At 43.6% G+C, this 72,089-nt stretch overlaps 1 long non-coding RNA gene across 1 annotated transcript; it reads left to right on the top strand.

Annotated features, from left to right (window-relative positions):
- Positions 1-24,388: 24,388 nt before the first annotated feature.
- LOC144774873 (uncharacterized) lies at positions 24,389-60,107 on the top strand. Its single transcript, XR_013600536.1, has 4 exons — positions 24,389-24,447; positions 24,608-24,664; positions 56,394-56,550; positions 59,882-60,107. It is a non-coding gene; the product is annotated as an uncharacterized LOC144774873 (long non-coding RNA).
- Positions 60,108-72,089: the final 11,982 nt, after the last annotated feature.

The raw sequence follows: 72,089 nt of genomic DNA, 5'->3' as shown, positions 1-72,089 counted from the left end.
CATGCTTATCCTGCTCACCTAACGCTTATTAGAGAAGACGTGTCTGTCTGTCTCGCTTGCCTAACTTGCCTGTTGATTGTCCATTGCTATGCCATGCCTTTTTCTTTTTCTGTTTTGAAACTCAATAAACATACTTTGACATTAAAAATGTTGAACTCTTATTTCGTTGTGCCTCCAATTTATTTCGATAATATTTAATGGATATTTACTTCCACACATTTTTAGTTTCCTTTAATTTTGATATGGTCGATGACATGGGAATACGAGTGATCAGCACAACATTTCCTATCAATATTAATCTGATGATTTTTTCATGAATTTTACCAGGTACACTCACGAATGCTGCTATGGGACAACCACTCCCAAGTCACTGCTGGACACACTCATATGCTTACCAGAAAGATCCTTTCATTTTGCAGAGAGGCAACACGTGAGTATTTATACACAGCTTATAGGGTCTTAGTGCCTAGGCACATTGGAGCTACTGTAGTCATGACAGGCTTATTGTCTGCATATGCATGGTAGCTCCTAAATATCTCTCTCTATGATTTTTTCAATCCAATTTATACACAATTTAGCAGTTTCGCTTTGTGATTGGACTCAGTGATGCTTAGCGTCCTGATGACGATCATGCCTTCCTCTAAGGGATCCAAAGACCGAAACTTCGACTATGATCGTGGACCCTATAGGGATTGTTTACAAATTATGGGGCAGATTTGCAAGCCCCAGGTGCCACATTTACGTCGCCGTTGCGTTACTTCTGTGACACAGCGGTGGCGTAAACCATGCGCCACATTGCGCCTTATTTACAACGTGATGCATCTAGGGGATGCGTCACGTTGTAACGTCCTGCGCCACATATGGTCGTTCCGGTGCAGGGTGGGCGCTCCGTCGCAGGAAAACCATGTAAAAGTGACATTGATTCACTTTTTCGTCCACGCTATCTCAAAACCCTCCGCCTGCTTGAAGCATGCGTAAGGAGTGACGTAGCATGTTAGGCATAGGGTGCCCCTGAGCATTGCTGGAGTCACGTCGCACTGGAGACACAACTCCAGCAATGTGCCGCCCTTACTCCACAGGATGCGACACGCATCGCCATATCCTTGCGCCATGGTGCGCCGCATTGTAAATGCGACGCATTCATGGTGGCGCAGTGCATGAATTGTGTGTTGCATCTTTTCTGGCGCATCCCTGCTGATTTGCAGAGATGCGCCAGAACCCGTAAATCTGACCCTATTAACGGGCTGTGCTCTTCGTGTTTTTAGATGCACACTTTTATTACTATTTTTCACACGTGAGAGCAGAGAGCACATTTATTGCGAACACCCCTCTGTACCATTATTGATGTGTTTTTTAGGAAGGCGTTTTTAAATGTTTTAAATAAATAACCATCTGGTTGAGAAATTCTATTGTTGTTATGATGTGCCTAGCGGCCACTGTGTTGAAAGATAAAATATATACAAGTTCCCTGCTGTCTCCTCTTCATGGAAAGCAGCTCAGCAACTTGATGGACTATGCTGCATGCTTTTGGAACTAAAGTTAGGCCCCAACGACTAGGGTAATGTATACAACATGCTTCCTTATAACTTTAGTTCTAAAAATGATCCAATCTTATTTTTTAATTTATTGTATTAGCCACACATCTTAATAACTTCTGCTTGCCATCATATTAGTTTTCACCAATCTTAAAGTTAGAAAAGTAGATATGAATTTAGCAGAAAAATAGTGGTGACCTTTCAAAATACTGCCCGTTTATTTGTCAAACCAAGACATGACTGGCAAAACATCAGTGTACTGGTACTGATATAGGTATTTAGTGCTAAGTAAGGCAACGTTGGGTGCAAACACATTTAACCACCATGAAAACAGATATCATGGATGGGTAATGTGACGAAAAAGTTTGTGCATATTTGTTGTATGACACGTTGCTGAGGTGGTGATATGCTGTGTTGATTTTCAGTGCTGTTGATCGTTTGTGAAAATGAGGTGCTGTTCTGTTGTGCTGTGGTTGTCATGAACATGTTGTCTGATGGGCTCTATTATGTTTCAATTGTATTGTTCGGATGCTTTTGAAATATTATTTTGCTATGTTGTTTTGTTTACTGAACAGATATGTTTTTAAACCTAAATAAAACGGCATTATTTTGCTGTTCCCCACCTAAATTTGCCTTTATTTCATGTAACTCAATAGGAAAAATACATTCTATCTTTCCTGTTCCCAGATGTGGCGTGCATGCACTTCTCTTTAAATGTCCTTTAACAAGCAACCCTTTACCACTGTCTAAGGTGGTAAATTAGCGCTGATCAAGCTCTTAAATCATTTAAGACACCAGTCAGCCCAAACCTGTTGCAGAGATATCCCTCAAATAAGCACTTCCAGAGCTCACTTTAGTCAAGATTTACAAAAGCTTTGCAGTGGCGGAGAGTAATGCAAACTAACACAAAATGACACTAAATTTTACAAAGATATTTACTTTCCTGTTACATGGTCACTACACTCGATGCTATTGCTTCCTTTGGTCACTACCATAATGGGAAAAGTAAGGGGCATTTCCAAGGTGCAATCCCGGAAAACAGTCTGATGACTATGGTGGGAGTTTCAAAGCCCTTTTTGCCAAAGGACGAATGGGCCAGGAGTTGATGCACCACAAGTTTGAGGAGAAGGCAGCATTCCCATGGAAAATGGGGCAGAGGAGGCCATGTTCCCCTGAGCCGTTGATGGACAGAAAACAACAGGAGCTGGACAAGCAAATGCAGGCTGACTACTGCTTCCAATGGTGGGCATTCAGAAAGAAAACTCTGTTTGAGGTGTGTACAGGTGATTTGCTAGGAGTGTACCAGAGTGGTTTCTAGATTAATTAGATGGAAGAAAATATAATTGCTTAACTCATTGTTGAAATTGGGTGGGCTATAAATCCAGGATTCCTAGCCAGAGAGCAAAACTTTAGTAAATAACATTATTGCCCATTAAAAATATGGTTATGCTAGAAATTAATAAAGTGCTTCCAACAGAGTTCCTATGAATGTGCCATGGATATGGGAACAGGGTGAAAGGTACCATGAAATTACCGCTTTTGAATATTCTAACCAGAAATGTGCTCCTTTATTTATTTACTTATACATTAATTGGTTAACCACTTGGCTACTAGTATTCACTACCCCACCCCCTTACTCCCCATGACCACCACTGGTCCTGAGCCCTTTTTCAGATAATTGGAGCAGGTAGCGCTTAAGAATTCCTAATGTCTTTTTTATAAAAAGAGTCCAGACACAATTTGTGGCGTTTCTTTCTTACATCTTTTAGCGTCTAAAATGACCCTGGTTTTGTGGAGTTCCCTGGGGGGGAGACTTGGAAATTAGCCAAATGTAGTCACATTTTTTGTGTTGGGAAAAATAAGAAAAAAGGGTGCTACAAGGAAGTATATTTCGTTTTCTGAATTTGGCATAAACAAAAGGTTTGTTGTCATAAGAATATCACCTGTTCTGCCTTCAGGGACAAGCAGAATAAAAGAATCAATTGTGTACCATCCAATGCTGTACCAGTGTCTGAATCCTGCATTGGCTCTGGTTTTGAATGAATTCAGAACCAGCTATGGTCCAACAGCAAATATCCTACATGAAGACATATCTGGAAATTGAGAAGAAGAAATATAAAATGAAAAAAACTGAAAAAATTACAGTGAAAATATATCTACTGAAGTGAATTAATGGTATTTATTGAACAAAAATACACGTCAAGACTTCTCTAAAGTAGCAGCGAAAGAAAGCAAATCATGTTGCACTACCAAAAGCACAAATTAAAAACAATAATGAAAAATCGATCAAAAAAATCTACATGGATCAAACAAGGAAACAACTTAAAATTAAGAAAATCTAACATTTATCAAAATATACCAAGCTAACTTCAAAAAATCTGGAACTAACAACATTACAGTGCCAGAGAGAATCATCTAAATTCAACACACAAAAGTTGTAGAAAGAAAAAACTTAACTCCAAAACGAACTTACCACGAGAATCTAACTTACCAACAAAATTAACTTTCTGTTACAAGAAGAAATGTATTTATAATAAGCACATACACACAATAATCACAGTGGTAATGTCAGTAACATGAGCAACATTCTGGATATTCAAGGCAAGCTGCTGCCACTGTTTCAAAAGCTGTGCATATTTGCATATTTTCTTCATACACTTTCACATAAAATGGCAATGCAATTGGCTCATATGTGGCCTTTGCTTATTTTGCGCTCCAGAAAGGCAAAGAATTGGTTAAACATGGAGCCTAAACACATTTATTAGACACTGATGGCAATGCGAGAAACTTATGCTGTCTTAAGTAGGGGTAAGTGAAGAATTCCGCTCCACTGGCGGAGTTCGCTGAATTTTGCCCACTCTGCACAGAGCGTGGAGTGGGCAATACTCTGAAAAACTCTGCGAAGTGACACAGAGCAGAGTTTTTTTTCTCGAGTGATTCGCCAAAGGTACGTTGACAAGTGCTTGCAAGAATAAATAATGCACTAGACCTCCTTCTGGTGAGAGGATCTCATCGCAGGTGGTCGCGGCAGGTCACAACCGCTCACATTGAGAAATCGGCCAATTCACATTGAGGAAGATGCCGTTTTAGTAGAATGTCTACTAGGGCGGCAGAAAGCAGCAGCGCATTTTGGTGCTACATGTAGTGCTGTTCGCACTGATTTTACAGTACAGGACAAACTCCTGGTGCTAAAAATCCGTGGAAGCAGCATGACTTAACAGGCTTCGCTGCTGGTGGAACTCTACGGTGCGCGGCAGAGTTTTTCCGGCACTTCAAGGAGTTTGGGGGAATAAAACTCCGCTAACTCCTCCCAGGCTTAGTCTTAAGCTTCATCTCCAGGGTCTCAATGTGTGGCCTTTGCCTATTGTTCACTCCAGAAAGGCAAAGAATTGGTTAAACATGGAGCCTAAACACATTTATTAGACACTGATGGCAATGTGAGAAACTTATGCTGTCTTAAGTAGGGGTAAGTGAAGAATTCCGCTCCACTGGCGGAGTTCGCTGAAATTTGCCCACTCTGCACAGAGCGTGGAGTGGGCAATACTCTGAAAAACTCTGCGAAGTGACACAGAGCAGAGTTTTTTTTCTAGAGTGATTCACCAAAGGTACGTTGACGAGTGCTTGCAAGAATAAATAATGTACTAGACCTCCTTCTGGTGAGAGGGTCTCATTGTAGGTGGTCGCGGCAGGTCACAACCGCTCACATTGAGAAATCGGCCAATTCACATTGAAGAAGATGCCGTTTTAGTAGAATGTCTACTAGGGCGGCGGAAAGCAGCAGCGCATTTTGGTGCTACGTGTAGTGCTGTTCGAGCTGATTTTACAGTACAGGACAAACTCCTGGCACCAAAAATCCGTGGAAGCAGCATGACTTAACAGGCTTCGCTGCTGGTGGAACTCTACAGTGCTCGGCAGAGTTTTTCTGGCACTTCAAGGAGTTTGGGGGAATAAAACTCTGCTAACTCCACCCAGGCTTAGTCTTAAGCTTCATCTCCAGGGTTTCAATGTGTGCCCTTTCATAATCATGTGGAGGCAAATCCATTGTTATTTTTCTCACCATGTCACCCCCGTTTGGACCAAGCCACATGCAAATCAGTCTTGACCCTGCTTCTCATGGGAACAGTTCAGCCCTGACTGCCACGCCATGTTCACCCTGGACTGGAAAAAGCATCCTGGGACCGATTTCAGGGTATTACCCCATATCAGCCAGGAAAGCTTGGATCCAGTGGCGCAGCAGGCAAGGGACCCATGTCTGGGGACACCCATAGCCACTTAGGGTGCACATAGCAACATCGCAAAATAAAATGATGGACAGAGTGTTGAAACTTATCAAACACCCACCACCAGTCACAGATCTGGTTTTGATCCTTTATTATTTTTTTCAGCACGTCACCCCAGTTTAGACCAAGCCATTTGCAAATTGGTATTGACCAGTGGCGGCTCGCCGAGGGAATGCTGCGGGCAGTGAGGTGGGGCCGGGGAGGGGCAGGACGGGGCTAGTGGAGTCCGACATACGACAGACAGGAGTAAGGTAAGTAATTAAATAAATAAAACAATTTATCTTGCGCGCGCTGCATCGCCAACTCGATCCATGTGATTCACATGGCAAACGGACTGCACATGCTTAACGCCAGTGTCTGCCTATTAAGACAAGGCAGCTGTGACGCAGCAAGGGCAAGGGGCACTTGGTTGGATACATGTGAACTGAGCACAGGTAGCCTGGTGCAATGGGGACTCTGCATGATTAGATATTGACCTGGCCTAGGCCTTACAATGTTAGTGTACACTAATAGGCACGGTCAGTGTGATTTACTGTTTTGTATATTGTGACACTTTATTATACACATTTGGAGGGAATTGCCTTACAGTGTCGATTAGCTTCCCTTTGACCTATAGAGACCATTGACATCTTGAATTGGGGTGTAAAGTGCAGGAAAATCAATTTTGTACTTTCCAAAATGATAATTGTATGCTTTATGGGTCATCCAGAGTTGTCATATTTCTCTGGCTCAGCTCAGGATCAGAGCCCAGGCCTTTTGTCACCCTGTTTTGCCCAATTAATTGCATTTCTCTACAGCAGCAGGAACAAAGACCTCCCCACACAAAGGGAGCAATTAACAGGACTTTCCCCAGCCCCTGACACGGAAAGGGGTGGGATATTGTCATGCTATTTCAGGTGTAGGCAGCCTCCCTGCTCCCCATGCCATGTCTGTGGGGGAGTCAGAGACCGCCATAGATCACTGTGTTTGTCCGCAGGAGTGGACAGGTAAAGAGAGACCTTGCTGGCTCCTGCATCAGCACAGGAGAGTGCTCTCTGGGCAGGGAGCTGGTGAGGGTCACCAGGAGTGGGCCCACTTGGCCTACCAGAACTGTTTTGTTTAGCAACTCATGCATACTCAAAAAGATACGCAAGAAATACACAACATGGCATTTTAATATTTATTGAAGAATAATGATTCTTGTGTAAAATATGTGCGCTGAAATTATTACTAGAAGGAAACAGAACAGTGTAATCAGCATTATGAGATGATAAAGAAAATAAACAATTCAACCAGAGTGGTGTTACATAGGATATATAGTTGCATATGAGTGCTGTTATATGTTTTACTTCTACCTAGTGCTGCCTATCCTAGTGTGTCTAGGGTGGGGGAATCTGCCAGAATCCCTGTAGGTTGATCTAACTCCCCCATTACCCGTGGGTAAGTGTCATCAGGTAGCGCATCTTGGTGGAGAGCTGGACATCATCCCTTGCAGGAGTTTAACAGGAATCTGCTGGGCCAGAAGTTCAGCATGGGGCGACCTCAGCAGTGTTAGTGGATTGCTCCTCTGTCTTCACAAAGGAACAATGTTGTTTGTATAATAAACTTTACTCATGTAACCATGTCGAAGCCCCAGTCATGCTGGTATTGTTGATTCTTAAGTGCTAGTTCTGTCGCCAAGCCGACAATAACCAACAGCAGCATTTTGCGTAGTGAGCTTAGCCCTTCTACAGAATGATGAAGGCACTTGATAATATGCCTACGAAGAAGTGAAAAGTAAAGCAAAGTAAGCAAAGCCATTTCAGAGAATATTATCCTGCACAGGCATGCAAGCAAATGTTTGTCAAATGCCAGTATTTCAGAAAAGAAGGCATTTTAAAACATGAGCATGTAAAATGGATCACATGACAAAGGTGGCTAAAAGAAACACATGTTTTGAAATGCCCTCTAGGGGCTAGGTGTATGGTTGCAAAATTGTAGTTAGATGGTTGAAAATGTGTAAGAAGACACAAACAAAGGTTTCTCTCATTAGAAATGCATTATTGGTCCACCATAATGATGACCATGATTACTGTTGACTGAATGTATGTTTTATTAACTTTAATAAGTGCATTCATGCAGGATTAATATTTTTGAATATTGCATTTAAGTACAAGATGATAATCTTAACATGGTTTGTTTCTTTTGAACCTTGACAAAGCCAATAGGCTCAACTGATATGTTTGTGTGATCCCTCTAGGGGGTCAAAGGTGATTATGCATTAGTTATGATAGTTTCCATCTGCCAATATGCATATTTATAAATTATTGCATACTATTTAGAAATTAATGTGCAATAAATGTACTTCTCCTTTTTCTAAAGAAAAACTACTGACTGGACAATCATGTATTGAGTGTTATCATTGCATGCCAGTGAATGTGTTTACAAGGCCACACCACCTCCAAGTAGGCCTTGGACTGCTATGCCTCACTACCCTGAGAGAGTCAAGTGCTACCACGGGGTGCTTGGTTCACAGTAAGGGAATTGTGGACCTATTACTTCTGCAGGCCACACAGTTAATACCTCAATTTCCTACAATTGTGGTCATATTTATGACCTGATTGCATCGCTCTTGCACCACACTACATGGTGAAAGAGCCAGGCAAACCGTAAGTCATTTTTTAGAAGCCATGCAAAGCCAGTTTGCTTGGCTTTGACTGGCTCCAAAAATATTGAGTAGCACAACGCAGCGCAAATCGCGGCAATGCATTACTCTGCCCGTGGTAGGCTTTCCATGGACGTTGCTTGGGTGTTCCTATGCAACTCCCATGGAACTTTTATGCATTCCCAGATTTACAAGACCTTGTAAACCAGGGATGCGCCAAAAAGATAAAAGGATACGCCTCCCCAGGTGTGGTGTAACAAGGAGAAATGTCTTTATTTTTCCTCATTTGTTTCCTTTGCAGCACACATAAAAAAGAAAAAAAAAGCCTCTGCTACCCTTTCCCTGTAACGAGGAGCAGCTGACTTGCACCACTAAGGTCATAAATATGGCTCTTGGTCTTTAAAGAAGAAATGGGTCTTCAACTCTTTCCTAAATTGAAACAGCTGTGGAGTAGTCCTAATGGATACTGTAATGTTGATCCAGATTCTGGGTGTGCAAGATGGAAAAGGCTTGCTTTATTATTTTGTCTTTTTTACAATTTTAAGTCTACAGTCTGACGATGTCCAGGCTGTGGGTACACCCAGGCCCACCAGTGATGGGGAGTTTGTCTGCAAGATACACTTTTTGGGTGTGATGGGTTTGTAAGTGATGCAGCTAGTTTTGACATGCAAGGGAAGACAATGGACCCAAGCCCTGCAATGCTACGGTGTGTAGGATTCGCTTAAGGGATGTCAGTTGCAAGTATGGGAATCCTTGGAGCAGGGCATTACCTCTATCCAGAAGAGAGAGTACAAGGGCTTCAACAGCAGTTCTGAAGTCACTTTCTGAAGAGAACAGCTTCCCTTTCTTTAGAAGAGAGTGCTGGTTTGAGGTTTTCTATGTTTTTTGGCAATTTGTTCTTTGAAGGCGAGGTTGGTATCCAGGACGAATCCAAGTGATTTGTTATTCGTGATAGTTGGGGGTTCGAAGCTATTTATGTCATTGAGTCAGGTGTGTACTATTTCATTTTTGTTGTTCTTTGCATAACAGGCATTCTGACTTGATTTGGGACTTGAAATGTATATTTCAAACGAAATATCACCAAAGACAAACCAGATAGACCACTCAGGTCTTTACTCTCTGAATAGTCCTAAGAGTTCACCTACAAAAATGGGATGGTGGAAACTTTCCACTCTTATCTCCCAGGTCAAGGAGATCCCTGCTTAAAAGATTTCATGATAAACGCAACTGTCTTAGATTTAGAAAAAAGCTCAAGTTCAGCCTCTTTTATTGAATAACCATCCTACCACTTATATCATATATCTTTTATCTCCGTAGTACAGTTCCTTTCATCTGTCTCCTTTGAAGTGATTCCTTCCAACTGAATGAGAATGTTACAAATGACAATAAATGAATGATGTAATTTCTGGATTTTTACATAGTGCTAAAACAAGTCACTTTGCAGCCACCTCAAAGTGGCTCGATCTGAGGATCAGATCGATCTAATAACTCCAGTGGAATTTGGTAATTCTGACAATCTTTGTGGCAACAATATCAAACATATCAGTTCTTGGAGTGCTCTTGTTGACCAGTTGGGCCATGTCCCATTCAGTCATAAATGTGCTGCATGCCTGACCATGCTTTTACAGAGGTAGGTTTTTAAGTCTTTCCCGGACATGAGGTAATTAGGATGAGATTTTTATGCTAGGCCTAGTGCATTTCAGATGTGAGGGCCCATTACTTTGTGTATCCTTAATCTGAAATTTTCTTGGCAGAGACAGGAAATATTTTAAAACCTTGGATTCCTTGGGTGTATGTTTTTGGGTCAGAGTTTCAAACACTATAGTGTTGATGAATTACTTCTGAAATGTAGGGACTTATTTTAATGTTATCAAATGTTAGCTGAAACGGTACTCCATCACAACAGTGACAGAGCTTCCTCCCCACCAAGATTATGGTCCACATGCCCGATTTTGAATCAAGCAGGCCACAGGTTTGACGATGGTGGAGAATACTCCGCCTCTGCCTCCAACACCCCCCTACCCCCTAAAAGACTGAATAAAAACTTAAGACATGTCTTACCTTGTCAAAGAGCAACATGGAACTGCGACAGACACAAATCAAAATCCACCTCATAATGGTACTAATAGAGTACAAAATACATGTAGCAATATAAAATGGGCGCTAAACAAAATTAAAAGAAGACTATTCTCATATAACATTCAATAGCAGAATTACAAAAAAGGTATTAAAAAGTTTTAAAATGTATGTAAAAAATTGTTCAAATATTAAAAAAATGTTAAACATTGAACAAATACAATTGTAAATGGAAAGTATACATTAAATAGCACTATAAGACTTTGAATCTATATTAAATAGTACTAATTAATATATACTAATGAATGCATTATCAAAATATGATGCTGTTTGTATAACAATACATGCATGAAAGATAATTATGTACCATTTGTGTAAAATATGTCTAAAAATGTACATCAATCAGGTTTCTTTTACAGTGTGACTACTCACCCATTAGGGACAAGCATCCGCACTGCGCAATCACCACGAACAGCATATTTCTATGGAAATCCGCCGCTTGCGGAGCTCTGCGTAGTGCGACTGAGTTTTTTTGCAGTTCGCGTAGCTCCGTGTAGTGCAACTCCGCGAACTCCGCCCAGGGTTATTTTGTACATTCATTCACCTTAGTTGGCCAACCCATTTCTCAATCGACAGAAGTTCAGTTTTTGTAACAAATTCTCCTACGTTCTCCATTCATGAAGGCATTAATCCTTGTCTATCTTTTTTTGAAACTACACAATGAATACACAATGCAGGTCTAAGGGCACCTAGGTTACCTGTCACTGTCGCACAAAACTCTGTGCTTCTAACCTGACGTAGACCTCCTCATGACCATGGGGTTAGGCCGAGGATATATATACTCATCATCTGTCAACAGTACAGGCTTCACTCACTCAGTGTAGCTGCCATTACCTAAGTACATCCATAAGATATCAATCAGTCATCTAAATTCCCGAATTATTATTTCTTTAGTTCAAGCAGTAGATCTAACATGCAAAAAAAGGCATGCACGTAAAAAAGAAAACCCCAACCATTATATAAAAAAAAAATAAGAAAGACAAAAATATCACTTGTTCATTGAGTTGGCAAGCCAGTGTCGGTGTTGTAAACACATTAGGGAGTGACGGTAGGCTATCTTTTTCTTTTGGGCAAGGATGTTAGCTGATAAAACTAACACTTCAGAGACAGCATGTTGGCACATTCTTCTAGAACCTTCCCTTTGAAGAGAAGGCCCTATCTCGATAGCTCGTGCCATCCCCACACCTGAGTTAGTCATTGCAGATGTTGAAAGACAGGCTTCTGGTTTTTTGAGACACAGGAGCTCTCCTGCTGACCTCACTGAAGGCTGAGGTGTCCTGTGTAACAGAAGGTTAGCTTCTAAAAAGTTTTCATTTTCGTTTCCATAATCTCTGTCTGGATATGCTGACACGGCATCTTCTATCTCACAAATATAGAAATTATCATCACCTTCCCACACATGAATCAAGCACGCACGTAGGGGTTTACCCTTAGACGAACAGGGTTAATATTTCATGGGAAGGAAGGTCGCATGAATTACTCGAATATTAATATGTATCAGGAAGAAGACTGAATCATAGGCAGAACGAAGTTAAACTTCTCATATCTTCCGTTTTGAATCTCCTCTGTTTGTTTTCATTTTTCACTCATCCTATGTTTTTCTAATACTATCATATTCTTCATTTCCTCCTCTCCTCCATTCGCCTTTCCCCTTCTCCTCATTTTCTCTTCTCCTCTGCTCATTACCTTCTGCTACCTCATTTGTTTTTTACTCCTCTCTGTCACCTCTCTTCTCCCACTCGCCTCCTCTTCCCTTTCCCTGTTCACCCCGTTTCTCCTCTTCTTGTACTATTCTCCCCACCCTACCTCGTCCTCTTCTTCTATTGTCTATTTCTCCTCTCTGCCTCCTGTTTTTGCCTGGTCTGCTCCTCTTCTCCGTTTTCCCTCGCCCCCCACCCCATGCAGGCACTTCCCCCACAGGCTGTTGTGTATGTCTGTATCCCTCTTTACTTGATACGGTCTCAGCACCCCACCAGCTCAGCTTGTCACATTAATGCTGCATTTTTTTAATTAAAGACTTCAAAGGAAATGCCATCTCCCGCAGTATGACTTTCGTTTTACGTCTCACTGTCTAAACCCACTCGATTCGAGTTGTACAGAAAAGTAGCAGAAGGTCTGAATTAATGGCTGAAAACCCGCCTATTTAGTAAAATCGTCGTGCATCAAAAACACTTTTTTGTGTAGGCAGAACATTCGGCGATAATGAGAACACTGCTTTGCTTTCGGAGGACACTTCTCTTTTTGAAAACGTGGATTTGTGAACCAGTTATTAAATACCATAGCGTTCTATTTTAAGTCACTGCAAGGCGAAGTCGAAGTTATAAAGAAGAACAAGTTTGGTACATAATGAAACAAGGGATAAATATGCTGTCAATGTTTGAAAAATGCATATGTTGAGATGGTTCCTAAACATTTCTATCTGCCGGAGGGTCTTGCCTCTCAATGTTGCAGCCGAGGGAGAAGTGCAGGTGATTTACTGCTCAGACGCATCAATGAAAGTTTTTTGGGCTAATGAGGCTGGGTCTGCCTGGGAGGTGCCTGGGCATTATGTCCAGCAGGTACCATCGGGCCATGGATGAAGTGGTGCCCTGTGCTCCTGTAAGGGACTCATTTGCCGAATTTGTCAGGTTTGTCAAGATTTTGCGCTGCCGCAAATTCACACAAAGCATTGCAGAGTCTAGATATGGAGATTTCCAGTGCAGCACTTTTTTGTGCTGAATAGTTCCTGACATGGTGCATTATACTACATGGATTCAAGGGTGTGTTCCATAGCTGGAACATGGGTGTTCCCTCCCTACAACCACTGATTTTTGGTGCAAAGCCAGATAAACATAGATTGTCAGATCTGACTTTGCATAAAACAATATCTCCTTCAGGTAGGAACAAAGATGAAGACATTTCAAAAATTGCATATGTGCTGCACTGTAGAAAAACACATCCAACATGTGATTAATTTTTTTTTGTTTAAATTGCCTAAGCATATCATTTTATATTGGAATGATACCCATCCTGTACAAAAACCTATACTAGACATCACTCACACAGCTTTGCACTAGGATGCAAAGGTTTATTCGTGGTGCGAGGTGGCCTTAAAGACCTTCGGCGAATTTGGAAGAGAGCAACAGCAGAGCATTATTAATGTGCAGGCCTCATTTACGAGAAGTGGCGCATCGCTGCGTGAAATTGCTGGAGCTGTGTCGGAAGCCTGACACAACTCCAGCAATGATCCTTTCACATACGGCAAGCCCCATGAGGCAGGCGTAAGGTTTTCACACATTGGCGTCCTAGAAGTGGTGCATCGAAATCTCATAGATTTTGCTGCGCCTCTCCTACGACACTTTCTTACGGGGGTACACCCACCCTGGATACATTATACCTGGCGCAGGTCAGCCGCGGGCCGTGGAGGGAGTTACGGTGGGGCAGGGAGGCGGGGAGGGGGAGGGGCAGGGTGGAGGGACCTAAAAACCGGTATATGGATAATTGCAGGTAAGTACACCATTTAATTATTAAAACGAATTTCGTAGCGCGCACTGCATCGCAAAATGCGATGCTGTACGCGCTACGAATTTCGTTTTATTAATTAATAAAACGCGGGTATAATGTAGCGCAGGGGTTTACAAAGTGACGCATCAACCTAGATGTGTCACTTCATAAATATGGCGCAACATGGCTCATTGGTTACGCCTCTGGTGCGTCACAAAAAGTGACGCACTGGTGGCGCAAAGTGACACAGGGGCTCCTAAATAATCCTGTGGCGCTTTGGTTCTCTCCTGCTACGGGAACGCAACGCAGTAGCTTTCATTGCTGTGCTGTTTAGTGCAATTTTTTGTAAAGCAACTCTATAGTGTGTTGAACTATCGTATCATCGGTTTGTGGTCCCCTCTCACCCCCAGCAGAGTACATGGTAAAAGAACGGGTTTGTTATAATGTGGTTTACACAAAAGGTGTTGTGTTTGATGCGTGAGGTTTGGAGAAGTGCTTTAAACATGGGGAGGTGGCAATGCTGTGCTTAAGCATGAAATATAGTGAAAGACTGAGACTAGGCTCAGTCCTGCAAGTCGATGCAATTGGTATGAATTGGTATGAATAATGTAGTAGGCACCACCATTGATGTTGATTAGTGGGGGTCCTATGTCCTATGTTATAAGGATCTGCCTAGGAGTAATAGAGAAACTACACTGAAAATCTGTCGTTGGCACAGCAAAGTATTATTGTAATTCATATTTATAATCTTATGAAGCACACAGCTACCCAAAAAGGATTTCCCAGTGCTGAGTAAAATAACAGAAATCCCTATTAATAGCCTAAAACAAGCAGGTCTCCAGACCCTGACGAAATGCAAGCAGAGCGGGGCAATTCCTCAGTAGCTCGGGAAGAGAGTTCCACAGTCTCGGACTGATGACTGTGAAAAAACACCCTCCCATACAAGCCAAGGGAAACCTAGGTAGAGTATATATGGTCTGGTTCAAAGATCTCAACACACATGATGGCCGATAAGGCACCAATAATATTAAGTCAACCCAGGTGTAACTAATTCCACTGATTGTTACAAAACGCACCTCTAAATCTGCCATCCCTGACCCATGCGATTGTTGTCTCAGGTTTTACTTTAAATGGTTATACAATGCCGTGAAAACAATATGAAAAAAAAGTCCACCTACATGTGATGAAGCCAAACCCATGGAGGCACTGGTAATCGACAAGAGAAAAAACTATATTGAGTAAACTGAGGAGAAACAAAAGGCCAGTCTGAGGAGAGACTGTTAAGTAACCAGAGAATACTATAAGGAGTAAATGCAGGAGTAACAGAAGGCCTGTCCCTGGAGGCATTGTTAAATGAGCAAGAAATACTACATGAGGTACAATCAGGAGCACCAGAAGCCCAACACCTGGATACACTATTAAGTGGCAAGAGAATACTATATGAAGTCCACCAAGAAGCGACTGACAGCCAACCACTGGATACACTGTTAAGCAACCAGAGAATAATACATGGAGCCACCAAGTAGAGACATTAGCTCAACCCCTTTCTGCACACATTGACTGGCCCTGTATCAGCAAATGGGCAGCTATGCTGAGCCTCTTAGTCTTAGACAACTTCCTGTTTGCCATTTTTGTCTCAAATCCCATGTAGAACGCCTTGCCACCCTCCACCACACAAGCCACGACTGGTTCAGGTTTAGGTTCTGTGGTTGTGTTGTTCTCGTCACACCCTTCACTTGGGACTACAGCCAGTTGGGGGTCCAAGGAGCAGCCGCGTTTGCTTTACTGTGGCACTGTGGATATTTAGTAAAAGTGCTTTGCTGCAGCATTGTGAAAACTATCAAATATATATTGCTTCAGGAATTACACTGTTGCTGAAATTCAATGAATATTTGTGTACTATGCCATTGTTGAGCATGGATAGCCCGGAATTGCTGCAGGTGTGTGGCAGTTGGAGTGAACTGTTTGTCATTGGATCTGCTGAGGGGAATTTACTCCAATGTGAGCCAGTAACAGACATCACATGAGACTATTACCCCACTTTGGAGTTGACCGTGTCCTCTATTCTGCTGTCTCTGGTGCGTTTGAGTGGGTGTGCTTTTGAAGCTATACTCCCTGGAATAACTGGGCTGGACTAAATTCTATATGGTTCCATTTGAAAGGAGGTCCAGTTTTGGCAGTGTTGCTACAACCTCGTGATTTGTTTGGAATTGAACCATTTGCCACACATTTTGCTGAATACCCTTTGGACAAGAACCTACTCCCCCAGCCGTACAATTGTTTGTGGCCCACACCCAGGGTTGGTCTTACGCATTTATAGGTACCTAGGCACTGCAATTCAAAACATTGTTGGGCAAATTTATGGGGATTTTGCGTATAGCAACGCAGCAAGTCACCATGCTGTCCTGCTCTACGTCAAAGTGAACGGGCAGGAATGAACCATATTTATCTAATACTGTGCATTTCTGCCCTTTCCCCCTGTGCTGGCATTGTTTCGGTAGCCTACAGTTAATGAAGGCACCCTAGCAACATGATGCAAGGGTGCCTGTCTAGTTGTCAGGATTATTTTTGTGCAGGAAGGTGTGCACCTTCCTGAACAAAAACAATCCTGGGTGCAGCACACATAGAAAGAGGAAAAAGCTAGGGAAAAAAAGCTATTTCTGCTTGTTGTGAATCCCCGGGAGACTTAAGATTTTGGTGTATTATACCAGCTTTAAATGATCTTTTAAACCTGGGTGAGTGTCAAAATCCATGGTTGTTGTATAGGAAAACCCACTGCAACTCCAATGGAATTCCTCCCTTGAGCTGACTAAGGCAAAGCAGCGATTTGTGCTTCCTTGCCTTACTTCATATCTATGAGGCAATTCAAAGCCATGCAAAGTGGCATTGTGCAGCCTCATAAATATGATTTTGTAGTTTGCCCGGCCAAAGCATCACAAAAAGGGATAAATATGCCCCTGTGTATCATTGATACCTATTTAGATAGGTGCTTCAAATAGCCAGTTTGACCTGTGTAGCTCGGCCAGGGTACTTGCAGGTCCATAATTCAAGACAACATATCTTTGGGATTTCTTCAAGAGGACAACACCTTGATAGTTTGACTCTGGTTCTTTTCGAGTGCTTGCTATTGTTGCTTTCCCGATGTATCGCTGTCAGCCATATTCATATATGTGTATGTGTTACCATAAGTCATTTATTTCTCTTGACTTTTTTTTAGATTTTATATACATTTTATTTTTACTTATTTCTACGTGTATTTCTATTGTGAATTGTGGTTGGATGGGACACTCATTTACATTTTGTTTTTCATGTTTCCCTATTGTCATTCTCTGCATTCCTTATTTTTTGTAGGATACCACTGCTGAGTGGCCTCGTGTGGTTTTTGACTTACTTCAAGACTGGCAAAGAGTAAAAGTGTGTTTGTTTGGCCAATGGTAGTACTCGAATGATGTGGGGGTATTGCTTATGGATTAGGCACTTTTGTGGGTGTATAATTGGATTTACATGATCTTCCCTCTGCACACCCTTGGTTTTCACATTGCCCATTCTGTTTTGGAGGCAAAGGTCCCCGTTTTTGAGTCAGTTGGGAGAGCAAATGATGTGCTGCTCTTCTCTCTCTCCATCTCTTGTGTGGGGTTTAAAATGACATGATTCGTAGTGGAGAACAGCGGTGTAGTAAATTATTTTTTCTCTGCAGATTTGTAATTGTGACCAGCTGTCGGGCATAAGTGATGGCATTACAATCGTAAATGTAGATTTGCAACCACAAATTACTTTGTCCATCAGGTCACTTGCTTTCCCAGGATCACCAGAAAATGTATCTGATTTACATTAATGACCATAGTTTGAAAATGTTGCAGTCTATATAAATCGCCATACCAAGTCATCAAAAACTTTGTAATGTAGATTATTGGTAATGTAGACTTATGATGCCCCATTCTGAAGACAATTTTTAATGTGCGGGTGCCCTAAAGGAAAAAAAAGGGTGATTGTGATCAGCACTGGGTGAAAGAGAAAGCTCACAAGGATGGATCACCAAAATGCACAATTAAAGTGCTGTGGCAAAGCAATAAACTATCAACGTGTTTAAGGACGATGTCACGCTTTAAAACCAGAGTGAAATGCAGCAGTCAATGTAAAACGCTGAAATAGTACTCCAAACCCTGTGCAATTTAAATCAGAGTCTAGTCATACTACAGTAGTCAGCCTCAGGCTAATTCTGCAAAACGTAAGACTGTCTGACTGAGGGCATGATAGCGCCAAGAAATTGCATTCTCTTCCCCCGTGTGCTCTGCCTAACGCTAAATTATTTTTTTGATATAAATCAGTTTTCTAGATTTTTCCAGCGTAGATTCTTAATTTATATTTATTTATAGGTTGATTAAATTCTGCATCGCGTGAACAAAACAAACACTGCGGCAATGTAAAATGAAAATTGGTTTTTCAGCACATCTCAAACAGTATGATATACCGAATGGATCTATTTCATGGGTGTTCAATGCTCTCAGAGAGTGATAGTTGAGGAAAAACTTAATGCAGCTGGCATCTGTGACCAAGAGCCCAGAAACAGGAGCCCGTTTTCCGCTCCCTGGAAGGAATATCCAACCCAGAAGTATTGATTTGGCCTTCTTTCTCACAGAAAAGTTACGTCATTGTGAGTGGCGCGACTTGTCTTGCTGAAAAGACGTGGCCCCGCCTCCCCCCACGTGCAGTGGCCCGCTGCCCTCCATTGTCTTGGCCTGATTCCATCGCCCCGCATGCCGAAGACCCTCTTTCGCATTTGTGTGCAGCGGCTTGTCATGCTCGACCTTTGCTTTTGTCCGCCATTGACCTTAATTCACTGGAGATTACAAAAGCGGGTATTACTGTTTTAGAAAGCCTCAATGCAAACACCGTTGTCTCCCTCTGGCAGGTCAGAGGGGGTGAAATGTGCTAGGGCTTGCTCTATACAATTGAGGCAATCATTCTTACTCGGACCACTGCTAATGACAGTGTAATTTCACTCAGATCACACAGTTATGGTTCCCACAGAATCAAAAACAGATCCATGTTTGATTCCAGGGGCCTGCGTGGCTTGGAAACAGAATAATTATTCTCCTTATTTATTTTGCTATTTTTAATGTAGTTGTATATTTTTCATAAAATCATACGTATCAGCACTTGGACGAATGACTATGTATACATATATTGGAATAGAGTGAAAGGTAATACCAAACAGGTTATTGTGTAACATGGTACAAAATGCTTTTGAAGAGTTTTAATGATATATTAAAAGACCAACCCAGTAGTTTGTTTAAGTCTCTCCAATCACAGGCTGGTTTTGCCGGACAAAATTGTACAATAAATAATATATTTTATGTTCTGTTATTTTCAGATTAGTGCATTTGCCATAGCAAAGAAGTAAAAAAAAAAAAGACTTGGAAATATTATTGGAAATAGGCAGTTAAATAATATACAATTGTAATGTCTGCATTTTGCGGTAAAAATAATAAAGTAGCTGTTAAGAATGTGGTGGTTTCATTAAAGACATTTTTTGCTATTTAAAAAAACAGTTTGTAGAAATTATTATATTGCAGCTGCTGTATACAATGATGACTAAAAATAAAAACAGATTACACAAAGTATGTTCAATTGTTGATCAACGAGTGTGGTGATGAAAATAATGACAATGGGGACCCAGGGAGAGTAAGCAGCGGCGGCTCCTCCGTTATGGCGTGGGAGCGTCGCCCGCCTGCTGCGAGTGCAGCAGGCACACACATTAATGAAATGGTAATAAATACCATTTTATTAATGTGTCCCAGGCTTGCGCTGTTACCGTGCGAGGGGAGGGATGATTAGTGCAATTGCACTATTAATGCAGCTCCCTGCCAGTTCGCATGTCAGATTGGCCGGCTGTCTAAAGCCGGCCAACCTGACATGGCACTTCAGAGACTGCAATCCCAGGGCTGAGAAACACCTGAGGGATTGCAGACGCAGACCCCAGCCTTAAAATGAGCACCGGGTGAGCGTGGGCTATCCAATCCTGGAGCTGTGTTGCAGCTTGAGGATTGGTTGGTTTTGGGTTTTACAAGGAGGAAGTCCCTCCCTTTCAACCTGAGGCAGCGCTGAGGAGGAGAATGCCTGGATGGAGACCACATTCAGACCCTCGGCCAGCTTATATGGTGAGTGATTTGGGCATTGCGCCTCACCATATTGTAATGTTGCAGGCCACCACTGGGAGTGTCACTAAGACATCTCCCATTAAGGTTCTTCCGGCATGTGGTGCGGTCCAGGTGGCATGGTGCTAGGATAGGCCAGTTCAAACAAGGAGTGGGACTCTTTAGGTGCCAGTCTAGGGGTCTATGGGTCAGGAATTGAGCTTCTTGTACAGTACAGTGCTTTTACATCCTTGCTTACCCATTGGAACTGTTTTTATATCTGTGCTTTCCTACTCCTTTCTCCCTTGTATGCCTTTCTTTCTTGCTCTGTCTCAAAATCTAATATATTTTTTTATTTTTTTATTATTTTTATTATTGGGAGTTCAATTCACAGTTGTTCATATACAAAATAAATTACTTACGTTGTGCAGTTTGAATTTTGGTTGACAAATTCATGCAAATGCAGTACACCCGTAAAACACATCACTATCAATAATGCCATTAAGAATTATAGAAAAGCACATCTAGAAAAGAAAAAACACCTATTGCACTATGTCTCTTTAACATTCAATTTTACCCAATTCGCTGTCTAGCTTCCTATGGACTTCCAGCGGTTCTCAAATTTTATAAGTGTACCTGACCTTAGCACATAGCGTCTCTTCAGCTCTATAACTTTGTGCAGTTTAGCCTGCCAGCCATGGAAAGTGGACATCTTGTGGAGGAGGCAAGAACGGAAGGTTGGATTACTGTACAAGAAGCTCAATTCCTGACTACTAAATATCCAGTTACGATCTACATCCACATCCTGCCTAAACTTCATAAAGTGCAGAGACCTCCACCGGGCCAGCCCATCATTTCAGGGATTGGTTCACTATTGGAAACTTTATCGACATTTGTCGATCACTTCCTCAGGCCCCTGGTTAAGGCTATGCCTACCTATCTCCAGGACACCAAAGATGTCCTGAGACTGCTTCCGGATATTGATTTTGACGTCGAGATTGATTATTTAGTCAGTTTCAATGTCGAATCACTTTACACTTGCATTCCGCAAGAAGAGACTCTCGTGGCCGTCAGAAGTCTGCTGGATGCTAGAGACCTTGGCAGCATCTCACCAGTGAATTTCATCATGGAATGTGCACGGCTGGCAATGACCGAGAATTTTTTCAAATTTGAGGAGACCATCTTTATGTTCATTTATTTGAACAAGATTGTGTTCTCAACCGCAGCAACCCATTTTTCCATCAGGTGGTGCTGTGGAAGAGAAACATAGACGACATATTGGTCGTCTGGCGGGGTACTGCACCAGCCATTTTGGATTTCCAGACTTGGCTCAATAGTAAGAATCGCTATCTAAAATTCACGGTTAAATACAGTCAATCGGACATTCTGATTTTTCCATCAGAGGTGAAGCGGGGGAGAAAACTGTACAGGAAACCTATGGCTCGGAACTCCTTGCTTACCTTCGATAGTCACCATCCTAAGTCTCTTTGGGAAAATCTGCCAGTTGGCCAGTTTCTGAGAATTCGCAGAAACTGTTCAGATAAGTAAGATTTTGTGACATATGCGAAAGACTTGTCTTCTAAACTTAAAGACCGAGAATACCCAAAACATCTGGTATGGAGATGTTTTAAAAGGGCTGCCAGTAACAATCGCGATGCACTCCTGGAGGCACCTATTGACAAACCACCTTTGGGTAGACTAACCTTTGTCAACACTTTTAGCACTCTGTCCAACCAAGTACAGAGGTCGGTACGGAAACATTGGAGAATCTTAAATACAACAAACAACTCCATTCCGACCTCACTCTTTTCTTTTAAAAGAGGAACCAGCCTACGTGACTGCTTAGTCCACACCAGACCGAAAAACAGAGAACAAGAATCAGTTAACACGCTATGGGATCAGGGCCGGACTGGCTACCGGGCATTTTGGTGTGCTGCCGAGCTGGGGGCTAATTTCGTTGATGGGGTCCTGCGTGTGATGAACAAAGTTTGTTTGCTTTTTTTATTTCAAAGGGCACGCAGGTCCCCGTCAACGAAATCATCCCTCACAGCAGAGATATTAGCCCCCAGCTTTGCAGCACACAAAAACGCCCGGTAGCCAGTCCGGCCCTGTATGGGATCTCCCTGCTGCCCAGGGTCATTACCCATGTGGAACCTGTTCAGTATGTCCCCAGACACAAAAAACATTGCATGTAGATATTGGAACAGGAAGACCATGGATTCTCAAAAGACATACCAATTGTAACACTGAGAGAGTCATTTACATGATTACGTGCCCATGTCTATTGAGATATATAGGCATGACGACACGCAAGGTTAAATTGAGAATCAATGAACATAAGAGTACCATCAGGTGCAACAAACAAGCTACTCGGTTTTGAATTTCAAGCACAAGGCGGAAGATATGAAATGGGTAGTTTTGTAGCAGCCATTTATCCCGCCACATGGGAGTGATATATCTAAATACTTGTTCGTGAAGGAACAAAAGTGGATTTTTAGGCTTATGTGCGACAGCCAGGGGTTAAATCACGATATTCCATGGATCACACTATGAGTACATACATTCATATCTATACTGTGGGATGATTTCGGCCTTGCATGCACCATTTTGTAGATTCATTGCCACATTATCCCTCCTGTTTGACCTACCTTTTGGCATACTCTTGGTTACGAGTGACCTCTGTTTTTCAAAATAATGTCAACATATATGCCATAGGTGGGCTTGGTTAAATTTTAACAAGCTCCACCGGGTTCCTGGACTTATGGTGAGGTTTCATACACTCATCTTTTCTATATTAAAGACTTTAATGCTAGATATGGTTTGTCTTAAGTGCCACTTCCTAAGAGCTGATGGTTTTATAAATTCGTATTTATACGAATTTCTTCCAGTAAGTCTGGTATTGTATTTATGGTTTACTGGACTAGATAAATCACGAATTTGCGAAAGGTACCAAGACCGTTGAACATGGTATTTACATCATCTAGGAACACATGTCTTTCTGCACGTTTCTATTTCTGCCTCAAAGCAGACAATCTTTGCTGTTCTACACACAAAAGAAAGATCCTTTAATAAATCACACGAATGAAATATCCTGGTGTGCTATCCTCTAATAAATCTCCCATTCTACTTAATGATGATGCACATTGCACTGCTTGTTTTGATCCGCCTGTTTTTGATTTGCTAAGAGGAGTTTTTTAGAGCGGGTATTCGTCTACTTTCGATTTGGCAGAACTAACTTTCCCAGATCGCCCCGCGTCTGCGGGGTAGTGCCACTGTTGCGCGCATGCGTGAAAGTTGGCCAGGAAGTAGACGCGCGGTGTCACAACCGGCAACAATTCACTGTTGTCTGGGACACCGCGCACCTTGAAATATTCTTCGCGGGTTGGCTGCCATCGATTCCACCAATCGGGGATCCGACTAGGTAATATTTAAAGAGACCCTCCCCGTCCGGCCGGTTACCTCCCCCTCGGCTTAGGAAAAGCCTGAGGTACCGACGGACAGGTGAGTGGGCCTATGGTGGTTATTCTGTTTCTTGGACAACATGCTGTTATTACAGAGCCTCAAGGGTTATATATCCCCTTACTGCTTGTGCCGTGAAGTCACCATGAGGCATTTACAAGGTTAGAACGCTTTTCTTGGACAACATGCTTTAATTACAGAGCTTTTAAGGTCAAGTGCCTGTTAATTACCATGAGGCATTTAGGAGGTTGGAATTCTTTTCTTTAGGGAAACTACTTTCGCGTGGCACACTTTGCAGTTGGGCTTGTACAGACAAATCATTGTTTTAGGCCTTGGTGTGCCATTTCCTTTAAAGATATTGTGCTATTTATGCATCTTAGAAGGTTCCAGCTTTGAGGCAAAGACATCAGTTTGTAATCTATTACGTACCGGCTAAGTCGGTAGCAATGTTTACACATAGATGTATACAATTGCTTGAGTTGTGATAAACAAGCCCGAGCATTATCCAAGGGGCATCCTGCACTTCTACCCACTGCTAATATGGGTTTGGAATGTGCTGGCTTGTTCGTTTCTGAATATTGAGAGTCCTAAGCACATCTTTGTCGAGGGTTTGCCTGTTCTAGGCGATGGTCTGGGGTCTAGATTTGCAATATAAGTTTCTATATATAAGATGGGAAAGATATAGATAGGGATACTTACTCTGTCTACCTACCTTCTTTACCCACATATAGAGCGGGGCCTCATTCCCTGAGCAGTCGCCAGGTGAGGTGAGATGTGCTCCCACATAATGATGGGTGAGTCATCTTTATTTACTTTTTAAACCATAGTGGTATGTTTTGTAATTCTCTAATGTATTTCAAAAAATGTTTTCTGTAAATTTCTTGAGACATTGTTTGGCAGATACCAGTGAGCCTACAGTCATTTTTCTTTACTATTCTGTATTTATATTTCTAGGAATGAATCTGAGACTTCTGTGAAACACGCCTTATAACCTGGATTTCACAGAGTATGGTAGGGTGCACTGCACTGAGCTATTTGAGTTGTTAAAATTTATCTCTTGTAAAATTTATTTCTTGCACAGTTTTTCAATATTTGCAGTAGTGTTTATATTTCGGTCCTGACGAAAGCCTTAGGTTGAAATTTAACCGTATGGCTGAAACATGTCGACCCTGTACTTAACATCCGAATAGCTATTTTTCCAAAACTATCTGCACACTGTTTTTAAGCTTGACACTATGATAGCGTGTATTAAAGTTTTGAGGTATCATAAGTAGTCAATTTTAAACTGCACTTCTTCAACACTGCAAATTTTCTCAGCACCACCATAGTTGTGACTATATGCATTCCTGGGGTTTCAGTCCAGAACAGTTGTCTACTTCAGAGAGCCAACTGTACTGAGAATGTCATCCACAAGGAATCCCAGATGAAGAAGTTCTGCCATTTGGGTGGGCTGATGGGATTCTTTCCTAATGCTTGAACGGTTTGTTTTTTGACCCTAGTTCTCACTGTGGTTTCTGTCTGACTCTATCTCATTTGTATAGACCGTTAGTTTCTTTGTGTTGTTACGTACTGTTGGTTGGGGACAGAACACTATCTGGTCTTTAAATATTTCATCCCTCGGACCCTCTTGTTAAAATATTTGTGTATTTAGTACAGTGTTACTTTGCCAATTCTGGAGAATTAACGATCTTGCCACCAGGGCAGCTATAAATAAACATTCCTCCTGTATTTTATTTGTCACTAGCTTACCCGTCTCGCGTTGCTGCGATCTGCGATCTGCGAAGAAAGGAAATTCAAAGAAACTCGTTATGATAACATTCAATTTACATTGTGTCATTTTTATTGAAACTTATTCATTTTAATATGGAAAACATTTCAAAGTGTTATTTTAATTCTATTTATTTATTCGAGTGTTTGTGGATACACGACTTTTTGTTCTTCCGTCTGGTGCATACATCAGTATTCGAAAGATTATGAGGCCCTGGGGGGCCGATATTTAAAAAAAATGTATGCCAGAAACCTTCGTGGGAGTGTACTCAACAACTTCCCAAAGTTTCCTGGCGATCGGATGAATGGTGTATTAATGCATATGCCAGAAACCGTCGCGGAAGTGTACTCAACAACTTCCCAAAGTTTCATGGCGATCGGATGAATGGTGTAGGAATGCATATGCCAGAAACCTTCGCGGCAGTGTACTGAACAACTTCCCAAAGTTTCATGGCTTACCCGACGCGCGTTGCTGCGATCTCAGAAGAAAGGAAATTCAAGGAAACTTTATTGAAACGTATTCATTTTAATATGGAAAACATTTCAAAGTGTCGTTTTAATTCTATTTATTTATTCGAGTGTGTTGGACAGGCCACATGAAGGGCTCGCTCCCTCCCCGCAGGACAGGGCCCGGGCCACCGTCAGCACCATTGCCCGGCCCAGCCGCCATCTTGGACACGGCACCACGCGGCCGCGCGGCCTCAGCCCGACCCCAACCCTGGGCCTGACCAGGCCCCGACATCCTGGCACCACCCTCCACCCAGGAGGTGAACGGCCCACTTGGCAGGTCAATGGGAGTACGAAGTGTCGACGGCTCTCCCCCGCCAGGTGCCGAGCACCCCCAGCCTCCTCGGGCGCTGGCTCCACCCCCCTGCTGGGTGTCTGGACTCCCTCATCCCAGACCTCCCGACCTCCAAGAGCGAGGGTCCGGACATCAAAGGGTGCCAGACCTATAACTGAGGCAGCCCCAGGACAGGAAGGCAGTTGTATCCTGGAGTCGAGAGACACCGCGACGAACTCATCCTTGACGGACTGTTGGCGCTGCCACAGCCCTGCCTTGTGAACTATTGTCCTGCCTGCTGGCGCTGCCGCGGCCCTCTGCAACCTTCATCCTCGTGGGACCTGCTGGCGCTGCCGCGGCCCTCTGCAACCTGCATTCTCGTGGGACCTGCTGGCGCTGCCGCGGCCCGTTGTAACCTTCATCCTCGTGGGACCTGCTGGCGCTGCCGCGGCCCTCTGCAACCTGCATTCTCGTGGGACCTGCTGGCGCTGCCGCGGCCCGTTGTAACCTTCATCCTCGTGGGACCTGCTGGCGCTGCCGCGGCCCGTTGCAACCTGCATTCTCGTGGGACCTGCTGGCGCTGCCGCGGCCCGTTGTAACCTTCATCCTCGTTGGGACCTGCTGGCGCTGCCGCGGCCCGTGCCACCTACGACCTCTTCGGGACCTGCCGGCGCTGCCGCGGTCTGACCCATCCGAACACCGAGCTCGAGGATTGTGAGCTATCACCGTTACACACCCGTACCCGTGGGTACCAAGACTGTCCCGCTACCCCCTTCCCTTACTAGAGACTAGAATTGAGAGGATCATCGTGTCCTGATCGCCCTGTATCGTACCACTCTACTACCCGAAGTGCCTATAAAAGGTGTTACCATAAGCTTTGTGTGGTGTCCATCTGTGGGGGGGAAGTTACCTGTCTGTGCGATCACTGTGCTCGGCCGACCCTCCAGGTCCCCGTCTAACATTGGTGGCTAGCGGCGCGATCCGAACCAACGCGTACCGTACAGACAGTAACTCACCCTACGACTAAAACCACAATGACGACCAAAGAGAGCGGATCGGCGGAGAAGTTCCAGATGGAAAAGCTGGAAGAATACAACCACCGAGAGCTCAAACAATTTTGCATGGACTTAGGCATTGCTACCACCGGGCTAAGCACAAAAGAAGACTTCAAAAACGCCCTAGAGGCCTGGACAGAGACAAATACCGCAACCCCCCGGGACCCCGCAGCCCCGGAAGTCAACACCACCCGGACGGAGGAACGGAGACCAGGCCCCTCCCATGAAGAGATCCAGGAGCGGGAAAAAAATAGATTACACGAGTTAGACTTGGCACGACTCAGATTAGACGGAGAATTGAAACTGGCGGAACAAAAAATAAACTTAGAACACTTACGGCTCAGAGAAGAGCGAGAGGAAAAACAGAGACAGAGAGACCTCGAAGAAAAAAGACTGGCATACGAGCACGAGTGCAAACTAGCGGAGATAGAAATACGCAAACTGAACAAAAACCTAGGGGTGCCCGAGCAACCGCACTCCCCGGGTCCTACCGAGCAGAAGGTCCACATCCCCAAGGATGTGGTCCGAGAATATCACCGGAACGACGACATACAGCAGTGGTTCAAAGCCTATGAGATTGCCATGACCGCCCACCGGGTCGCTCGAAGTGACTGGGGAGCCGGTCTATGGGGGAGATTCGTCAACGAGGGTCGTGATGCCCTGCTGCAGCTTCCGGACCATCAAATGACGTCCTATGACCATATGAAGGCCGCCCTCCTCAGTCGATATGGACTTACACCCGAAATGTACCGCCAGAGGTTCCGCAACTGCACCCGGATCCCAGGTACGACGTGGTTGGAATACGTGAACTATTTCAGCCGAGCCTTCGAGGGGTGGATCAAGGGTAACAACGTAACCACTTACGAACAACTCTTCAATCTCATTGTATGGGAGCACCTCTCCAACAACTGCTTTGTCGAGCTCAGGCAGCACCTCCTCGACAGTAAATTGACTGAACCCCGGCAGCTCGCCACCGAGGCTGACCGGTGGGAGAGCACCCGAGTGGCCCGGAGTGGGCCGAATGAGCAGAACAGAACCAACCAAGGTCACCATCGTCCCCGAGGAGGAGGAGGAGGCCGGGGCAGAGACGCCGCCCCGGCCGCACTCACTAACGCCACCCCGGCTCCAGCAGGCCGGGGAAACCCCCCGATGCGCCCGGGGTTCCGAGCTAACGTGACGTGTCATCGATGCCAGCGAGTCGGCCACTATGCCAGTGACCCGACCTGCCCGAAGAACCAGGTCCCCGGGCCCCGCCAGATGGCGGCCGCCGCCCTGGGAGAAGAACAAATCTCCGAAGACACGGAGACCTATGAGTCGGAGCAGTTCGAGTGGGAACCCGCCGCCATGACCCTGGCATGCCTGGGAGGAAGAGACATGGTCCCGCGGACTCCCCTGCCCGCCAACACTCGGAAGTACAGCCAATGGGTGAGCATCAATGGGCGCAAGGCCGAGGCCCTGCGTGACACCGGGGCCAGTGTGACGGCCGTCCGCTGTCACCTGGTGACCCCAGAACAAATCCTACCAAACGTACTTTGCCCCGTCCGATCGGCCGACAACTCGGAGAGCCTGTGTCGGATGGCCTGCGTCCCCTTCGAATGGGGAGGAGTGTCCGGCATGCTGAAAGCAACTGTCCGTGACGATGCCCCCGTAGACTGCCTCCTGGGGAACGATCTCGAGAGCTCCCCGTGGGCCGCTGTGGAAAGAAGAGAGCATCTGGGGATGTTGGGTCTCCCGGACTGGGCATGCGTAACCACCCGGTCCATGGCCACCCGCACCATCCCTAGACCAGAAGAACCAGAATGGGCAGCGCCTCCGCCCTCGATCACTCCAGAAGAAGACTTCCTCCAGACCGACCACCCGGACCCCACCCCAGAGGGGTCCACACAGCCCCCCGAGCTTCCCGACCTGGCTCAGTGGCGTCAAGAAGGAGGGCCCACCCAGGAACAATTCCGGCAGGAGCAAAAGACCTGCCCCTCCCTCGAGGGATTGCGACAGCAAGCGTTCGCCCAGAGCCAAGGAGACACCACCGGGGCCCACTGGGTTTATTGGGACAATGATCTCTTGTACAGCGAACAGAAAATCGCAGAACTGGGGGCCGGGCGAGTGCTGGTGGTGCCCCTCCACTTCAGAGACTTCCTGTTGAACCTAGCCCACGATGTCCCCCTGGCCGGGCACCTGGGCCAAGACAAGACCTACCACCGCCTGGTGACTCACTTTTTTTGGCCCAAAATGAGGAGCGACGTATCCAACCATTGCCGGTCCTGCCCGACCTGCCAGGCCAGTGGGAAGAGCGGCCGCAAACTCAAGGCACCCCTACAACCATTCCCCGTGGTGACCACCCCGTTCGAAAGGGTGGGAATAGACATTGTGGGGCCCCTGGACCCCCGAACAGCACAGGGACATCGCTTCATCCTGGTCCTGGTGGATCACGCTACCCGCTATCCTGAGGCGGTCCCCCTTCGTACGATAACAGCCCCAGTAGTGGGTCGAGCCTTGATGGGGATCTTCTCTCGAGTGGGCTTCCCCCGAGAAGTCGTCAGCGACAGGGGTACGAACTTTATCTCAAAATACATGAAGTCCCTCTGGCAACAGTGTGGGGTCACCTACCGATTCACGACCCCCTATCACCCTCAAGGGAACGGACTGGTTGAGCGGTTCAACCGCACGCTCAAAGGGATGATTGGGGGGTTGGAAGAGCCCCTCCGTCGCCAGTGGGATGTGCTACTACCGTGCCTTCTCTTTGCCTACCGAGAAGTCCCCCAGAAGTCCCTCGGCTTCAGCCCTTTCGAACTCTTGTATGGACACCCGGTGCGAGGCCCGCTCAGCCTAGTCAAAGAAGGCTGGGAAATGCCCCCTCTAAAGAACCCTCCAGATGTTTTCAAGTACCTCCTAACCCTCCGCAACCAGACCAGAAGGTTCGGAGAGATGGCAAAAGCAAACCTGGAGGCCAGTCAGGAGGACATGAAAAGGTGGTACGATAGAAATGCATCCTCCATCGAATTTGAACCCGGTCAACAAGTGTGGGTAATGTCTCCCACCGAACCATGCGCCCTGCAAGACAAATGGACGGGGCCCTTCAAAGTAATCGAGCGCAAGAGCCCTGTCACCTATCTCATCGATATGGAATCTTCCCGAAACCCTCTCCGGGTCCTCCACGCTAATAGACTGAAACCCCACTTTGTACGCTCCGAACTCAGCCTCCTGATGGCAACCGACAATGGAACCGAGGAGGACTCCGAACCCCTCCCTGACCTCCTACGGTCACGGGAGAAGGACGGCTCCGTGGACGGGGTCCGACTCTCGGAGGCCCTCACCCTGGAACAGCGCCAAGGCTGCCGAGTCCTCCTGCTACAGTTCTCCACCCTGTTCTCCCTCACCCCAGGGGTCACCCCCTGGTGCTTACACGACGTGGACACGGGAGACAGTCCCCCTATCCGCCATCGGGCCTACCGCGTACCAGATCGGGTACGGGCCTGCATCCAAGAGGAGGTGGCCAAGATGCTCACACTCGTGATCATCGAGCCCTCAGACAGCCCCTGGGCCAGCCCAGTGGTACTGGTCCCCAAAGCGGCCGCCCCCGGCGCCACGCCGGAGCTCCGGTTCTGCGTCGACTACCGGGGCTTGAATGCGGTCACCAGAACAGACGCACACCCCATCCCCCGAGCAGATGAACTAATCGACCGCATGGGAGCTGCCCGCTACCTCAGCATCTTCGACCTAACAGCGGGCTACTGGCAGATCGGTCTCACACCCCGGGCCCAAGAACGATCTGCATTCTCTACCCCGGATGGCCACTATCACTTCAAGGTCATGCCATTCGGCATGAAGAATGCCCCAGCAACCTTTCAGCGGCTAGTAAACCAGGTCCTGGCAGGACTCGAAGGATTCAGCGCCGCCTACCTGGACGATATCGCTGTGTACAGCCACCACTGGTCCGACCACCTCCACCACCTCCGCGAGGTGCTACAGGCCCTCCAACGAGCTGGCCTCACGATCAAGGCCAGCAAATGCCAAATTGGCCAGGGGTCCGTGACCTATCTCGGGCACCAGGTGGGAAGCGGTCTGGTGGCCCCTCTGCAACTCAAGATCGCGGCCATCCAGTCGTGGCAGTCCCCCATCACCCAGACCGAGGTCCGCGCCTTCTTGGGACTCACGGGCTACTACCGACGGTTCGTGAGGGACTATGGCAGCATCGTAGGGCCCCTCACGGAACTCACCTCCAAAAACCAACCAAAGAAGGTCAACTGGACCCCAGACTGTCAAGCGGCCTTCGAGAAGCTGAAGGCCGCCATGTGCTCCGCCCCGGTGCTCCAGGCCCCCGACTACAGTCGGGAATTTATCGTCCAAACAGATGCCTCCGACCATGGCATTGGGGCAGTCCTTTCCCAGCTGAACCCCGAAGGACTTGACCAGCCAGTGGCTTTCATCAGCAGACGGCTCCTGGCCCGAGAACGACGCTGGAGCACCATCGAGAGGGAGGCCTTCGCCGTGGTGTGGGCCCTCAAAAAGCTCCGGCCTTATCTCTTCGGCACCCACTTCCGGGTCCAGACCGATCATCGACCCCTGCAATGGCTCATGCAGATGCGGGGGGAAAACCCGAAACTACTACGTTGGTCCATCTCCCTGCAGGGGATGGACTTCACTGTGGAACATCGACCCGGCCAAGACCACGCCAACGCGGATGGCCTGTCCCGCTTTTTCCGCCTCGACGAGGAAAGTCCCCAAGAAGATGGGTGACTCTCCCCGCCTTCAGCTGGGGGGGACGCATGTTGGACAGGCCACATGAAGGGCTCGCTCCCTCCCCGCAGGACAGGGCCCGGGCCACCGTCAGCACCATTGCCCGGCCCAGCCGCCATCTTGGACACGGCACCACGCGGCCGCGCGGCCTCAGCCCGACCCCAACCCTGGGCCTGACCAGGCCCCGACATCCCGGCACCACCCTCCACCCAGGAGGTGAACGGCCCACTTGGCAGGTCAATGGGAGTACGAAGTGTCGACGGCTCTCCCCCGCCAGGTGAAGAGCACCCCCAGCCTCCTCGGGCGCTGGCTCCACCCCCCTGCTGGGTGTCTGGACTCCCTCATCCCAGACCTCCCGACCTCCAAGAGCGAGGGTCCGGACATCAAAGGGCGCCAGACCTATAACTGAGGCAGCCCCAGGACAGGAAGGCAGTTGTATCCTGGAGTCGAGAGACACCGCGACGAACTCATCCTTGACGGACTGTTGGCGCTGCCACAGCCCTGCCTTGTGAACTATTGTCCTGCCTGCTGGCGCTGCCGCGGCCCTCTGCAACCTTCATCCTCGTGGGACCTGCTTGCGCTGCCGCGGCCCTCTGCAACCTGCATTCTCGTGGGACCTGCTGGCGCTGCCGCGGCCCGTTGTAACCTTCATCCTCGTGGGACCTGCTGGCGCTGCCGCGGCCCTCTGCAACCTGCATTCTCGTGGGACCTGCTGGCGCTGCCACGGCCCGTTGTAACCTTCATCCTCGTGGGACCTGCTGGCGCTGCCGCGGCCCGTTGCAACCTGCATTCTCGTGGGACCTGCTGGCGCTGCCGCGGCCCGTTGTAACCTTCATCCTCGTTGGGACCTGCTGGCGCTGCCGCGGCCCGTGCCACCTACGACCTCTTCGGGACCTGCCGGCGCTGCCGCGGTCTGACCCATCCGAACACCGAGCTCGAGGATTGTGAGCTATCACCGTTACACACCCGTACCCGTGGGTACCAAGACTGTCCCGCTACCCCCTTCCCTTACTAGAGACTAGAATTGAGAGGATCATCGTGTCCTGATCGCCCTGTATTGTACCACTCTACTACCCGAAGTGCCTATAAAAGGTGTTACCATAAGCTTTGTGTGGTGTCCATCTGTGGGGGGGAAGTTACCTGTCTGTGCGATCACTGTGCTCGGCCGACCCTCCGTCCCCATCGGATGAATGGTGTATTAATGCATATGCCAGAAACCGTCGCGGAAGTGTACTCAACAACTTCCCAAAGTTTCATGGCGATCGGATGAATGGTGTAGGAATGCATATGCCAGAAACCTTCGCGGCAGTGTACTGAACAACTTCCCAAAGTTTCATGGCTTACCCGACGCGCGTTGCTGCGATCTCAGAAGAAAGGAAATTCAAGGAAACTTTATTGAAACGTATTCATTTTAATATGGAAAACATTTCAAAGTGTCGTTTTAATTCTATTTATTTATTCGAGTGCTTGTGGATACATAAATGGAGAAATTCAGTATTCGAAAGATTATGAGTGCCATGGGGGGGCCATATTTAAAAGAATGTTATGCCAGAAACCTTTGCGGGAGTGTACTCAACAACTTCCCAAAGTTTCGTGGCGATCGGATGAATGGTGTAGTAATGCATATGCCAGAAACCTTCGCGGGAGTGTACTCAACAACTTCCCAAAGTTTCATGGCGATCGGATGAATGGTGTACTAATGCATATGCCAGAAACCTACCCGGGAGTGTACTCAACAACTTCCCAAAGTTTCATGGCGATCGGATGAATGGTGTAGTAATGCATAAAGGACAAACAGACAGACAGACATATATTCGTTTATATATGTATAGATTATGTTTGATGAGCACCTCAGAATTGCAATATACTTGTCAATGGTTAATGCATGTCCTGAGGTAATTCTAAGGTGTTTCTCCATTGCTTCCCATATTTGCTTGATCTTTGGACAATCCCAGACAATATGGGTCCAGGTACCTCCTCCCTCTTCAGAACAGCGAAAACATCTATCTTCAATCTAAGGGTGTATATTTTAGAGAAAGGATGGAGTCCTGTGAATTAACCATTTTGTATAAAAGTGCTTTCTCCTGAAATAGGCGCCTCCTATTTTTGTGGCATTAAATTTGTTGATTTTATTTCAGACCGCTCTCAATATCTGGAGGTCTTCTTTTTCTTGCCATTTTTCTCAGGCTTTTTCAAAGGCAGTAGAGTTTTAATTCTTATTGACCGCTTGTTTGTTGTTTCAAGTAGCGCATCACTTAGTTCTAATCTTGCTCTTTGTGCTGTTAGATCAGTATTTTCTAAAAAGTGCTTAATTTGCATAAACGACCACTGAAGCATATTTACAGAATGAAGCTCTATCTCTGGCCATTTTTTCCAGGAATCTGAGTTGAGAAAGTCTACCACATGTCTGTACCCATTCTCCTCCCATTTCTTTAATACGCCAGGTTGCAGCAACCTGTCTTCCCTGGCGTATAAATCGGCCAAACATGTACAGCTATTTATCTGAGGAATTCCATAATACTTCAATAGTTGGGCTTTTTGTTTTAGAAACCACTGGAGGACCTTGTATCGTACTTTCTTAGGGTTCTTCACTATCCTCTTAAGGTCTACGATTTTGTATTTGCTCAATATGTTTATCATAAAAAGTTATCTATATCTGACAAATTAAAATGGTTATGGAATCTGTGCTTATTATGTGCAAAATTTGCATAATAGTATTCCATCAGGTTTGGGAGCGCTAACCCTTCCTTCTCGTTTGGGAAGCTTAAAGCGGCTAGAGCAAGTCTTGATACCTTGTTGGCCCATAGGAAAGATGAGAATAGGCCATCTAGGGCCTCATGTAGGTAAATGGTATTTACCGATTCGTAAATACCGAATTTTACCGATTCGGTATTTACAAATCAGTAAATGCTATGTAGGTAAATATTCAGTAAAAATTACCGAATTGTTAAGATTCGGTAATTACCGAATCTGAAATTTACCGATTCGGTAATTGCCATTGATTGCTATGGGCCTTGAGGCCCATAGGAATCAATGGCAATTACCGAATCGGTAAATACTGATTTGGTAAAATTACCGAATAGTCAAGGGTGGCAGGGTGGCACTTTGACACCCTGTTGCACCCCTGATCAGTGCTTGTGTGCCACATGGCACAGGTGTACATGCACAGATTTGCATATACACAGGTATCCGTTATTTACCACCAACTAATAGTTGATGGTAAATAACGAATCCTTAAGGCCCTGTGGCACTGTTTACAGTGCCACCTACATCTCAGATTACAGATTCGGTAAATTTACCAATTCGGTAAATTACTGAATTGGTAAATTTACCAAATCGGTAATTTTTAAGGCCCCTACATCTCAAACTCCAAATACCGGTCGGTAACGGCCGAAATCGGCTGTTACCGACTGGTATTTGGCCACCTACATATGGCCCCTAGTTCTTTAAAACAGGACATGGGATTGCTTAAAATAAAAATTAAATAGTGGTAAAATTGTCATTCGTAACATGCCACCTGGCCTAATATTGAAATTGGGAGTTGATTTCATTTTGCAAATAGACACTTACATTTTTGACCTAAAGGGACATAATTTAATGTATATGGCTCATCCACTCTTTCTGACACATAAAACCCTAAGTACCTATTGGGTCTAGAGTCTTGTAGTAATTGGAAACTTGGTAGTACTGTCCTATCTGAGCAATTGCACAATAACATTTCTGTCTTAACATTATTTATTGTATAGCAACTGAGTGCTTGAAAGTCTGAAAAGATCCCCAATATTTCCTTTTGAATGTTCTCCCCAGATTTGAGGCACAGAATATCATTGGCATGTAGTTTTATATTAGTCATGCCTTGTATAAGTGCAGTTTGCATCGCTTTTTGCCTGATGGCTACTGCCAGGGGCTGTATGAATAGGACAAAGAGAACTGTAGTGCCTCCTTCGCATACCGGTCGCGAAGGAGGCACTACAGGTCCAAAGAAGGCTCGGTCCAGTAAAGCTGGTCAAGCCCTTGCCACCTCTCAACCATGAGGTGGTCTTGAGAAGGGAATCCCCCCTCTCACACATAGATAAACACTTTAGGGCGTGTAGACACATAGTCTGTATCACACACCCTCTAGTTTATTTACACTCACCTTTTTATTTAGGTCCTGAAGAAAGCCAGCTTAGACATAAGGCACTGGCTGAAACATGTTGACCCATTGGATGTGGGAGGTCGTAACTCGCCTCTAACATCCTCCAGCCTTATTTTTTAACCGCTGACGGAGGCCCAGGTATTAAAGTTTAATCCTACCCTCGGGTACTGGGACCCCCGCCAAGCCGTTTTAAACATCACTTTCTTTACTATCTTCACTGCACACTCAGCAACACACCAGCTCCGCTGTAATCAGGCGTCGAAGCACACCCGGGGCACGCTAGGTGTCACTGGGTGGGCCCGATGATGAAGCATGCCACCAACTAGGTTGGTGGGTGAGGGCTTTATGAACACACTCACCAGGTGTTCCCAACCGATGACGAAACATACTTGAGTCCTTTTGGGATGGCCCATCAGGACTGGATCATTTACTTGCGGCATTACACCCATGTTCTCCATAAGTCAGTGAGCACTCTTTTTTGTTGTTTGCAGCACGGTCCTCTTTTACTTTAGGGACAGTGCTTGTTTATTTAATTAACCAGCCACACGATTTGCTGCGTGGGCCACTTTCATTTTTGCAGCCGCGCTTGTTAATAGTATTCTGTCGTCCTTGCATTTTATACTCTCTCTCGTGGTTGAGGGTGGCTTTACAGCAAGAGGTACTGTAGCGTGGTACCCGTAGATAGTAGATAGGACGGGCTCTGGCCTGGTGTCTGAATTGCAGCTTCCGGAGTCCTCAAATTTAGTTTCTGCTGGGAGATCTGGTATTTGAAACAGAACACCTCGCGTTATCGCACGTTCCTGCAACTTTTAAAATGATGGCATAAGTGGGCCAGGCATGGTGGAGCCACAAAATAAAATACTTTAGACATCAGAGACAGACTATGGAATTCTCTGCTCAATTCAGGGGCATCGACGGTCACTTTGCGTTTAAAAAAAAATATTCGGGAAACAAGTCAACCAGTATTATTTTGGGCTCTGCAATTTTAACTGTGTACAGTTAGATAAACGGAGGCAAAGTCAGTTAAAATATTAACGTTTAGCTGGGATCCAGGGACAAGGAGTAACCGCAGAAGCATGTTGTTCTTTAGGGAGAAAATGTTTGCGGTGCACAGAGACCATCGCACGTTACACACTGCAGCCAATTTGAGTCATAACCAAGTGCTTCCAATAACAGTACATTTCCGTCACTGTGTGAGAAAGGCTTCTCAGATTTTAACTGCTGTCTTGTGACCTCTCAACCCTCTACTTATAAAATGGAGGGGCTTATTTACAAGCCCCTTGCGCCACCCGTATGTTTTTTTAGGTAGAGGGTTGAGAGGTCACAGGGCAGCAGCTGGAATCTGAGAACGCCTTCCTCACCAAGTGACGGAAATGCAACTATTGGTATAAACGCAAGAGAAATGTTACCATTGCGCTGGGTGGGCAAATTCTTCAAAAGTATCCAGTGCCTAGCCTGATAGATGTGACACTGCAGGTATGAGCTGGGGAGGTCACAGCAGTGCCTAGACTCCCATGGTAACTTTTGAACCAGGTGATAGAACATTGAAGAGATTCCAGGGCTTATTTACAAGCTCATTGCGCTTTCAGGACGTCCAGTAACGGGGGTCAACACTTCTAGCGAATCCTTTCCCCCAAACACTGTTTCTGAGCACAGCGACCCCTCCTCACAGCTCTGTCGAGGCAGCAATGGGGTTTTGTTACAAATGGTAGCATTTTTGTCATGTTTTGTGCATGACTGTAATATGCGCGTTGTCGGTATGAAAAAGGGTGAAACGGTGGGGCTGTCAGTGGAAGAGGCAATGAAACTAGAAGAAAGAGTACGGGATAATATGGTGAGGGTGAGAGGCACTGCGGTTGAAATCCAAGCACCTGGTCCAACTAGTTTAAAATATAATTATGATGTGTCTCTCATAAAGCAGCTTTCTCTAAGTGGACCCATACAACCCTTCCTGTATAATAGTCAAAGGGTTGGTGAGGTGAGCCCTAGATGTGCAAAAGTTACCTACCATGTCTACAGGCTCACTACAGGCAGTTTTCAGTGCAGTTGAACGAAGGAAAAGAAAACCTGCAGAGAGAGGAGAGCAGGAAATTGTGGACAGCTTAGGGTGGTCTTAAGGACATGAAAGGATGGTGATCGCTGTGAGAGAGATTGGGACCTCACCTACTTTGTAGTGGTTTTGATGACGTTAGTGCCTGATTGCATCAGTCCAACCAGCCTTTCAGATACATAGGTCATGGTGGGTGAATCTGCCCCAGCTCCGCCAACCCTTTAAAGGAAGCGCCAGCCAAACCTGTACTCTGTTAAAAGATCCATCTGCCACCTGATGTGTTTTAGTCAGCTCCAAAGATACATATCCGCTGTGTCACTTAAGCGATGTTCAACCAGCCTATCGCAAACAAGAGCTTGTATGACACTGAAATATGATCAGGTTCCCAATGGCCTTTCATAGGTTCGACCTCACAGGAGACTACAGAAGTTTTACAGGAGTGAGCCTGGTATAGCTTGACAGACTTTTCTGAGACATCAGTCTGCCTTGTGACTGGGGTATCTCCAGCGCTACCAGCGGCATGGGTGTTATGTCACGCAAATTTGTAGAGGGCACTGTCACCTGCTAGGGTATCCCAGTGCTGAACAGGTATGAGTCTAGACACACTTAGAGCCTAGTGGGACTATTAGTAAGGGAGAGACTCTACTCGGTGGCGGCACGTCATTCCATTCTTTAGCAACAATGTGTTCTCCATATGCGTGGGATGTGTGCAAGTAAAAATCTGTATATGCAGAGGTGTCTGGAATGTTTGTGAATTATTCTTTACTGTACCTTGACTGGATGACTTGTGTCTTTTCATTGCTTGCATTCAGGGGCCTTCTTTTTATTATTTAGGTAGAGGCTACCAGATAGCGCAATATATCTGGTTGGAAAACAGCTATTGCCAGCTTACCAAGAACTTACATTAGGCTTAAAGCCCACCCATTGCTTACAATTGGTTGATTTAAGTGTCACTTTAACTTGCTTACTTCTAATTTGATGGCTTGCCTTGTCTATCTTGTGTTTATCCCTCCTGTGGAACATAACCTCTTTACTTGTGTCCTTCCACTGCACACTTTTAGAGCACTACTTTTTCTTTTTGCTTAAGCACTCCATGAGAAAGCATGTTTCTTCCAGATATCTCCCTTGTGTGCTTCTCCCCCTTGTGCTCCATGTTGCTTTTTCTTGCCACTATGCTCCTCTTTCCCACCAGTACTCTTTTGCTCTCTGTGACCTATGTGCTTCATCCTCCCCTCACTCTGTATTGCCCTCATGTTTTCCCTTTCTCAATGTGCTCTTCTCTCACTTCAGGTATGTGTCTCCCTCCGTTTCCTTTTTGCTTATTTCCTGCATGTATCTTTTCCAGTCCTCCAACCCTTTTTGTCCCCTTCTAACAAACACACATCCTTGACCACAGTCCTATTTTTTTTTCATTTTGACTTTTTTGTTTGGAAACCCAGATCAGTTGACTGGGTGTGAGTGTTTGATTTGTTCAAACGCTCCGTCCATCATCCCCTTTTGTATCGCTTTGTTCGCCCCAGGCAGTGTGCTACTTCATTTCGATATATAGTCACATCATTTTTAATGATCCACCTTCGCTTCGTAAATATGAACAAGCATTTGCAATGTAATAGGTCTCGCATTTGCGAGCGTTTAAGCTATTAGGATTGCAAATGACAATGCATTTTATTTGTTTTATTAACCAAAACATAAATAAAAGACATTGTCATTTACAATGCCAATAGCTCAAACTTGTGTAAATGCGAGACCTATTGCATTGCAAATGCTTGTTGAAGAATGTATCCAAGAGGTTGCACATGAGTTCACCTCAAATTTCTTTGTGTGGAAGTGAGAGAGGACACTAGAGATCTCATAATAGTATTCCATCAGGTTTGGGAGAGCTAACCCTTCCTTCTCGTTTGGGAAGCTTAAAGCGGCTAGAGCAAGTCTTGATTCCTTGTTGGCCCATAGGAAAGATGAGAATAGGCCATCTAGGGCCTCATGTAGGTAAATGGTATTTACCGATTCGTAAATACCGAATTTTACCGATTCGGTATTTACAAATCGGTAAATGCTATGTAGGTAAATATTCAGTAAAAATTACCGAATCGTTAAGATTCGGTAATTACCGAATCGGTATTTACCGATTCGGTAATTGGCAGTGATTCCTATGGGCCTTGAGGCCCATAGGAATTAATGGCAATTACCGAATCGGTAAATACTGATTTGGTAAAATTACCGAATAGTCAAGGGTGGCAGGGTGGCACTTTGACACCCTGTTGCACCCCTGATCAGTGCTTGTGTGCCACATGGCACAGGTGTACATGCACAGATTTGCATATACACAGGTATCCGTTAATTACCACCAACTAATAGTTGGTGGTAAATAACGAATCCTTAAGGCCCTGTGGCACTGTTTACAGTGCCACCTACATCTCAGATTACAGATTCGGTAAATTTACCGATTCGGTAAATTACCGAATTGGTAAATTTACCAAATCGGTAATTTTTAAGGCCCCTACATCTCAAACTCCAAATACCGGTCGGTAACGGCCGAAATCGGCTGTTACCAACTGGTATTTGGCCACCTACATATGGCCCCTAGTTCTTTAAAATAGGACATGGGATTGCTTAAAATAAAAATTAAATAGTGGTAAAATTGTCATTCGTAACATGCCACCTGGCCTAATATTGAAATTGGGAGTTGATTTCATTTTGCAAATAGACACTTACATTTTTGACCTAAAGGGACATAATTTAATGTATATAGCTCATCCACTCTTTCTTTTTTTTGATTTCAAAGTATTTTATTTTATAAAGAAGTGACAAAGTAAAGGTAGTACATATTATAATAAAAGTGATACAATTGGCCTAAGGAGAACAAAACAATCAGAGGCTAAGTGAAAAGCGTAAGTTAAGAGAATGCATTCGAAGAGAACAGTAACCTGGTATATGAACTCAGAAAGTAAAGGCCACTCTTCGAACGATAAACAATTGTATCACTATCAATTATTAGAATCGGGGGCAGGGAGGGATATCAGGTTATAGAAAGAAGAAAGAAAGAAAGAACAAGAGAAGAACTGAAAGGGGAGAGAGGACAGAAAAGAGAAAAAGAGAGAAGAAAAAGAGAAAGAAGGATTCCCAATGGACTAACCAAACATGCATAGCTCCATACGCCACTCAAACAGGTACATCAAAAGGAAACTGGGCAATCAACCCCTTTGATGACAAATCCATATAAACATCCAAAGCTTCCCAGACCCTACTAGAAATAGAAGGAGAACAGTGAGATTGATCAACCGAGGTGTGAGCACTACGCAAAAAGGATACCCAAGCCCACCATGTATGATAGGAAACAGAGGAAAAGGATTTCCATTCCATAAGTATAACTTTCACCGCAACCGTCAAAAGGAGATCCATCAACTGTAACTCCAATGGAGCCAAGGGGAGAGGAACAGGGGCAGCCAGTGGACCCAGTAAGATTAAAGGAAATGAAAGTTGGAACTCAATACCAAAGATGAGAGATAGATGTTTATGAATGAGGTGCCAAAAAGGTTGAAGAAGAGCGCATTCAAAAAACATATGCTGAAAATCGCCTTTCAGCAATCCACAGCTCCAGCATAAATTGTCATCCTTGAGATTGAGCGAGTGTAGACAAACCGGCGTCCAATGAAGGAGGTTGATAGAGAAAAATTTAGATTGTATTAATGATGGGGCAATTTTATTCCGAAGGGAGAATTTACCAATCAATTGCCAGGTGTCTGAAGAAATATGCTCCGTGACTTCATGATCAAAATGGTGTAACCATTTTTGTTGAGTCACCGTATGTGTGGGCAGACTAGCAGATGATAAAAACGTATATATTTTGGAGGCCACGTGACCAGATTTAGTCCATATATGAAAAAGAGAAATGGTAGAAGAGGAAGGATGCAGATGAACCTTAGCGATTGCGACTTTTATTTTAAGAAAAGTATAAAAATCTAGGTTAGTCAAAGAATGTTTTTGAGCCAGGGTGGAAAAGGGTAATGGCTCATTGTTAGCACCATAAAGATGGTAAACAAGAGAAATCCCTTTAGCCGCCCAATAATCCATAAGAGTAGGAGTAATGTTAAGTTTAATTTTAGAATTTCGCCAAATAGACGACCACCTAGTTTTATGTAAGGGGATTGCCACTTTTTTATCTACACTCCGAACCGCAGCAATTGTATCAAGAATGATAGAACGAGAAAACCGGATATGTAACGTAGAAGTAGAGCAAAAAGAGGCAGTCGGCAAAGGAGAAGCTAATTCTTGTTCTATTAAAAGCCAAGAGGGGACAGGAAGATGAGAAGGAGAAAACCAAAGAGCACCTTGAGAGGCCAAAAAGGCAGTCTGGTACTTTCCCCAATCAGGAAAATTGCACCCTCCCATATCATAAGGACGTCTCAAGAATTTGTAAGCAATTCTAGCACGTTTGTCATTCCACAAAAATTTGGAGGTCATAACATCCAGCTCACGAAAAAAGGAACCTGATAACTTAACCGGAAGCATGGACGATACGAAATTAACAATGGGTGTGATCATCATTTTAAGAGTCTGGAGGCGACCCCACCAAGAAATGTGTTTCGGAGACCATGTATCCAAAAGACGACGCACTTTAAGAAGAGTCTGAGACTCATTATATGCAGAAGTAGCGTATAAAGTAGAACAGAAATAAATACCTAAGTATTTTAAGTGTGTATGCTGCCATTTAAACCCCGCAGAGCCCATATGTGACGGAAAACAATAAGCATTCAAAGGGAACATTTCCGTTTTATCTTTGTTTAAGGTATACCCTGAAACCTTTGAGAAGAGGGAGATGGTATCGGAAATAGCAGGAATTGCCAAGGCAATATCGTCTGAGAAAATAAGAACGTCATCCGCATATGCAGCTGTTTTTATACAGTGAGATCCAAAAGAAAAACCTTTAATATCTGGGTGTAACTCAAACAATCTGAGAAGAGGGTCAATAGATAGTAAAAACAAAAGCGGAGATAAAGGACAACCTTGTCTCGTGCCCTGACGAAGATTAAAAAAGGACGAAGTAGCACCATTAACTCTGATATTGGCTCTAGGTTGAGAATATAAGGACATTACCATGTTAATAAAGGCGTCACCAAGATTATGAGCACACAAGACAGCACGAAGGAACGGCCAAGAAACCTTGTCAAAGGCCTTTTCAGCGTCAAGGGCCAAGGCCGCGGCAGGGAGTTGAGATCGTTTAGCTGCTCCAAGAATATGACAAAAAGTGTGTATATTATCGCGCGCAAGACGACCCTTTACAAACCCGGTTTGAGAGGGATGGACAAGATGGGGAACATAGGATTCCAAACGTTTGGCTAAGATTTTGGCAAAAATCTTAGCTTCCATGTTGAGAAGAGAAATAGGACGAACATTTTTGGGATCTGAATGATCTTTCCCCTCTTTCGGAAGCACTACAATAGTGGCTTCAGCTGCAGTACCAGAGACAGACCCATCTTTAACAAAAGAATCAAAGACAGATTGCAATTTGGGAAGAAGCACAGGGAGGAAAGTTTTATAAAACAAAATAGGATAACCATCAGGGCCCGGGGCTTTGCCAGAACGAGTCGCTTTAATTGCGGAAACAATTTCCTCGGGGGAAATCGGGGCATTTAAAAAAGTGCGAGCTTCATCTGAAACCATCTTAACCGGAATAGATTTTAAAAAATCTTGACAGTGCTCAAAAGATGTTTGATTAGAAGGAGTGTATAAGTTATTATAAAAATCACGAAAAACACCAAGAATTTCCCCCGTTTGAAATTTTTTAGAACCCAAGTGGTCCGTAATAGATGAAATTTGAGAGGACTTAAATGAGGAATCTTGAAATTTTAATGTAGCTGCAAGAATCTTCCCAGCCCGATTCTTCAACAGTAATCTCTTGGACTTCTGCGCTTGTACTCCAATATGTGCTCGTTTGGTAACTATAGTATTATACTTGTATTTTAATTGTTTTATTGATTGCAGGCAGGATGCATTTCTAGATTGTCTAAAGGCAGATTCCAAAGATTTTATTTGTGATGATAAATCAATAAGCTCTTTCTTAATATCAGAATTCCGTTTGGACATACATTTAATAACCTGACCACGGAAAGTGCATTTAAAGGAATCCCAAAGGACAACTGGGGAAGAAACTGAACCTTCATTTTCATGGAAAAAAGTTTCAATTGCATTAGAGAATTCATTAACCTGAACAGAGTCATGTAAAACGTCCGTATTTAATCTCCAAGAGCGGGCACCAGATTTAGGAGCAAAAGACGATAAAGAAAAAGTAACCGCCGCATGATCAGAAATCAAAATAGGATGAATAATCGGAGAGGAGGAGGACAAAACAAGCGAGGAGTGAACCAGTAGATAATCAATCCGAGAAAAGGAAGAGTGAGGTGAAGAAAAGAAAGAAAAGTCACTACCAGTGGGATTGTGAAGCCGCCATATATCCTGAAGCTGAGTGAGGGAACACATGTTAAGCATTTGTTTATGGAATTTTGGAGGACGAAACTGAAAAGCTGAATTCCTATCCAAAATTGGAGCCATCGGTAAGTTAAAATCACCTCCAACAATAAGGTTTCCAGCATGTGGAGTATCATGTAATTTTTTGGTTACCGCCTTCCAAAAGGTCAGGTCATCAATGTTAGGGGCATATATATTCATCACATACAGAACATTATGCCCATCAGACAATTTGGTTAACAACCAGCGACCTTCAGAATCGTGCTCAGAAGAAATGATAGATAACCCTGAAGACTTGGAAATTAATGTAATGACCCCATTTCGTTTGCCCGAGGCATCAGAACAGCAAACATCAGCAACCCATCCTTTTTTCAAAAATAACGCCTCTCTGGTAGATACCTTAGTCTCTTGAAGAAGAATCAGGTCCGAAGAAAGAGCTTTACAATAATCTAAGACTTTTGACCGCTTCACCGGATGATTTAAACCCTTAACATTAAGGGATAATACATTCAAACTAGGCATGTAAACATATACAAAAACGGAAAAAAGACACCCTCAGTGACAGAGAAATAACCAACTGCACAGAGACAAGGATCCAAATAGCAAACAGAAAGCGCATAAAGGGATAATCCATGTGGGAAATCCGAAAATAGAAAGAAAGAAAATAGAGAAAAAGAAAAGAGAAGGGAGAGAGGAAATAACAGGGGAGGCCTGAAAAAGGCCCAATTCATACTAAGGAGAACGTGGAAAGGCGAGCAAGGGACCCGTACAAGGAGGGAGAATAATTAATGACAATAGCCCCAATAGATTACCTAATAAATGACAATAAAGGAGGATAAGGCAACCATCAAATTATAAACAAAGATCAGCATAATACTATAAATAGAAACAATACAACAAGCAACTCAGTAAAGTCACACCGAATTGCTAAACTAAGAACAAATGTCATACCTATCATGCGTAATAATATTAGCCAGATTGATATTGAAACACACAGTATGGTAAAATAAAACACAATACACAATTTATGAAGGTAACTCTGTGTAGCCTCAAAATAGACCATCCATACTGAACAAACATTAACTGACAAAAACTGACGATATGTAATTAAAATCGAAAAACACAAGAGCATATGAAAAAATATAAGAAAAGAAAGGAAGAGAAAAGAAGAATAGACATTGAAAAAGATAGAGAAGAGACGATACCCATCAGAGAAAAATAACAATTCATAACAGAAGCGCAGCAAACAATGAAAATTGACCGGAGATGAATATTGATCGACCAAATATAACCCCGAGGGCTGAGGAGAAGAAAATGAGACTAAAATAGTGAGAAACTTAGAAGTAAGCAATAAAAACATAATAGAAAAAGAACAAGAAGGAGAGAGTACATAGACAAAAAGCGTAAACAACAAGACTCAGAAAGAAGGAGAGAATACAGAAAAAAGATCAACGCAGTAGAAGGGTAAAATAGGAAAAGAAAGGGAAAGAATAAAAGAATAGGAACGGAGAAGACAGAGCGAAGGTGATACTTATTAGAGAAAGGCAGCTGACTTAAAAGACAAACAGTAAGCAATGAAACTCACATGTGGTAAATATTGACATAACATAAATCACCTCAAATGCTGAGCCCCAGATAATGAGACATAAAGAGTGATGCACTAAGACGCCAACCATATATACAAAGCAATAGTAATACGAACGAATCCAACATTGAAAATACAATATGGTATAGTAATAAGGAAACCAAAAGACCATGGTAATCGCTATGCGTAATCTAAAAAACAGTAACGCAATAAACAGGCCTGAAGATCGTAAAACGTACGAAATGTGAGAACAGTTGAAAAATCATAAACATTAGAAAAAATGGAAGATAAGAACGAAAAGAGAATAGGAGAAGAAAAGCAAAGAAAGAAAATGACAAGGTGAAACACACTAGAGAAAGGTGGCTTGTATTGAAAAACAAGCCTCAACCAAAGAGACTATCATGAAAAGAAAAGAAACGTAGAGTATATATCCCCAGAAGGGAGTACGAAATAAAGAGAGGAAAAATCGTGATCGACTGAGAAGCAATCAGTATATACAAAGTAGCAAAAAAATGCAAGAAAGAGAAGTGAGAGAGAAATAATACAGTATATAACATGGCTAGAAAGAAAATACGAAGCAGAGAAAAAGAAAAAAAAAAAAAACTCCATTAACGGAGTTAAAAGTCAATACAGCAGTATGCTAACAGCAAGAAAGAGAAGAAGAAACAGCAAAATACAGAAAGCCACCATAAAGGATACTAAAGGAGACATTTCAAGTGCCCGAAGCACCAGGATCTTGGGAAGTCGCCCTTTGAATCTCCATCTGAATCTCCATCTGATTGTCCAGGAAGGTAGCTAAATCCGCCGGCTCATCAAAAATCCTGGAACGTTCCTTGTAAGAAATGCGGAATTTGGAGGGACCAGCAAAGGAAAAGGGAATGTTCATCTCAGAAAGACGTTTCCGAAGATTAAGGAAGCCCTTCCTCCTTATGACTGTGTCCCTGGCAAAGTCTTGAGATATTGAAATTCGATGACCTTCCCAAACGACATTTTTAGTCTTGCGCATGTGCGAAAGAATTTGTTCAGTATGTTGATGACGCAGTGGCTTAAAAATTATTGCTCTTGGCTGGGTGGCAGACTTAGAACGAAAAGTTGGAACACGATGCGCTCTTTCTATCTCAAAGTCTCTTTGAAATGAAATTTGTAAAGTATCAGGAATCCAATGATACAAAAAATCAATCATAGAGGAAGATGATTTCTCTGCATCTTCCGGCAGACCAAAAATGCGTAGGTTAGATCTACGATTACGGTCCTCCTGCTCCGTGAGATCTTTACGCAACGCCGCCATTGAACGCTCTAAGTGGCTGAGAGACCTGGATTGCTTCTGGATATTATCCTCTGAGGAACTTATACGTGACTCCGTGGCCGATACTCGAAGAGACAGGGCTTTGAAGTCATTCCGAATAGCGGACACCTCCACTTGTAGTAAATCCGTATTAGTCTTTGTAGATTGTGCAATATCGTGCACCTCATTAAGGCGCGATAATATTGCGTCAAGAGCAGAGGTGGTGTCTGACGGGGCAGTCTCAGGTGTAGGAGACACAGACTTAAGACGTTTGAGTGAAGCGCCAGCATCTTTTGGGTCTTTATTAGTTGTGGAACGGCCCATACTTGCAGCCATGAAGAGACAGATCCAAAGAAAAATACACAGCCTCTTGAGAAAAAAAACTGCGCAGTTGCCCCACAAAAAAAGAAATACAGCACACCAAGTGTGAGAAGCGCTAAAATCAGTGACAGTGGCGGACTTATAAGGTGAGCAGGCAGCAGAATCTATGGTAGAGCCTCATAGACCTGAAGAGGTTACACCAAAAACATCGTGAGGCAAAAGCAGTTCCATCCATAGATATTATCACTGAAGAAAAGAGAGAGCATGCAACATAGTATCTAGCCACGCAGCCCAATGAGCATAAAAAAATAGAAAAAAGATGTTACCATTTCAGCGCCGTGAGGAAAAATGTCCAGGCTATCCCCACACCGGCAATATTGTAACAAAAGCGGCACCTCTGAGGAGAAAGCGCCGTCTCCGTCACAAGCGGTAAGATGGCGGCCGCCCGTGAAGAGACCGAGCGTCGCAGCAGCTGACCGGGGCAAAGACGCAGCCTTCAGCAGAAATCGCCCAAATGGATGTCAGACGACTCCTGACATATTCCGGCACCTGGAAATGTCTTTTCAGCGAAGAGGGGCAGTCAGGAAGCGGTAAATAATCTCCGCCGGCCCCCACTCGTCTGAGAGCTCAAGCGCGACCCGCCATGTCCCAGCGGCGCGCAAGCCACGCCCCCCGCTCATCCACTCTTTCTGACACATAAAACCCTAAGTACCTCTTGGGTCTAGAGTCTTGTAGTAATAGGAAACTTGGTAGTACTGTCCTATCTGAGCAATTGCACAATAACATTTCTGTCTTAACATTATTTATTGTATAGCAACTGAGTGCTTGAAAGTCTGAAAAGATCCCCAATATGTTCTTTTGAATGTTCTCCCCAGGTTTGAGAAACAGAATATCATTGGCATGTAGTTTTATATTAGTCATGCCTTGTAGAAGTGCAGTTTGCAACGCTTTTTGCCTGATGGCTACTGCCAGGGGCTCTATGAATAGGACAAAGAGAACTGGAGATAGGGGACACCCCTGACTTGTAGAAAATCTAATCATGTAAAATAGCTCCTGGTTCTCCATAATAACTGTTGGTGTGCACCACCTACAATCACCTACACAAGGTAAGCACTACTTACACCGTTTTGTCTCTTAAACTGCACACAATTGTTTTATTGCGCTGCCCATTTTGTTATCCGTACTCTATGGTCTCTAGCTAACCAACCTGGTATTTAGACATAGAGATACATGGGCTAGTGTTACCTAGTATGTAATTAACACTCCTTAGCACACATTGAAAATGATTGAAGTTACTTAATTAAGCAGTGTACATAGTCAATACAGATAAGTATAATAAACACGATTCTTTTCTCTTTCTTCTTGGTTGTTTTTTAATTTCGTAGATCTTCAATACAGCTCCCAACACCCAACATGTGTTTCATCGCAAACAGGGAGGTTATACCGCAACTTTCTCAAGGCTATGTCTCTTGTGTGGAGTTCTTCGGTTTGTGGTTATACTTCCAACCCACATAGGGTTTCTGTCCAGGCGGCGTCAAAATTCAGTATCTCTATCAATATCCGAGGTCTTCAGTAGAACTTTTTCAGGTGCTAAAGGCTCACCTGTATCTGACCTGTAGTGTTTAACTCTGGAGTGGACCTTTAATAGCCAGTTTACCCTAATGAAGTGGGCTATAAGGCTATGTTAAGTGTCTACTCTAGCATTTAAAGCCCAAGCTTTACAAAGTTTTGTACAGTTTTCAGGCCTATTTCCGCCATTCTTTCATATGATGTCAGTTTACAGGATTTCATAAGAAATTAACATACCTTTCTTAGTCTAGGCCAACTGTTTCTAGTTCTTCAGATGTAGCAGACATATACATTGGTAACACTTATTGGACGAGTAGTGTGCACATTTTCACTTCATTATCTAAGCCCAATTCTCCCCATTACAGAAGGGACATCACCAGCCCACTTTTGCCACGCTTTTTAGGTCTCGCAGACCTAGCGTTCCAGCACGCATACGCTGCTCGATCTGCAAGGCATATTGTATTAGGGTATGTTTTAGAAGTGGGGTGGAAGCCCCGCCTCTATTTTTCATTGGCTGGCGTAATCGTCTATGGTAAACGCTGGCCTCTGATTGAAAATGAGGCTTCTTAGTCCCTCCTTGTTACCGCCCTGACTCCTTTTGGGATGGCCCATCAGGACTGGATCATTTACTTGCGGCATTACACCCATGTTCTCCATAAGTCAGTGAGCACTTTTTTTTGTTGTTTGCAGCACGGTCCCCTTTTACTTTAGGGACAGTGCTTGTTTATTTAATTAACCAGCCACACGATTTGCTGCGTGGGCCACTTTCATTTTTGCAGCCGCGCTTGTTAATAGTATTCTGTCGTCCTTGCATTTTATACTCTCTCTCGTGGTTGAGGGTGGCTTTACAGCAAGAGGGACTGTAGCGTGGTACCCGGAGATAGTAGATAGGACGGGCTCTGGCCTGGTGTCTGAATTGCTGATTCCGGAGTCCTCAAATTTAGTTTCTGCTGGGAGATCTGGTATTTGAAATGGAACACCTCGCGTTATCGCACGTTCCTGCAACTTTTACAATGATGGCATAAGTGGGCCAGGCATGGTGGAGCCACAAAATAAAATACTTTAGACATCAGAGACAGACTATGGAATTCTCTGCTCAATTCAGGGGCATCGACGGTCACTTTGCGTTTAAAAAAATAATAATATTCGGGAAACAAGTCAACCAGTATTATTTTGGGCTCTGCAATTTTAACTGTGTACAGTTAGATAAACGGAGGCAAAGTCAGTTAAAATATTAACGTTTAGCTGGGATCCAGGGACAAGGAGTAACCGCAGAAGCATGTTGTTCTTTAGGGAGAAAATGTTTGCGGTGCACAGAGACCATCGCACGTTACACACTGCAGCCAATTTGAGTCATAACCAAGTGCTTCCAATAACAGTACATTTCCGTCACTGTGTGAGAAAGGCTTCTCAGATTTTAACTGCTGTCTTGTGACCTCTCAACCCTCTACTTATAAAATGGAGGGGCTTATTTACAAGCCCCTTGCGCCACCCGTATGTTTTTTTAGGTAGAGGGTTGAGAGGTCACAGGGCAGCAGCTGGAATCTGAGAACGCCTTCCTCACCAAGTGACGGAAATGCAACTATTGGTATAAACGCAAGAGAAATGTTACCATTGCGCTGGGTGGGCAAATTCTTCAAAAGTATCCAGTGCCTAGCCTGATAGATGTGACACTGCAGGTATGAGCTGGGGAGGTCACAGCAGTGCCTAGACTCCCATGGTAGCTTTTGAACCAGGTGATAGAACATTGAAGAGATTCCAGGGCTTATTTACAAGCTCATTGCGCTTTCAGGACGTCCAGTAACGGGGGTCAACACTTCTAGCGAATCCTTTCCCCCAAACACTGTTTCTGAGCACAGCGACCCCTCCTCACAGCTCTGTCGAGGCAGCAATGGGGTTTTGTTACAAATGGTAGCATTTTTGTCATGTTTTGTGCATGACTGTAATATGCGCGTTGTCGGTATGAAAAAGGGTGAAACGGTGGGGCTGTCAGTGGAAGAGGCAATGAAACTAGAAGAAAGAGTACGGGATAATATGGTGAGGGTGAGAGGCACTGCGGTTGAAATCCAAGCACCTGGTCCAACTAGTTTAAAATATAATTATGATGTGTCTCTCATAAAGCAGCTTTCTCTAAGTGGACCCATACAACCCTTCCTGTATAATAGTCAAAGGGTTGGTGAGGTGAGCCCTAGATGTGCAAAAGTTACCTACCATGTCTACAGGCTCACTACAGGCAGTTTTCAGTGCAGTTGAACGAAGGAAAAGAAAACCTGCAGAGAGAGGAGAGCAGGAAATTGTGGACAGCTTAGGGTGGTCTTAAGGACATGAAAGGATGGTGATCGCTGTGAGAGAGATTGGGACCTCACCTACTTTGTAGTGGTTTTGATGACATTAGTGCCTGATTGCGTCAGTCCAACCAGCCTTTCAGATACATAGGTCATGGTGGGTGAATCTGCCCCAGCTCCGCCAACCCTTTAAAAGAAGCGCCGGCCAAACCTGTCCTCTGTTAAAAGATCCATCTGCCACCTGATGTGTTTTAGTCAGCTCCAAAGATACATATCCGCTGTGTCACTTAAGCGATGCTCAACCAGCCTATCGCAAACAAGAGCTTGTATGACACTGAAATATGATCAGGTTCCCAATGGCCTTTCATAGGTTCGACCTCACAGGAGACTACAGAGGCTTTACAGGAGTGAGCCTGGTATAGCTTGACAGACTTTTCTGAGACATCAGTCTGCCTTGTGACTGGGGTATCTCCAGCGCTACCAGCAGCTTGGGTGTTATGTCACGCAAATTTGTAGAGGGCACTGTCACCTGCTAGGGTATCTCAGTGCTGAACAGGTATGAGTCTAGACACACTTAGAGCCTAGTGGGACTATTAGTAAGGGAGAGACTTTTCTCTGTGGCAGCACGTCATTCCATTCTTTAGAAACAATTTGTTCTCCAAATGCGGGGGATGTGTGCAAGTAAAAATCTGTATATGCAGAGGTGTCTGGAATGTTTGTGAATTATTCTTTACTGTACCTTGACTGGATGACTTGTGTCTTTTCATTGCTTGCATTCAGGGGCCTTCTTTTTATTTTTAAGGTGGAGGCTACCAGATAGCGCGATATGTCTGGTTGGAAAACAGCTATTGCCAGCTTACCAAGAACTTACGTTAGGCTTAAAGCCCGCCCATTTCTTACAATTGATTGATTTAAGTGTCACTTTAACTTGTTTACTTCTAATTTGATGGCTTGCCTTGTCTATCTTGTGTTTGTCCCTCCTGTGGAACATAACCTCTTTACTTGTGTCCTTCCACTGCACACTTTTAGAGCACTACTTTTTCTTTTTGCTTAAGCACTCCATGAGAAAGCATGTTTCTTCCAGATATCTCCCTTGTGTGCTTCTCCCCCTTGTGCTCCATGTTGCTTTTTCTTGCCACTATGCTTCTCTTTCCCACCAGTACTCTTTTGCTCTCTCTGACCTATGTGCTTCATCCTCCCCTCACTCTGTATTGCCCTCATGTTTTCCCTTTCTCAATGTGCTCTTCTCTCACTTCAGGTGTGTGTCTCCCTCCGTCTCCTTTTTGCTTATTTCCTGCATGTATCTGTTCCAGTCCTCCAACCCTTTTTGTCCCCTTCTAACAAACACACACCCTTCACCACAGTCCTATTTTTTTTCATTTTGACTTTTTTGTTTGGATGGCCAGGCAGCGTGCTACTTCATTTCGATATATAGTCACATTGTTTTTAATGATCCACCTTCGCTTCGTAAATATGAACAAGCATTTGCAATGTAATAGGTCTCGCATTTGCGAGCGTTTAAGCTATTAGGATTGCAAATGACAATGCCTTTTATTTGTTTTAGTAACCAAAACATAAATAAAAGAAATTGTCATTTACAATGCCAATAGCTCAAACTTGTGTAAATGCGAGACCTATTGCATTGCAAATGCTTGTTGAAGAATGTATCCAAGAGGTTGCACATGAGTTCACCTCAAATTTCTTTGTGTGGAAGTGAGAGAGGACACTAGAGATCTCATTAGTTGGAAAATATTGCAATTACTGCACATGCAAATGCAAACCATGCGAACTTGATACCATGCACGCTTTCTCAGCTTCAACTCTGTGGTCATACTGGGGGCGATTCACAGAACTAATCTGAGACAAAATCGTAAACGTACTACTTTTAGTATTCACAGAAGGCATTTAGTAGTAGTAAAGTTAGGGTCTCATTTATGAGTCCCCTTACGCCGTCGGAACGTCACTTATTGTGACGCTCCGTGGCGCAGAAGCCTACGTGATATTTATCAGGCAGCACTAAGCCACTTTTTTTGGCTTATTGCTGCCTGATAAATATCAGTCCCTTTAACGCAGTGTTCTGTGTTAAAGGGGTGTGCAATGGGTGTTGCTGGGGGCGTTCAAAGCAACATCCATGGCCTTTTGACACTGCCCCAAATTTACGAGAGATCGTAACTCTGAGGCAGTGTCTAAAGATTATGGCATGAGGGAGGCGCAACGGGGAGAAATATTTTTATTTTTCCTCGTTTTTCCTTTTTCTATGTATGCTGCATTCTGCAGCACACGTAGAAAGAGGAAAAGCCTCTTGTGAATATTTTTGTACAGAGAGGTTTCCCTTCCTGTACAAAAATAATATTCCCCACAGGCAGGCACCCTTGCACCATTGTGCAAAGGTGCCTGCATTGACGCACGGCAGCCCATTATGCGCCGGCACAGGGAAAGAGGACAGTAATGCGCTGTATCTTATATATATGCAAAAAACACAGTTGATGGACAGAATGTAGAACAATGTCATACATTCACCCCAGTACAAGGATCTGGGCCTAAATCCATCTTTTTTTGCACTCCACACCACCCTGGGTTAGACACTGGCTATATGCAAATCAGCTCTGACCCTGTGCCTCATGGGAACAGTCCAGTCCGAACTACCAAGCCATGTCTTTCCCAGACCGGAATCAAGCATCCAAGGACCGGTTTCTGGCTATCAGCCTTCATCAGCCTGGATAGCTTGACTCCAGTGGTGTGGAGAGCCTGGGACTCACGTCTGAGCATCCCCAGCACACTCGGGGTGAAAATTGCAAAAAACACAGTTGATGGACAGAATGTAGAACAATGTCATACATTCACCCCAGTACAAGGATCTGGGCCTAAATCCATCTTTTTTTGCACTCCACACCACCCTGGGTTAGACACTGGCTATATGCAAATCAGCTCTGACCCTGTGCCTCATGGGAACAGTCCAGTCCAAACTACCAAGCCATGTCTTTCCCAGACCGGAATCAAGCATCCAAGGACCGGTTTCTGGCTATCAGCCTTCATCAGCCTGGATAGCTTGACTCCAGTGGTGTGGAGAGCCTGGGACTCACGTCTGACCATCCCCAGCACACTCGGGTGAAAATTGCAAAAAACACAGTTGATGGCGCATTCCTGCCCTTTTTTTTGCTTTAGGGAAGCGCAGCAGGAAGGCCTGCTACGCTGCCCTACGGCAAAACCTCATAAATGAGGCCCTTGGGGGAAGATTTACAAGCCCCTTGCGCCACTTTTGCGTCTCTTTTCCCATGTTAAAGGTGACACAAAAGTGGCACAAGGGGCTTGTAAATAAGCCCCTTAGTATTTTGTCTTAAATTAGTATTTTGTCTTAAGTTAGGATTTTAGTTAGATTTGAGTTAGAATAGAAACTGGGCTGATAGCATGGAATATACAGGTGCAACAAAGTCTTCTTAGATTTTGGAATCGCTTAGGTCGTGAGGAGGTCACAAAGGTATCTCAATGGTGTATGAAATAGATCCAAGTTAGTGAGCTAAAATGGGCTAAAGCCACAAGAAGCAAACTTCAGACCATCTGTGACCGCCTGAAGGTGAAAATTGATCCGAAGACATTACAAACCATTGTAATAAAGAGCGTACTCAAAAGGCAGGGAAAAGAACTGTCAAGAGCAATAGACTGAGAGTATTTGAGTAAAAAAGATTCTGTAAAATTTATGAGCAAAACCTGGGAGAAAGATATAAGTTATCCTTACCTTGATATATTACCAAATCGATGGTTAAGAATGGACGTGTTAAGGATAAGAATTGGAATAAATCCTGCAGTAACAAATAGGATAATAAAAACAGGTCTAATGCAACCCGATGGCAGATGCATGTGTGAGTTGGGAATGAAATGTAACATTTTACACATTTTATTGGATTGTCGAAAATTTTTCAAGTTACGTAACTTATTTCTTCTTCCGATTTTTTTAAAGTATGATGTAAAGGCCCGCTTGCAAGCATGGGAGCTTCTTGCAGATATGGAAAATTTTGATATAGCGATAGCCATTGGGAAATATATGCAGTGTGTATATAAGTTCCCTAATTCATTAGAGGCTTAAGTGCAAAAAGTGTATCGCTATTCAAAATGAAATATTACTGTTTTAAAAATTTTAGGAGTGAAGTTTTAAGGATTATATGATGTCTATTTGGTTGTGAATAAGACCTTTTAACATGTAAATTAAAAACATTTTTTTAAAGTTATTGTATGAGCCGTTGTTTAAAGACTAAATGGTCTAAATAAACTTTATGTTTGACATGACTAACTTAAGACAAAATACTAACAAGACAAAATCCAAATTTAAGACAAAATCCTAACTTAAGACAAAATACTAACTTAAGACAAAATACACATTTAAGACAAAATACTAACTTTACGACTACTACTAAATGCCTTCTGTGAATACCAAAAGTAGTAAATTTAGGATTTTGTCTCAGATTAGTTCTTTGAATCGGCCCCAGGGTCTTTTAGATGTGAGGTTTAAGACAGCGGTGTTTGAAAGCAGGTGTGAGCGAGTTCACCTTGGATGTCTTTGTCTTCTCTTAACTTCACTAACCATCAAGGAAATCTTTCAAACTATTACAGACGGTATTTCAATTAAATATTTTTAATGACATTTTTAAGTACCACATTACTTCTTCGGTACAAGCAAATACCCTATTTTGCCCAATTTTCACAGGTTGGCTGCATGCCCAGTACCATGGAAGTACCAATATTACACAAAAATGAAAAATGAATTACTCCCACGGACAGAGGATAGCAGGGGCTATCATGGACAGCAACGGAGGGCAGTGAGACCACAGAGGCAAGGGCAACATAACATTCCATGGAAGCGGGTAAGAGCACACACACAAACAAGAATAGACGAAGGAGGGAGCAGAGGCAGCAGTGAAGGGCAGTGACAGCATGGGGAGTACCTGAAACCAGGCCCTGCACAGAACACTGTTAATAGAGCTGATCACCCCGTGGGAAGCTTACCCTGTCCTGCACCTAACAACCCACAGGCAGCCAATTTATCGCTACAGTCGAGCATTGCATGGATTGAGGCACAGAGCTTGACTGCCCAACCACACGCGGGAGCCCCAACCCCTGCTGGGCACAGTCAAAGGCTGTACACAATGTGGGGTTGGTCAAAGGCACCCAACTTCCCACAGACAGCTAATCCCTCCAGACCTTTGCTGTGTATGACCTTCACCACTGTGTAGCATGTGGGTGGGTACAGGCCTGGCCTGTGGCCAGGCTCTGTACCCATGGTGGCCAATTCTCCACAGGTGACCAAATCCCACTGTGCACAGACTTCGGCCATGTGCAGCAAGGGTTTGGGCACAGGTCCTCGCCTGTGGACAGGCACTGCACCCCACCACCTCAGGCAACTGGGGGTCACCAACCACCTAATAGGCCAACCACCACCCTACTAAACCTTCGCCCATATAGCCGGTGCCACCCACAAACCCATCCATGTGCCACTCCAGGCGTGCCTGGCCTGAAGGTAGCTGTTTTCAAATAATGCCATGGAATGTGCTGGAGAGCCATGTTCATGTGGCACATGCTGGCGGTTGCGGTGTTGGAGAGCGAGAGAGCATTTATTGCTAACACGAAGGACTTATTAGGAAGCAGTGAGTCGGTTTTGTGCATAGGGAAGTCTTGGCATGCACTACGGAAAGTCTGCCTCTGTGAGGGAGAGGTGGTTTTACTTAGTGTGTGAGGTGCACGCAGAGGCGCAACAGACGTGTTTCTGTTATAACAATTGACCGGTGAAATTATTGATTTTTGTTCCATTGCCCTTGTCCTGAGGAGACCAAGAAGAACATCTAAAGCTGAAACACGTCCGCGTCGACATCGATTAAGGAGGATTCTTTAGTAAATTTATAAGGAGTGGTTTAATAACTCTTTGTTGACACAATAAGAGCAATAGGACAATAAACCTCTTTGCCAAAAGTGTCCATCAAGACTACCTCTAATTGTATCACCCAGAATAAAAGGGTGAACACGAGTATCAATTTCTATGGGGATTGGCAACATATAGTTGATTGTATGGTTTTTATATATACCTTTTTTACATGTTATTCTGTTTGTAATGAAGTGTTGTTTATTGACTAGGTGCCATTGTATATGTATGTCTTTATCATTGAAATAATATGTGTATGAAGGATAAAAAACTGAAGAGAGGGTAATTGAATGTGCTCTACTCAAAAATAAAAAACTTTATATTCATTCCTCCATACTAATTTCGTATATGACAGTGTCTCATACCCAGGTATAGGAGGCTTATTTGCGTATACCTCATATATATATATGTTCACTGTTAAGTCAACATACATGTCCATCCACGTGTATGCCCGCACATTTGAACAGAGTCCCATCACACCCAAGTGAGTAAAAAAATTGTAAGTATTGATATTGAAAAACAAGAAATAAATTGTCATGAGATGATAGAAAAACATTTCATATTGCCTTTGCGGAGGGGAGAAAAAAAAACTGGACCAGAGTCAGCAATGGAGAGTCAACTTGGAGGAGAGTAGGCATTAGGTAAAAAAAATCAGGAGGAACTTGAAAAAAGACTACATATGCAGCAGGGAAAATGAGACAAAAGAAGGAAACTGTCCAAAACAATAGTCCCAACAAATGTTATAAAGTCCCAAAATTAATGTACAAAATCCAAATTAAAATCCAATAAGACCCGAAAAAAGAAACTTTAGTCCCCCAAACCATATGCTGCTTCCAAACTGCTGCTGTGGGTTGAGGCTAAAAGTTCTGGTCCATTCTCATGACATGAAAGTTGCTCCCCTTTGAGAACCTCCTCTGGTTCAGACATTGTGGGTTATAGAGCAGGACCTGACTCATAGTGAGCATAAACACCCACTAGGGTAGGCAGAAGAGGAAGAGGCACTGGGACTTACAAAGATAACAGGTAGGGATGGAACATACAGCTAGAGTGATGGCTGCATTCAAGGAAGATGGGAGTCTTCCAAGGACACCGTGGTTGATGGCCTGCAATTCTTGTAGGGTCTTGAATGATCTCATCTGCAATGTCCTGATAGATTTGCAGCCTGCAAATGCCTTGTGGCTTCCTGGAAAGGAGCCAGAGTGACTTAGTGATTGGACTGGGTGCAGTGCAAATGAGGGCTCATAGGTGTCTAAGGTAAAGCTCATCCATGTCTATTAATCAGATTAATCTGAGGGCTCTGTTCTCCAGGAGGCGGGATAACCAGGAGTGTAGCAGTATGCCCTGGTGTAGTGGAGGCCCAGTCACTGTTAGATGTGTCAGCTTCTGGCCCCATGACGAAAGGGCTGTACCTGGGACATCACTGTTGCTTGATGTTTATGGCCATGAGAAGTCTCATCATTAAACTTCTCCTAACATGCCAAGCCCAAATCAACCACCCACTCTTCCATGTTCTCAAACTCCACCTAGAGTCTTTTGAGTTGTGGCTTTGTCATTTTAAGAGAAGGCAGACCTACATACTCAGTGGTAGAGGTATCATTCAGTGCCCACGGAACAGCCAAGGCAGCTCTACTTCTCTGCCCCAAGTCCTGTTGTTCTCTGCTTTCTACTTCACTGCAGTCAGACTCAAATTATCACTAACTTGTTGATCTGAATATTGCTGCAGGAATGATGTTGAGCCCACTAGTCTCCTTCTCTGTCAACAGAGCTGAAGACATGCATTGAAGACTACATTCGGAGCTGAAGGTGGGAAGGAAAGGGGATAGGGATATGAGAGAAGGCACACAAAAGAAGTCATCAGTTTGTAGCCTTCTCGTCAGATGGGGGCTCTCTCAGATTGTCTGCAGTCTCTCACGAGTGACAGCTTTTAAACTAAACACAACACAAGACTACTGTGACTTAATTAACTTAAAATGCATGCAGTTTTTTTCATATAAACATATTTCACATGAATTCATATAAACATATTTCACATGAATGGTAACATTCAGAAAATTACACATACACAAGATTTATTCTAGTAAGTGGCACACTATGTTAATCAGTAAGCATATCAATTGTACAGCATCTTTTTCTTGTTAGAGCCAAAACTATTGTCACAAGTCTGGTCTTGTTACAATCCCCAATAGCATTAGCTACAGCTCCACAATTCAAGACACTGATCCGAAACAAAGGTTTACACAGGAATCCCAAAATCCAAAGTAATATTTTACTTTTCCTAGGGTTCAAATAATTCAAAAGATGCAAGAAAAGCCTGTGAGGTGCCATTGCAGAAGAGATTTCAAGAAGTGCCGCAAACAATGTTCTGGAAAGATGATTGCAACATTTGGCTGGAAGATCATCTCAACTGGGAAGCCAGGACCACAACTGAAGAGCTGAGTCTAAGTAGAGGAACACTGATGAAGAGCAGAATCCACATAGAGGCTTCCTCTCATCAACAGGGAGGAAACGAAGCACCTGATCATGTCCAGATGTTTTTTTTTTATAGATTGCAGGATCTTCGAATCCTGTGATAGAGCCGCAAAAACTAAGGGGCATATTACCAACGATTAGCGATATTTATCGCTAACTAGGCTTAGCAACAAAGTTTTTTAACGCTAAGCATCGCCGGAAATTATCGCTGAGATAACGTGCTATTAGCAACGTTTATCTCCAAAGCGATACATTTTCCGGCGATAGCGTGAATATCGCTGAGAATACAGCGATATCCACGCATTAGCGACAAAATGCTCTTAGACATGTTATCCGCCTCCCATTGGATAACATGGCTAAGAACTGGTCTGAGCAGGCGTTAATTTTTGGAGATATTCGCGCTTAGCGCGAATATTTCAAACGCTACGCCTGCCTTGTTAATAGGCGATAGCAACTTTATCGACTGCTTTCAGTCGCTAACGAGTTGGGTACGCCCACTTTGCATGTCATTAGCGATAAACATCGCTGACATGCAAAGCGGGCCCCAAACCGCTCTCTATCGCCTAAAAGCTGTCGCTAACATCAGTTAGTGACAGTTTGCTAATGGGGCGATAGAATTATCGCTGCTTAGCGGCCAAAAACGGCCGCTAAATCGGCGATAATTGTCTATCGCCCCCCTTGGTAATATGCCCCTAAGATCCTTGAATCCTGTGATATATACACAAAGCTGGTGATCCTCCTTCTCCAGTAGGTCCTTGACTGTCACTGTAGCCTCCCATATAGACTGATCATTGGATCACAGCTTTTGTGTTGCCCACATGGTGACAGGATTGACCATGTTGGTGGGGGGGTACAACTGGGCAGCATGATAGCCACAATCCTGGGCAGCATGACGTATGTGATGCAGCTTGAACAACATCTTGAGTGGCAATGCCCTGAGCATGGGGTGACTGGATTGGCCAATAATGCCCAGTAGTAGATAGGATTGGGGGCTAGTGCTTGTGAGAAGACATGACAGCTGCCCGCTAAAACAGAACGATGACAAAAAAAACACATGAATACACGGGTCTGCTTCATTTGCATAACAATACATGTGTCCAATATTACATATTAGTCATGATGACAAACAGTAACATTTTTGCATACCCCACTTTTGCATACCCCACTTTGATATTCCAACATGCTAATTTTAACAGTGGGTGACTGTGGTCAACAAAGGTCCAGCTGTTTAATATGGTCCTTCCACTACAAACATAAAGATGGGTCAGAGTTCAACATAAACTCAAATCACATTTGCAATTGAGCTTCATGCCTAACTCAAGCATTATCACCCTCACATTTCTATATGACGGCAAACAAATGTAGGTATGACTCAGAGGGTTTCACATGATGACTAATTGATGCTGCATCCTTGGCTGCTAACTCGGAATGTGATTATAGAAACCTTTAAATACATTTTGGGTACATGAAATTGCAATGACATTTTATGTGGGTTACAATGTTAGAATGACCAAGATGTCTGATTTGCACTGTCTATGATCTGTGTCTGAGACAAGAGAATAGCCATGGGTAAAGGGTCCATGAGAATTTACAAACACAATGTGCCAGAGTCAGTTAATTAGGCCTTGTTACAATGGTGACATGGACAGACTTTGGAAAACTACGTTTGATTTATTATGACAAAGTTCCTGTGTGCCAATTTATGATAATTCTGTATTAAATATATATTATATGAACCAATGAGAAATACAGATGCTAGTTGCATTGATCACAAGCTCTCAATTACAACTTATAAATGACACCTTGGAATAGGCATTAAATTAAGGACATGACAATGCCATTAAACAGAAGATAAGACACAACAGGACTTGCAATCCACAGAATAGTGCCCTCTTTTTGCAATGGCGTACTGCCATGGCCCTGAACTGAGTGTGCAGGTCTGATGACCCTCATGTGCTGTGGGCCGAGGCTGGTGTATTGTGTATGGGGTAATGACAAAACCCTCAGCTCATTCTGTGCCTTAAAGCCTGCCCAGTGGTGGTAGTCTTATAGCAGTTGTATCACTGCCTGGTGTTACAGGTGTGCATAACACAGTACTTCAGTGCCTGGCGATATCTGCCCAGATGTCCAGAGATGCTGCATTGCTCAGTGGGGTGTCAAATGCCTCATACAGGTAAGGAAAGTTTTGGATGACTCTCCTTCCAAACTGCCAGTTCTTCTTGGAAGGTGTTGGGACCCCCTCACCTCTTCTCGTCCATTTCGAGGGGTCCTGAAAAAAAAGAAGCAGCAGGATAGAAGAAGGTTGTTTTCTTGTCCATGGATGGCTTAGCTTACTTCAACTTCCGGTGGGTAACTTTCTGTTTGGCACAGATGATACAGTTGGTGTTCTCTGCACAATAAAAGGGGTTGCTGTAAGCTCAGTGGTGATTGGAAATGTGGCATTTAATTATATATTGATGTGTATGATTGAATGTGTGATGTGTGTACAAATGCATATTGCATTTAAAATTGCAAGTTTCGTGTGGTATCATGGTGATGAAAAGATAATGTCTGGTGATGGCATATGTTGGTGGTCTCATAGACCACCTTTAATTATTGGTTTGACTGTCCAAAATAATGTGCAGCAGAAGCCATACTTGCATCTCAGGTTAAATGTGAGAGGACTAGTCTGTCAGGCTTTTGCAGACCCTAACCTAGATGGGGGTCATAGTTCAGGAATAAAGTTAACATACAATTTAAGTCGCATTCAAACAAAGCAATAGGCTACAATGATATTCTATCTATTTTGGTATGATCACAACATCTGAAGCATAACTTGAGGATTAAAAAAAAAATTGTGTTTAGTGATGGCTGATTAGGGGAGAGGAGTTGGTCTTTACGGCTAGGGTGGTTGACCTCGGAGCTGGGGAACTAGGTTCGAGTCTCGATAGGGACGCACAACATCCTGTGTTTCTGGGCAAATTACTTAATCTCTAACGAAAATGAATGTGTCCTCATGTAATGCAACTGGTGCTCGTGTAAAGCGCTTTGATATCCGCATCGGGTCAAGTTCGTGCTATTTAAAATCCTGTGAATAAAAAAAAAGTGGCTGCATCAAAAAGTGGGGTTTGTTTTAATGTGGGTACCATGAGAATGCTGCAGACATCACTTGCATGAATGCAGTTAATGGGATGTGGTGAAGTTGAGTGGCTATCTTTCTGAAGCTGGTCGCCAGGTACAAAAGCAGTACCAATGTGAGCTAGTTACATTTACCTAGTGGCCGCATTTCAACGAAAACCCTGACAACCAGCTGTCATGCAATAGCTAACTGGCTAATTAAGTAGCTCTCGTGTGTGCACCCAGGAAAGGTCTCACTTGATAGTGACCAAATTAATTGAAACACGAAAATAAGTAACAGCTGGTTATTTCTTATATGACATTGGATGGGTCAGTCAGACAAAATGTGTTTCATCTAGAAAAGACTTCCGCAGGGCTGTTAGGACACAAGAACATTTTTCATATTATGAGTGCCCACAAACAATCAACATGTAGTGACCAATGAGTAGTTTTTTAAAAGAAATTGGGCGGGTAAAACAAATCAAAAAGTACATGTCTTGTTCTTCTTTGCCTCTTTCTTTTCTTATTAGTTCAGTTGTATCCTCCCTTTCAACATCTGTTGTTGGTGGCATTGGCATAATGCACTTATTGCTTTTTATCACCCCAATATTTTTCTTTAAAAACTCATTGGTCACTACATTGTTGATTGTATTTGGGCATTCATATTATGAAAAATGTTCTTGTATCCTAACAGCCAGGAGGAAGTCTTTTCTAGACGAAACACATGTTGGCTGCATTACCCATTGGATGTCATCTAAGAAGTAACCAAATATTACCTACTGCGTATTTTCTTGTTTAAATTGCCCTCATATTGCCCGGCACTTTGAAATTTGGCACTTTGTTGCCTTGATTATAGGCATGTATTCTTACCTGTTCATTGGATTCTATTGGTTTGTTCTGTTATTGAATGGTGTAATTGTTTTTCAAACGTTTTAAATAAAGATAACATTATGCATTAAAATTATGGAATAAATCTCGATATTTTCTACAGTAATCAAACTTTTGGCTACTCTTATGTAATTAGTTGTGACAGATTTGTTTTTGGTGGTGATTTCCAGTATAATATAGCATAAAATATAACATGTACATTTTTATTGTAGCACTTTTTATCATGGTTTCTCCAGCGCACTCTATTACAGGTGTTTCTATTCTCCAATGCAGTAGTACTCATTTAATACATTGTTTCTTTATCAACCATGAATAAAAGAAAGTGTAAGTTACATGTAGCATGGATTGAAGTTATGGTCTTCATGTTACTAAAAGATCTCAAAAGCAGGTGCATATATCAATGAGATAGCCGACCCAAGTTATTGATGTAAGAAACAGAAAGACAATCCCTGTACACAGTGCTGAAAAACATTACACAGGGATTATATTTAACATGCATTCTAACTGCATTTGTCACTAATCGAATGTCTTAAGATGAGTAACTGATTCTTGTCACATTAAGTTACAGATAGTGTATTGTTTGCCAAGTCAACAATCAGATATTATTTCTGACTAAGGCACCCAGGGCCTAATTTTGGGAGTTGATGGAAATTGATAATCTTTCTATTTACAGAGTAAGTGCTAAATCCAATAAGGAAATCAAGACATAAAGTAACTGAAGGTTAGTTTTCAATGCTGATCCAGAAAGGTGAGCCAGAAATATAATATGTTTTCAGGATATCTGTCTAAATGATTCAACATAAAATTAATCTAGATAAGACTTGTCTACCTGGGCAGTAGTTAGGCTGGTAGTCTGTACTGGATTTGGTTCTGCTTGACCTATATTAAATACTCTTCTTGTACACCATAGGAGTAGCAATGTAGAGGACTTTTAAACAGTGGGTCCTCCACTCCATTTTGCATGCCTTTCACAAATGCGAAGATTTTCTATCGCCACCCAGTTCTTGGTGTGTTCTGGAACTGAAATTCTTGTTGCATGTGGTCTGTGTGGTATGGTGGTTGATGCTGTTTGATCATTGTGGGCACTCAAAAAGTTGTGAATCATCACGTAGATTTGCATAGTTTCCATTGTGAAGGTCTCTCTTAGTAATTTTTGGACCTCATCATCATCCACATGTGATTCCTTCAGATTTGCATTCTTTCCACAATGTAACAACCAATTTGATTTTTTGTGTTTATTTTTACTATTTATTTATTGGATATTTTGTGCACAGACCTGGATGTTTAATAAATGCTGTTAACATTATATGAAAGGATGAGATACAGAGAATGACAGAAGGGGTTACAAGTTTAGTTGGAAACGTAGAGTAAAAAACAAATTCTCAAATTCTTTCTGGAAGTTAGAATGTTTGAGGTCAGTCTTACATGTTCTGGGATGCTGAGTTACCATCTAGTTGTCATACCTAAAAAGGATATGTAGAGTGTTTTGTTTTTCTTTACTGGAAGTATTTCTGCGGTTAGTTGTGCTTTAATTCTTGTTGACTTCAGACCTCTAGTGATTTGGAGTGTATCTTAAGATATGTATGGAGGCCAGCCTGGAAAGATTAGTGAGTTAGACAGGCAATTTTTAAAAAAAAAATTCTCTAGAGTGGGACTGACTAGGTCTTCTAATATAGGGGCCGGTGGCGACCAGCACTGATCGGGGGGAGGGGAGTTGAAGGGCGTAAATAAAAAAATAAAAACTCCTGTCTGCGTCCTGCGCCGTCCTCCTCGCATCTCTCCACTCCTTCATCAGGAACAGAAAGGACACCGGAAACACCCAGGCTTCCCTGAGCCAATCACAATGCTGCCATTCAGCGTTGTGATTGGCCTGAGCGCCCTGGTTCAGCATGCAGATGGGGATTGTGGGCCTGGGCATGTTCTCCACCCAGGCTGTAATGCACCAGGGTGTAGAGCATGCTACGTGCGCATGAATGTTTGACCTGCCCAAGATGGTTGGCCAAACATTCAGGTGCACGACACGTAGGGAGTGAAAACCACTCCCCCTTCCCTGCTCCTTTAGCAGAGCACCGCCGCCCGCTTCTTAAAGCTACCGCACACACAACAAGAAAAAACTGAATTATAACATTGAGTTATTATCATTTTATTACACTGTTAAAAAGCAGTGGGGCAACGCTCCTCTCTACCTTAGTGGAGGAGCCACCACTGGTAGAGGCAATGTGATCTGCATTGATAACTCATAGTTTGCTATATGCATGCACTTATGTGCTTGGCCATAAATCAAAGTGTCTAACGCAATAATGTCAGGCATCAACATTTATGGAGACGTACGAGTTAGTGAAGAGTTGCTCCAACTTCCTCTGGACAGGGGTCTGTGCTATTCAGATGTGTCATACCAGCAGGAGCTGTGAATCTGACAATGGCAGGAGGAACACTGACCAGCTGGGCCTCATAAACATCATGTTTGGAAAAACTGATCATGTGTGTGAAAGCTGTGATACTAGTTTGAGCATGCACGATTCTGGCAGCCTTGCGTATGGTTGTTCTGGAAAGCGCTATCTATTTTATATGAGAGTTGTTAGCCCAGCATGACTGCCTCGTACTCAGCATCTGGATATTTTGTGGCTAGAAGTCAGAGCCCAGTCAGTGAAGGATGGGGCATTGGTGGAGGCCTTTGATAGTAGCAAGACTATCACCAACCGTTCAGGATGCAGGGTACTGCAGCACAAAACCACAGTATGTAATTTTCAGGATATAAGTCTCATTACTAGTTTGAATAATTATACATTGCATACAACCAATGTGTTTCAGTCTTCCTTCAGGAAGATAAATAGTTGGCTCCATTTCAAGTTGGGTGGACTTCTGCTAAGTATTTTCCCCTTCTGTCCACCTCATCAGTAACTCTGGGGAAGAGGGCAGAATAGTCCTGACTGCCGGATTTTATAGGACAGACCACATGTTTTTTTGCCAGGAATTTCTCCCAGAGATTACAGCGGCTTTTAGCGAATACTTTTGACAATGTCAGATAAAGTTAACTCCGGCAGTGCTGATTTAAGACAGATCACTGCCACTGTTTTGGGCTGCCTGATTTCTTACATAGTTAAAGAGCTCCAGGAGCTGCCTTTTAGCGCCTTTGACATTAATAAATAGTTGCTTGCCATTGGCACTTTTAAAGAATGTGGTGCTTTTGAATGCAAATATAGCAGCATTTATTGCCATCACAATTCAGCAGAATCATATAACACACAGCAAAATAACACGACAAAAATAACAGGACACAACACAAAAAAAGCCAAAAACAGAATGTGACACAACAACCACAGTACAGCACAAGAGCAACACCATGTAATTCTGCCGCGCAAATTCTCAACAGTGTACAAAGCGCAACACAACAAATATGCACAATTTGATCACATATTTCCAGCTCCGTAAATCTGCTTCCACAATACAGTAGTAAAAGGTGTTTGCACCAATCACTTCCTCCCTTACCATTAAGGACCTGTATAACCGTAAGTCCTAAAGATTAGTGGTCCAGCCGTTCATTTTGCAACCCTTTGGCGTTGGTAACTCCCACTACCGGCCACATTGGGATTACCACTGGCACTCGAAATGGATGCTTCATAGACGTGATGTATGTCTTTTTCTTCACATGATAAGATGCGTTTTTCTGGCCCCGGGCTCTGCAACCTGCAGACAATAAAAGCACAGAGCACAGTTGGGTGATACGTCTCAGGAAAAAAATCACCTTGACCACACGTAGACCTCTTTTCTACCTCTTTGCAGCCCTCTTTGAAGGTAGATTTTGATTGCCCATAACAGAAAGGTGGTGCAGGAAACTTGCAAACAATAAACACACTTAATGACACGACCTTCAGAAAGAATGACTGAAATGAAACAGTTCACACCATAAAAGAAGTCAGAAAAAACAAACCGTCTAGGCAAAGTGCATGTGGTTGAAGAGAGAATGCAAGAAAGACATTTTTAAAAAGCATTTACCTTGACACCTGCGCGGCCTTTAATTCTTGGAGCACATTATCTTTGCTTTGCTGTGGTTAGCTCTAGTTCTTGTCTGCTGATGTTCCGATAGGATTGTGCCTGACGCAATATTGATTTTGGTTCACTTGTTTTATGTAAAAAGATGAACATTAAAAAGTTCTGTCCCTTCTTTCATCATCTAATGGACACCTTTTTAATTACAATTCTATCTCTTGTTAAAACAACTTTGCCTGCCAGACTACTCTCGTTCAGTGCACACCGCCGAAATTAATTATTGGACTATAAAGTGAAACAGAACCTTCCTTGTGGTGTCTGGGATCAGTCTGACTAAACCCACATTAAAGTCGTTTTTGATACTGTGGATCATTATATGCATAAACTCACCTAGTTGCATAGTAAATTAATGCATGCGAGTAAAATGGGTCCACAGATCCTACCCTTCTGTACTAAAAGGCGCATGGGTTGTAAAATTAGGACAAGTTCAGAACCAGGGCCATAGATAAATCAACACAAATCTTTAAGGAATTCACTAAAGTTTCTGGGGATATTTCCTTCCTCTATTTAACCTGCCAGATCGCTCATTTTGTTGTCGATCTATGAAATTACATCGAAAACTCATTAAATCTGCCCTCCTCCAATTTCACATCCTAAGGAAAAAAAATGTACGATTACACCATAGCGTGAAAATATGTCAAACTGTCGAAATTAAATACTGTCTGGCCTATAGAAATCAACACTGTCCCCACTTAAACTCTATATTGCGCTTATTTTATCAAGTTCATGTGTTTTTTTAATCGTTCATTTGTATTGCTTTTTTCTAGCGCTAGTGCTGCACAGTTGGTCACTTCAGTGTGCGTTTGGTATTTAAAAAGGGGGGAGATTGATGTTTCAGAAAGTCAGGAGTAGGATTGAAAATGTTCGAGGAAATCTCAAATTCGCAGAATATGTACAATCAATAATGGGACAAACTAAAAGCAGAAAAAGTAAGCTTCCAGGGGTTACTCGAATTTTCTGAATTCAGTTAATAGGGGCAAAGGAAGAGGACAACAGCGGTCGGTAGTGGGAGTACCTGCCGGGCGGTGACGTGGGGAGGGGGAGGGGCAGGATGGGGGTAGAAAACTCTGGATTACGGAGGTTTACAGGTAAGTAAACATTTAAATAAATATAACAAATTTCATTGCACGCACTGTATCGCATTTGGGGATGCAGTGCATGCAACGAAATTAGTTTTATTTGTTTATATGTTTACTTACCTGTAAACCTCCGTAACCCATAGTTTACTACCTGCCCCTCCCCTCCCCACGTCACCGCCCGGCAGGTACTCCCACTACCGACCGCGGCTGGAAGAGGACATGAGTTCTAAGTAGCCTTATAAGAATGAACCTCTATCTTCTCACCTTATCAACCTCCACTTTCTTCCATTAGAAGCCAATTAACTTCCTTAGAAGCCAATAAACATTAAAATCTGCTTCATCACTTATAAAAAAGTATCTTTTATGAAACTTTTTTACCGTCATAATAAACAGATTATGAAAGATGGTGCTCAAAACATTGAAAGCATTTCAAGATGACTACTGTAGATCTAAGAATCAACCACACCAAGTCCTTTGCCATCAAAATCCTTTGCCAGGAAAAGCGATACAACCCCCTACTTACATGTAGATGGAAAGAAAATGGAGGTGGTTGACACTTTTTCCTATTTGGGGGTCCTTTTTGATAAAGACTCATCCTTGCTAAAACTAGTGGAAGGTAGGAAGAGGGGAATGGAGAGAAGCCTTTCAGCAATAAAAAGCCTTGCATCGAAAATGCGTGTAAGACCACTGATACCCCTAAAAACATTTATCAAGCCAAGGTTAAGGCAGCGGCCCCCTATGGGGCGGGAGTATGGGGCCGGGTTACAACAAATATTCTCCAAACTACTGAAAATAATTTGTTCAAGTCCCTGGTTGCCCTTCCCTCCTCTTCATCAAACTATACCTTACACCAGGAATTGGGCCTCCCGTATATACAAGATGCAATTCAATTGGCCCCAATCCTTTTGTGGCACTCAATTTGGCGCAGGGAAACAGTGCCACTCACACAACGTATACTAAGGGATTGTATGAGCATGGAAAAAATCAGAAATTCGCTGTGGCTCGGCTATGTGGAATCAGTTTTGAATGAGCTTGGCCTCCATGGTCTATTTAAGGAACCCTCCACGTGCAAAAGGGTCTCAAAGAAAATGGTCTCCCATATCTTTATTGCACAGGCGGACTATAGGAGGAAGGAGCACTACATAGGAAAAGCTGCAGTCGTCACCTACCGCCTGAACCCGTCATTGTCAGAGAGAGGGTTCTACTATCTAGCATGTGTCACCATTCCCCAACACAGATTTATACTGTTGAGGTTTCGTATGAAAGCGATTCCTTTAATGTTAGGATAGCCTGAGAAAAAGTATAACCATGTGCAGCTCAGCTTATGTCCATGTGATTCTCTCTCAAGACAAACTGAACTGCACCTGGTTTTATTTTGTAGGCTCTACAAGAAAGAGAGGTATCATTTTCTTAAGCCCCTTTTAAAGCAGAACATTAGGTAGTGTCGAGTTGCACTCTTCTTTTTAAAATCATTACCCGACTTTTTAACATGTTTTTCGCTAGCCTCTGCATGAGAAAAAGGAAGCGGGGGATTGCTTGTATCTAATGGCCATGGAAAAGTTATCCACTACTATATCTCAAAGAGTGGCTCACATACTTTCATGGCTAAAAGGGTACCAATATTATTATTATTATCCTCCTATTTTTTATTCCAATACAAGGGACAGGAAGTATTTTTATGGACATAAAATTGTTACTTTGTATTTATTCTGTGCTTTTATGATCTTTTTAAACTGATAAAATAAAGAAATGAATGAATGAATGAATGAATGAATGAATGATTACTGTAATTACTAAAAGTCAAGAGCTGGAAGCTTGAGGTTTGTATCTATAGTGGCAAAACTAAGGAACTTAGGGGCATATGTTCAAGGAAGTGGCAGAGTGAGGCAATAGCTGGCATGGTTTAACGCCTCACTCCACCACTTCAGAAACGCAAGGCTGCACTATATTTACAAGTATATGGTGCAGCCTTGCATTTCCACCTGCGCTGGCGCTACATTTAGCAGTGTAACGCCAATGCAGGCACCCTTGCACCATAATGCAAGGGTGTCTGCATGCAAGGTAAAGATTGTTTATGTACAGGAAGGTCCCCCTTCCTGTACACAAACAATCTTTAAATGCCATTTTGTCACTTCTATGTGTGCTGCTTAATGCAACCCACATGGAAGTCACAACATGGCATTTTAAAAAAATATTATGTACAGGAAGGGGGACCTTCCTGTACATGAGCAAAACAAGCCATTTTTCTTTTTCCATGTGTACTGCACAAGGCAGCACACATGGAAAAAGCAAAAATGAGAAGAAATAATGCAATTCTCCTCGTTTCCCCAACTTAAGACCAGATTTTCCTGAGTCTTAATTTTGTTGCTGTGTCCTATTTACACTGCCCTTGTAATTGGGCATCAATGTCAAAATCAATGGGTGTTGCTGTGGAACCCCCACCGCAACACCCACTGCCCACCCCTTTCACTCTAAGCATAGCTTAAACAGGGGCCTTATATACGAGGCAGTGTTAAGCTACGTTAAATGGCTTAACACTGCCTTGTAAATAAGGCAATCCCCTATCGCCACCACAACCTCGCTAAAAGCCACGTTTTGGAGGTGATAGGGGCTTGTACAAATGCCCCTTCTTGCCTAAATCTTATGGATTGTCTCCCACACTCTAATTGTTTTTGGTCAACGCTTCAAATGTGTCTTTTTTTAAATCAGACTATTGAACTTGCTCCCTTAGCCTTATAACTCAATACAATATGTATGCTTCTTCATGAAATAGTGTTATCTCCAAGGCTTAATATAAAACATTGAGCAACTGTGGGCCAGGTGAACACTAAAGAACACAATGAAAATTATATAAATAAGGAATAAATAAAAACATAAACAATTACAAATTTTGATCTCAGAAAGA

This window comes from Lissotriton helveticus, chromosome 1_1 (assembly GCF_964261635.1).
Source record: "Lissotriton helveticus chromosome 1_1, aLisHel1.1, whole genome shotgun sequence".
NCBI lineage: Eukaryota > Metazoa > Chordata > Amphibia > Caudata > Salamandridae > Lissotriton > Lissotriton helveticus.
This window is presented reverse-complemented; position numbering and strand designations above follow the sequence as displayed.